This window comes from Brassica napus, chromosome C2 (assembly GCF_020379485.1).
Source record: "Brassica napus cultivar Da-Ae chromosome C2, Da-Ae, whole genome shotgun sequence".
In the NCBI taxonomy this organism is placed as follows: Eukaryota; Viridiplantae; Streptophyta; class Magnoliopsida; order Brassicales; family Brassicaceae; genus Brassica; species Brassica napus.
In genome coordinates, this window is record NC_063445.1 from 41519935 (window position 1) to 41579579 (window position 59645).

At 38.4% G+C, this 59645-nt stretch overlaps 3 protein-coding genes across 22 annotated transcripts; 2 read left to right on the top strand and 1 right to left on the bottom strand.

The window, feature by feature from the left end:
• Positions 1 to 519: 519 nt before the first annotated feature.
• LOC106451725 (3-ketoacyl-CoA synthase 20-like) lies at positions 520 to 3305 on the top strand. Its single transcript, XM_013893694.3, has 2 exons — positions 520 to 1496; positions 2394 to 3305. Exons 1-2 carry the CDS (start codon positions 714 to 716, stop codon positions 3192 to 3194), a joined length of 1584 nt encoding a protein of 527 aa, XP_013749148.2. The 5' UTR covers positions 520 to 713; the 3' UTR covers positions 3195 to 3305.
• A 20551-nt stretch (positions 3306 to 23856) lies between these two features.
• Positions 23857 to 27309, bottom strand: LOC106451726 (calmodulin-binding transcription activator 2-like). 12 transcript variants are annotated; one of them, XR_007319389.1, is made up of 8 exons: positions 26172 to 27301; positions 25933 to 26023; positions 25760 to 25848; positions 25582 to 25624; positions 25310 to 25433; positions 24596 to 24983; positions 24024 to 24165; positions 23857 to 23939 (listed from the first exon to the last, which is right to left on the bottom strand). XR_007319389.1 is itself a non-coding variant. In XM_048747590.1 (6 exons), coding segments are annotated over exons 1-6 (357 nt in total). In that variant the 5' UTR covers positions 26319 to 27309; the 3' UTR covers positions 25002 to 25364. The 12 variants fall into 12 exon arrangements, 2 of the variants coding, with proteins under 2 accessions (XP_048603547.1, XP_048603548.1); XR_007319385.1 differs by having other exon boundaries at positions 24596 to 25433; positions 26172 to 26235; positions 26317 to 27300; XR_007319391.1 differs by having other exon boundaries at positions 24596 to 24939; positions 26172 to 27300.
• A 2404-nt stretch (positions 27310 to 29713) lies between these two features.
• Positions 29714 to 32301, top strand: LOC106455044. Of its 9 annotated transcripts, none has more exons than XM_048747592.1 (4): positions 29733 to 30192; positions 30269 to 30389; positions 30480 to 30606; positions 30726 to 30995. In XM_048747592.1, exons 1-4 carry the CDS (start codon positions 30075 to 30077, stop codon positions 30729 to 30731), a joined length of 372 nt encoding a protein of 123 aa, XP_048603549.1. In that variant the 5' UTR covers positions 29733 to 30074; the 3' UTR covers positions 30732 to 30995. The 9 variants fall into 9 exon arrangements, 1 of the variants encoding a protein (XP_048603549.1); XR_007319394.1 differs by having other exon boundaries at positions 29816 to 30192; positions 30508 to 30619; XR_007319393.1 differs by having other exon boundaries at positions 29818 to 30192; positions 30480 to 30619.
• Positions 32302 to 59645: the final 27344 nt, after the last annotated feature.

Genomic DNA, 59645 nt, shown 5'->3' on the forward strand with positions numbered 1-59645 from the left:
TTTTTATGAGTTGACAAACAAAAATATATCTACTTTTATGAAAACAAAAGCTTCCAAGTTATATTTATGGTTTAGTTTTTATTATAAAGACTATATAACTTACTATGTACATAAGAAACAGGATGCATGTAATAAAATTGTGGATTTAACTTATGTTTCACTTGTTGATTTGTAAACTCACAAGTTGAAACACATGTATACATAAAACTAACAATATCCGCTTTTGGCTGAAACCCTTTATATATTTTTTCAATATATACCTAAAAATATACATAATTCACTATTCACATCAAATTACTATTTTCATATAATTTTAAAAAATATATAATATTAATACGTAATGGTTACTGTATATGCTATCATTTTATTATATCCTAAAATAATCTATTTTTCTTTATTTGCAGAAACGAATTTCGTTATTATTCATGTATTAGTTTGAACTTGCTAGAATTATTCTTTTTGTAAAGTCTATAGAAAAAATTATTATTTTCCTTAAATAGTTCCCATTTTTCCTAACTACATTATAACCAAGCTTCTCTCTCTCTCTTGCAAAGAAAATTTGCCATTAAATTCTCAAAGCTCCTCCAACTTTTCAGGCGCTCAACTTAAACTTGACACTTCTCTAGTTCTCTTCTCTACATATTTCCTCCTTTCTCTTCTTATTCATCCTAACGACAGTAAAAACAAAGCTTAACCCTTTCATCGTTCTCACCATGACCCAGAATCAAGACCACCAACCTCACCGTCCTGTCCCCGTCCACGTTACAAACTCCGACCAAAACCCAAACAACCTCCCCAACTTCCTCTTGTCCGTTCGTCTCAAATACGTCAAACTTGGTTACCATTACCTAATCTCCAACGCGCTTTACATCCTCCTCCTCCCTCTCCTCGCCGCCACACTCGCAAACCTCTCTTCTTTCTCCCTCAACGACCTTACTCTTCTCTACAATCACCTCCGTTTCCATTTCCTCTCCGCCACTATCGCCACCGCGCTCTTGATCTCTCTCTCCACCGCTTACTTCACCACCCGTCCTCGCCGTGTCTTCCTCCTCGACTTCTCATGTTACAAACCAGACCCTTCTTTGATCTGCACTCGAGAAACATTCATGGACCGTTCTCAACGAGTAGGTATCTTCACTGAAGATAATCTCGCATTTCAACAAAAGATCCTCGAGAGGTCCGGTCTTGGTCAGAAGACTTACTTCCCTGAAGCTCTTCTTCGCGTTCCTCCGAACCCTTGTATGGAGGAAGCGAGGAAAGAAGCAGAGACGGTTATGTTCGGAGCTATTGAGGCAGTTCTTGAGAAAACCGGTATTAAACCGAAAGATATTGGTATTCTTGTGGTTAACTGTAGCTTGTTTAATCCAACTCCGTCACTTTCTGCGATGATTGTGAATAAGTATAAGCTTAGAGGGAATATTCTGAGCTATAATCTCGGTGGAATGGGTTGTAGTGCTGGCCTTATCTCCATTGATCTCGCTAAACAGCTTCTCCAGGTAAATATTGTATTCTTTAATTTGTTTTAGTACTACTTCAGATTATGTTTTAATTAATTATTTGGTTTGGTTTAGTCCGGTTTGCTTTTTAAGAGCCGTCGTGACTTTTCTTATTCAGCCTTTAAATGTTTGAAAAGGCTAACGACAGCTCATGAATTTTATGTTATTAAAAACAGTAAAAGTTTTAATTATTTTGTGCTATGTCCAACTTAATAAGCATTTAATATGTGTTTTTTTTTGGAATAACTCGCTTTCTTGTCACTATTGCGTGCTATAAGCATGTTATTATGACTAAATTATTTGAAATCGAATTATTTGAGATACTATTTCATTTATATTGTCGAACTTTTTATAAAATGAGTTGTATGAAAGCATAAAGATCAAACAAGTCACGTGTCTATGAAAATTCTGACAGTGACAGGTCTTTTAGTATTTGGGTAGGTGGTGGTTGAGAAATTGGAAAAATCATAATGTCTTGAGTTAATGACCAAAGTTGTATTTTATTTATTTATATATAATATAAAAGTTAATGACATTTTTTTCATTTCAAAGAAGCATCCACTATTGAACAAAAAAGGAACAGTGCATGTAGGATTGATGCGTAATTATTTACAGTCCCTATATATATATATATATATATATATATATTTATGTAAGAGTCTATGACAGTTGAGAAACCAACGTGGTAGCACATGCTTGCAAGTTCCTTAAATCTCTAAGCTAGTTGGCAAATTGAATAAAAGTTCTCAAATAGTTACAACAATATTAGGTGCATACACACTACAGCACTAACCATGTAGTAATAATAATATCAAAGCATAACTTAAAAAGCCATGTTCATAGTTTGTCTTTTAGATTCAAGAATCTTGTTCTTATCGAATCATGCTAATAATGCAGGTCCAGCCAAACTCATACGCACTAGTGGTGAGCACAGAGAACATAACTCAAAACTGGTACTTAGGCAATGACCGATCAATGCTTCTCTCTAACTGCATCTTCCGTATGGGTGGAGCCGCCGTACTTCTCTCGAACCGCTCTTCCGATCGCAGCCGTTCAAAATATCAGCTCATCCACACTGTCCGTACCCACAAAGGAGCTGATGACAACGCATTTGGGTGCGTTTACCAACGAGAAGACAACAACGCAGAAGAAACCGGCAAAGTCGGAGTCTCTCTATCCAAAAACCTAATGGCAATAGCTGGAGAAGCTCTCAAAACAAACATCACAACTCTCGGACCACTCGTCCTGCCAATGTCCGAACAACTTCTCTTTTTCGCAACCCTCGTGACACGCAAAGTATTCAAAGTCAAGAAGATCAAACCTTACATTCCTGATTTCAAGCTAGCGTTCGAGCATTTCTGCATTCATGCTGGAGGTAGAGCCGTTCTTGATGAGATAGAAAAGAATCTTGATTTGTCCGAATGGCATATGGAGCCATCGAGGATGACGTTGAACCGGTTTGGTAATACCTCAAGTAGCTCGCTTTGGTATGAGCTTGCGTATAGTGAAGCTAAAGGAAGGATCAAGAGAGGAGACAGGACTTGGCAAATTGCTTTTGGATCGGGTTTCAAGTGTAATAGTGCGGTTTGGAAAGCTTTGAGAACGGTTGATCCGGTTGAAAATTCTAATCCATGGAGTGATGAGATTCATGAGTTTCCTGTTGCAGTTCCTAGGATCACTCCCGTTACGTCGTCCTAGTTTTTTTTAAATAATAATTCTTTTGGAGATTTATATGTTATGGTTGTCTTTTAATGTAATGATGTGACTTATCTTTTACATATCTGATTGTATTTTTTATCCCATACGCAATTAGTGGTGTGCATGATGATAGCGTAACGCCGGAAACACGTCTCGATGTGGTGCCTCCAATTCCAAATTGAGAACCGCCTCGTCCCAGCAGTGTTTCCACCGCCAGGAATCGACCCACCATCATATATAGCAAACGTACATAAAACTCTTCTTTGTTTCTCCAATCTTGTCTAGATTAGTTCTATGTAGTTTACAGATGTGTTTTAGAAGAGAACAGTTTAATCGCACAATCACAAATGTTTCTCTATTACAACAATACGAAAATATGGTACAAATCGATGCAAGTCGATGTGACGTCGACACCAGAGACACAAAGAACACACAGATGTTTTATACAAACACACATTGGTTCTATTGGAAAGCGTTTTTATAAACAGAACTTCTGTGTGAAGTGGTACCTATCATACATGAGATGTGAAACCTTTATGGGACACGTACTCTCTGCATTCAAGCAGAAACGACAGCTTCTGAAACCCTTCCATTACCAGACTCTGCGTTGCCACTGTCGTAGTAATCAACCAGCACTTTCCAACCAGAAGGACACATGAAACCGTCTGGTGGGTTCTCTTTCTTCTTAGCCAAGCCACGCATCTAGAACAAAATCATCATCCAAATATATTGCTTTTCAGTCACAAACTACGAACCTTGGATATGGAAATAGAACGTAATTTCAGATTGTACCTTGGTTCCTGATATGAAGAGTAACTGTGTAGAAATTAGCTCCCGCATTGATCCTAGCTTTGGCGTGCCACTGAACCTCGGTTGGACCAGCATAGTGCATTGGAGATGGCAAGATGGAGACTAAAGTAGTCTCCAGATCCAGAACCCCATCCTCAAGCACCTACATGTTCAAAGCAAGAAACAACATTCATTTACATTGAAAAATAAAAATATTAAAGTGGGAAAATCTTTTGGTTTCTTTGTTGATCGTCATCAACGTTCATACAGATGCAGCCTGGAAGGAAACAGATAAGAAAGCGGGGCTGGCTTGGATTTTCTCGGACCATACCGGGAAAGTTTTGGCCAAAGGAGCTGCAACAGAACACTTCGTCCCCTCCCCACTGGTGGCAGAGGGCATGGCGATAAGGGAAGCGCTACTACAAGCACAAGCTTTCGGGTACAGCAAACTACTCATCAAATCCGACGCTCAGACCATCATCCGAGCTATCAATGGGAGAGACTCTATCAAGGAGCTTTTTGGTATCCTCCAGGATATTCACAATCTATCTTGTTATCTCTCTGTTTCTCGCTTTTGTTTCATTCCTCGTTTAGACAATATTGCTGCTAACACTCTCGCCAAGAGAGCTCTAGCTACAACTATGGTCACGTAAAACTCTGGTTTTCTATTAATGAATTGTTGCTAAAAAAAAAATTCTTTGTTGATCGTATGTTCAAAACAAGAAACAGAATGTATAATGTGTATTGATGGTAGGGCCTAATTGATAGAGCATTCTTGACAAATTAATTAGCCTTGAGGAGAGTAATTCTCCATGACCAAATTAACGTCACGTTACAAAAACAATTTATTATTCTTTTGACTAAATCAAATTGAAAATACTAGGTAGCGCGGGAACTTTTCTTTGTTTTCATTTTTAAGATTTTAATATCATGTTTTGATAAAATAAATATTGATAAGAAAATATATTTCAAATGAAATAAGAATATTTTTTATTTGGTATTAAAACCTTTGAACAAATCTATTTAGAGAAATTGCCACAAATACCACATTCATATTATTACTTTACATGTTTATTAAAAGACACTTATACCCATAAGGTTAACTAATCTAGATTTAAGTTTTATAGTTGAGGAGTGGTGTAGAGTTTTTGGAATATAAAATTTAGGATTCTAATAAATATATAAATAAATACTTAAAAAATATAATTATTTTTTAAAATAGTTTCAAACATAATTTTCGATTTTCAAAAAGAAAATTTGAAAAACAAATTCAAAAAAAAAATATATAAAAAAATTCGAATTTGAAAACGTATAATTCGAAAATTTAATTATATATATATATATATATTTTTTTTTATTTAAATAATGATTTATTATATATATAGAAAACAAGGGTATAAGAGTCTTTTGCCACTTAATAAAAAATATATTTTTGAAAATGTCCTTTTAGTGGTGGTAAAGATGAAAAGTGGTACCATGAAAGTGGTAAAAATGAAATTCTCCATCTATTTAAAATGGAAAAGCCCAGAGCTAGATTGCATGGAATCGGAAAAAGATACGCGGAAACGAAACGTTTTAAAACGTGGAAACATGATTTTAAAGTTATAAGAAATGGAAACGTTTATAAATATATATATATATATATGTGTGTATACAATTACTTTCTTCTGTTTGGTGATCTATCTAATAATATAAATCAATGAATAATAATTTTATGTTAAGTACACGAAAATGTAACAAGCAATAGTTAAACATCTAAATCATATTAAAATTTTAAAATAGAAGATATCCAATACTTAAATATTGGGTGGCTTAACTCAAAATAAAAGTATAAGTTACAAAACTTGTTTTAAGAAGTTTTTTTTCACGTTTCCAAAACATAATCACAAATTTCTAAAGTGGAAATACAGTTTCATCTAGTTTCAAAAATGAAATTTTCAAGAAACACGTTTCTAATGAGTTTCCACGAGTTTCTGAAAGATTCCGATTCCAAAACGTTTATGAAACTAAACGTGAAACGGACTTTCATCCGAATTTCCATGCAACCTATAAGACTAAAGCGTAAATGAAAAATAAATACATGTTTTATTATTTTAGTATATTGATTCAACTCTCACATGTAGTCTAATTAGATCTTAAAATCTTTAACTAAGAACTATGTGGGAACCGAAATTCGCACTGTCGATTTACGTTTAAATTAGGAAATTAGGGAAACCCTAATTTTCCAGAGGTCACGGATCTCTGCGAGAGCCAACGGCAAGTGACCAAATATATGCGAAAATCGTGAAAAGATAACAAACAAGTTTAGAGAAAACAGTAGATCTTATTTCTAGTGCGCGTAAGAGCGTTGAGATCATTACAAGAGATCAAAAAAGCTTTGGCCGCAAAGGCTGTCAGCGAGTTACCTAGTTCTAGCGGCCTAAAAGCTCAAACCTAGTTGAGTCGTGGCTCGATAACAAAAGACGAAGAAAATACAGAAAAGGTTTTTGATTGATTTCGGACTGAACCTTATGAAAGGCTGCCTACGTACCCCTTTCGAGGATCAAGCCGAACGTAGTTCAAGAGTGAACCAAGAGATCGAAGTGCTTGTGAGAGTTCGTCTGGTAATCGGGTGCCAGCCATGGAAGCAGAGCATGTCGAGAATAAGTGCCGAGAGTTCTGAGTCTAAAAAGTTGTCCTCCCATGCCTCTCGTCTAGGACTCCTTATATACTGGCTCCTAGGTCGGTTTACGCTTTTCCTCTTCTGCCCTTAAGCCTTCATTGCATAAAAATGGAGATATTCCATATTTTCCGATCTTCGTAATTATCTTCAAAATTTCGTATTTATCCGTGGAAACTTGACATTTATCTTTCCTTGCGAACCAAGCGTAAACCGTCATGCGGCTTACGGGCTGTTGGTTAAGAAATTGTAAGTTGGGCCTCGAGTCATGTCTTAGGTCCCTTTGGGCGGTCTTCTGACTCGAAACGTTTATTACGGCTTCTTTTTATAAAGAACGAACTTTCCGCGGTTTTTACTGTAAAGTTTGATCGATGACTTAGAATGGCGGCAAACATGAAATGGGTTCGCTACGGTCTTTGGGAGATAGCATCGAAGGGTAGACGAGAGTGCATGGACTAATGTCGTATCGACGTTTCGGAAGAGCTCGGTCGCTACGTAGCGACCAAACGGAACGGACGCTCGGTCGCTACATAGCGACCGAGCGGAATGGACGCTCGGTCGCTACGTAGTGACCGAGCGGAACGGACGCGTTCGGTCGTTGCGTAGCAACCTTTTTCAAGCTCTTGTCCGATGTCTCGTGAATGTGTTTTTTCCGCAAGATTCTTCGTAAAAATAAATCTTTTTCGAAGATTTATTTTTCGTAAAAACGTTCATGCCGATTTCTACGGACTTTCAGACATTGATTCCGTCGTGACCGATTTTGACCCCAACAAACTATTACTGTAACTTTTTGTGTATATTTCTCTTTTTGGTTTTGATATTTGAATATGTCAATTAAATTTTCAAATTTATCCCATATATGTTATGTCACATTTTTATATATGTTATATAACTCTTATGTACATCATTTGGAATATTCTATTATTGATGTTATGGACTAGTTACATATATTATTTTTGTTCACTACCTTTTTTACAAATTTCACCAGACCAACGAAGAAATATAGCCTCCCTCATTAAACATTCATTTCGATGTTATGAACTAGTCACAACGAAGAAATTAATGTATATAGTCTTTACAACTAAGACTACCAGTACACTCTTTATCTCCTTTATCAAAGCTTAAAGGCAGATCACACGAATATAGTGTTATAGAGGCTATAGTCCTTCGCTCACTGTACCGTACGAGAACCTGTGGTTCAACAGAACAGAGAAAAATCGAAGCAGCTGGCAACAAATGGACATTTTGATGCAAAAATATTAAATATCTAGAAACACAAGAATTATAAGAACAAATTTCCTTATTAGCTTTACAAACTTCTCAAAACTAAAGCTTTCTATATGTTTTTCTTATATCATACGAAACACCTCTCCATAAGAACTATATTTATATGACAGACTATTTTTTTTAACACGTGGGATGTGGAAAACACAAACCTAACATAAATAGAAAACTTTTCTTATTTCTAGATTTCTTTATTGTGTTTATCTTAGCATATTAAACATCTAATAATATGTTAAGTTTACACAAACATGAAATTATCCAACATTTACCCCCCCTTAATTTCAACTTGAATTAGGGAGATCAATTTCTTGAACTCCGAGTAACCTCCTCATTTGCTTGAACTTAATTCTTGCTAATGGCTTGGTAAGTATGTCGACCTTATGCACAACACCCGGCACATTCTCCACGTTGATTTGCCCCATTCTCCACACACTCACGAATGAAGTGATACTTCTTGAGTACATGTTTACTCCTTCCATGGAAAACTGGATTCATTGTTAGAGCAATGTCTGATTTGTTGTCGATCCTAAGCTTGACCTTGTCGCCTTCTCTACTTAGTATCTCACTCAATAATTCCTTGATTCATATAGCTTGCTTTGCTGCTGTGGGAACCGAAATTAGCACTGTCGATTTTCCGTTTAAATTAGGAAAGTAGGAGAACCCTAATTTCCTAGAGGTCCCGGATATCTGCTAATACCGCACGCCAAACAATCACAACACGAAACGAGAACAGTAATAAAATAAGAAATCGAAAAAGAGAGCAAGATAGTTCTTATTCCGAATCTGAGTTTGGGCGTTTACAACAAGGTAAGTTCCTGGGCTACGAGAGCTGTCGGCGAGATTCCTAGTTTTAAAACCCTAAGATGGCAAAAACCTAATTGAGTCGCAGCTCGAATGACAAAAACGGAAAATTGCCTAAAATCGCTCTAAGTGCTAAGTTTGCTGTGTCCAAATCCTCCCTCATGCCTCTCGCCTAGGACTCCTTATATACTGGCTCCAAGGTCGGTTTACGCTTTTCCCCTTCTGCCCCTTAGCCGCCATAGCATAAAAATGGAGATATTCCATTTTTTCCGATCTTCGTAATTATCTTCAAAATTTCATATTTATCCGCGGAAACTTGACATTTATCTTTCCTTGCGAACCAAGCGTAACCGTCATGCGACTTACGGGCTGTTGGCTAAGAAATCGTAAGTTGGGCCTCGAGTCATGTCTTTGGTCCCTTTTGGCCGTCTTCCGACTCGAAGCGTTTATTACGGCTTCTTTCGATAAAGAACGAGCTTTCCGCGGTTTTTACGGTAAAGTTTGATTGATAAATTAGAATGGCGGGGAACGTGAAATGGGTTCTCTACGGTCTTCGGGAGATAGCATCGAAGGGTAGACGAGAATGCATGGACTAATGTCGTATCGACGTTTCAGAAGAGCTCGGTCGCTACGTAGCGACCGAGCTTTGGCTCGAGCTCGGTCGCTACGTAGCGACCGAGCTTTGGCTCAAGCTCGGTTGCTATGCAGCGACCTAGCGGAACACACGTTCGGTTGCTGCGTAGCGACCCTTTTCGAGCTCTTGTCCGATGACTCGCGTTTCCTCCGCAAAGCTTTTCGTAAAGAAGAATCTATTTTGAAAAAGTATTTGTCGAAGAAGGTTTCTACGTTTTCTTCTTCGGGGATTTGGACGTTAACATCGTCGTAACCGTTTTCGACCCCAACAGATAGCCCCTAGCTCGTTAGAGTCGAGACTCTAGCGGGCGGTTTGATGATTTTGGTAAAGCTAGGCGTATTGAACGAAGTTTACTTCAAACTCCGCGGAAGAGAATTCTCGATAAAGTGTTTATAAAATTCCGAGCCTGTACTTCTATAAGTAGAGAGCTCTTGTCATTCACTTGCTCCACACCTTCCTTTCTTCAAACCTCCAAAACCTCTCTAGCTCCAAATCTCTTGTTTTTAACATGTCTTCTTCCCATGGTGACAAGCGGAGTTCCGATGTGGAGATGGGCGAGGCCACCTCTCCGGCGCCGATTCTGACTTTTCTGGTCGAAGCGCCGGCTTGCGTTGCCGACCATCTCTCCTTTCGAGAGAAATTAGTTTGTCGCCAAGCCGAGAAAGAACAGGTTCGAGCCGGTGCCGAGTTACCGTCCTCTTCTGCACTGGCCGTTGCTCCGGGTCATGGGACCAAGGGCGTAACTCCGCGAGATACGGGAACTCTCGCAGGCTCGGTCATTCCGGATGCTTCGGCTTTACCTGCTGGATCGTCCACAACTCCGATTCTCGTCGAAGATAAGGAGAAGGCTGCTGACTCTATGCCTCCTCCTCCGGCCAGGAAGGAGATCGTTATAGCGCTGCGCATTCCTAGTGTTGTTCCGGTTGCTCAGCCTAAGGGCCGGAAGAGGAAGTTTACCAAGGGCGGTGACGGGGAATCTTCGCAGCAAGGAGACTCGAGCATAGCGTCGGGGATTCGCGGAAAGGTTTGTCGCTCACTTACTTTCTTGATTGCTACATATTTCTCTAAAAGACAAAGAATCCCTAACTTTCTTCTTGTTTTTCAGTTCATGTCGTTGATCGACGGGATGATCAGCAAGTGCGGTTCTGAGACCAGTCGTCTTGCCGGGGAGTTGTTGGATCTGCAGGGTAGATGGCCTGAAACCGAGGCCATGCTGACGGCTGTCAAGGATTCTCACTCCGTGAAAGTGTCGAAACTTGAGGTCGCGATAGGGGAGCTCGAGAGGGACCTCGGGAAGACGGCGAGTTCATTGCTTAAGGAGAAGAAAAACAGGAAGGCCAAATCTTCGGAGGTGCGTCGTCTTCAGCGTCAGATCGAGGGCGATGCAGGATTAGCGAGCCACGGGATTCGAGAGGCCAAGGATGCTCTTCGTTCTGAGTTTCAAGCTCGCTTGTCGAAGATTTCCGCCTTTCGGGGCTCTCTCGAATGCATTCGGAACAGGGATTTAGCCTTGGCGACGATTCAGGACGGGATGGCCGTGGTTCAGTCGTTCCAAAGCGAGACTCCTCCAACCTTAGAGGCCGAAGAGGCCCGACTGTCCGGCTGCAAGGGAGATTTGGCAGTCGTGGATGGAGATTTCGATCTCATCCTAGCTGACCTGAAATCCGCGTGCTTTCTTCCGGCGTGTTCAGAAGGCCCGGAGGTGATGCGGCTCCAGGCTTGAACGACGTGACGGGTGAAGAGGGAGCGTGTGCTCTGAGGATGACTTTAATTAGATCTATTGCGGGAGATTTTTTTTATGTTTGATGTTTCGGCCTTAAATGGCTTTATTTCGTGTTTCGGGACTGGACGTATGTGGCTTTGAATCCCTGCCGCTCTGCGGCTTTTTTATGACAAGATGATCGAGTTGCATTTTTCATAAACTTTCGTATGGCGTGGAAGAAGGGTGATGAGTTGTCGTCTCATATCCTTCTTCGATGTGAAATGTTTTGTTCGAGATCTGTTTCGAGAGTTTTTCCGCGAGATATCGACTTCGCGGGATATCTGAAGATGTCGAATATAAACATAGAGGCATGGTTTTGGGATCTCGTATCTTTTGGATATCATGCCTTGAGATGTTAGAGACCAGTGCGTTGGGTTTAGGGCAAGACCTAGGTTTACTTTCGGTTTTAAGATTTTATGCGGTGACTAGCCGGCTATCGATTTATCTGTCGCGATTTTAACCTGATTCGTACCGATTTAAAGTCCGCGATAGGTTCTCGGCTTATATGACTTGTTAGATATGAATCGAGCATCTCTCCGGAGACAATTTTTAAGCCAACCGGAAGTGCTGGACCAAAATTTCGGGTTTCTTTTATAGCGCTATTATCCTTGTGTCCGATGTACGAGAGTCATCTTCGTGAGATGGCTATGTCTGTTTAATGTGTTCAAGAGTTCGATGTGATCAGCACCGAACTTGGCTGCAGATGCCGTCATTTATAGTTTTTGCGCAAGATATGTGTTAAAACGTTCATCATTTTTTGACGGAGTGTCCGTTTTCGTCGTTCGGAAGAAGTAACCCTCGAGGCATCTCTCGCGACGTCTCGCGATGTCTCGCGATGCCAAAGGCTGCTTCTCCCTAACGGCTGATTTATTTTCAAATATCGAAAATTTTTTGCGGATAAAAGATAATTTGCTTGGTTAAGATATGTCGGAAACATCGAAGGCGCGGTCGGATGTTTTCGAGTTTGAGAGTATACGAGTATACGTATCCACCCCTCCCCCTTTTTAATGAGGGGGGACAGCTGAATTTGCCTTTCGACAAACTGCCTACGTACTCCTTATGGAGATCAAGCCGTCTCGTAGTTCGGTCATTGTGAGTTGGTTTGTTTAGTGATAGTATTTTTTGAGATGCTTCGCGTTCCAGGTCCTTGGAATTTTTATGCCTTGCATGTTGGCTATTTCGTAGGAGCCCGGTCGGATGACTTTTTCGATTTTATAGGGTCCTTCCCAGTTTGCTCCGAGTTTTCCCGCGTTTCGTTCAGCGGTGTTTTGGAAGACTTTGCGAAGGAGTAGATCTCCCTGATTAAATCTGCGATTCCGTACGTTGCAATTGTAGTACTTTGCGGCTGCGTGTTGGTAATTTTAGATTCGAATGAGCGCTCGATCTCGGCGCTCGTTAATGAGATCGAGATCGTCGAGGAGCATTGCGTTGTTGAGCTCCTCACGTTCGGGAAGTAATCTTCTTCGAACATCTGGGAACTCTACTTTTGCGGGAATCATGCATTCCGTTCCGTACACCAGAGCGAAAGGGGTTTCTCATGTTGCTCGCCTCGGGGTGGTACGGTGGGACCAGAGGACTCCCTCGAGTTCGTCGGCCCACCTACCTTTTTTGGCCTCAAAGCGTTTCTTCAGTCCGTCGAGAATGGTTTTATTAATCGTTTCAGCTTGTCTGTTAAACTGCGGGTGCCTGGGCGTTGATTTGTTAAGCTGTATCTTCCATTTTTCGCAGAAAACCTCGAACCGGGTCGAGATAAACTGAGATCCGTTATCGGTTACGATTTCGTAAGGAACTCCATCCCTACAAATGATGTTTCTTCATACGAAACTTTCGACTTGGACATCTTTTATACTTGCGTACGAATCTGCTTCTACCCATTTTGAAAAGAAATCGGTGAGGACTAAAAGGAAACGCTTTTGCTTTGAATTATGAAGGGGACCGACGATGTCCATGGCCCAGCGCATAAAAGGATAGGGCGATGTGATGGAGGAGAGAACATCGGCTGGTTGTCGGATGGTTGGAGCATGCCTCTGGCATTTTTCGCATTTTCGTGCAAACTTCTCGCAATCTCCGATCATCGTTGGCCAGTAGTATCCATGGCGCTTGATTTTCACTGCCAGTGATCTTCCGCTGGAATGATTGCCGCAAGACCCAGAATGTACTTCTTCCATCACTTTTTTCGCTTTTTCCCCTCCCAGGCACGTCATGAGTGGTCCAGAGAATCTCCATTTGTAAATTTCACCGTCTATTGTTACGTAGCACACAACCTGTGTTTGGACATTGCGGGCTACCCATTTCTCGATGGGCAGGTGTCCGTTGATAATGTAGTCTCGAATTGTCTGCAGCCATGGGGTATCACAGCCGTAATCAGATTGCTCTGATTGCGGTCGTATCGTTACTTCTTCTTCTTCGTCATTTTGGCCTTCTATGACATTGACGACGATTGGTGGTCCGATGCTCGGATGTTCGATGAACTCGACCGGAATTACCCTTTTAAGTCCTGGGTCAGAACTTGATGCTAAGGCCGCGAGAGCATCTGCCTAGACATTTTCGGAACAGGGAATTCGCGTAAGGGCAAAATAGTCAAACTTTTGCGCTAGTTTTTGGGCCAGTTTGAGGTACGTGTCCATCCGTTCGCCCCTGGTTTCGTACTCTCCGCTGAACTGACTTGGCACTAACTGGGAATCGCAGTAAGCATGAATGTTTCGTATTTTCAAGCCGTGAGCCAAACGCAGTCCTGCGACGAGTGCTTCGTATTCAGCTTCGTTGTTTGAGGCGTGGAATTCCAGCCTGAATGATTGCTCTAAGATCTCGCCCGTCGGAGATGTGAGACGAATTCCGATGCCTGATCCCCGCTTGGACGAGGATCCGTCGACGTGAAGGAGGCAAGTGGAATTTGGTTCCTCGTTGGTTATGGTCTATGTCGGTAATTCGACCAAGAAGTCCGCAAGCACTTGTGACTTTGCGCTTGTTCTCGGTCGGTACTCGATATTGTACTCGCTCAGTTCCACCGCTCATTTGGCCAACCGGCCCGATTGACTCGGGCTATGCAGAATCGTTTGTAAGGAAAAAGTCGTGAGTACGACGATCGTGTGGGATTGGAAATATGGTCTTCCCTGATCAGCACGCCGCTCACAGCTGTTGCTGATACAGCGGTGTACAAGAACAAAGGTTCCCCCTCCACTGGTTTTGCGAGGACTGGAGGGGAAGCTAAATACCGCTTCAGCTGTTGGAATGCGTTTTCGCATTCTTCCGACCATTCGAATTTTTTATTTCCCAGCAAGACATCATAGATTGGCAGGCACTTGTCTGTTGATAGTGAAATAAACCGGTTAAGTGCCGCGACTCTACCGGTCAGCCTTTGGACTTCCCGCTTATTCTTCGGCGAAGCCATCTCGATCAGTGTGTTGATCTGTTTTGGATTAGCTTCGATGCCGCCGAATGTGACTAGGTCGCCGAGGAATTCCCCTGATGCCATGGCAAACCTGCATTTTGTTGAGTTGAGCTTCATGTTATGGGAATTTAACTGTGCGAAACATTCCTCGAGATGTGATACATGATCCTTTGCTTGGAGGGATTTGACGAGCATGTCGTCTATATAAACCTCCATCGTTTTACCGAGTTGTTTAGAGAACATACGGTTCATGAGTCGTTGGTAAGTTGCGCCAGCGTTTTTGAGGCCGAAGGGCATTACCCTGTAGCAATAGGTTCCACGATCGGTAATGAACGCAGTCTTCTCGCGATCGTCAGGGTTCATCCTAATTTGGTTGTAACCTGAGAAGGCGTCCATGAAAGATATAAGTTTGTTTCCTGCCGTTGCTTCTACTAATCGATCGATGTGTGGCAGGGGGAAACTATCTTTTGGACAGGCCTTGTTTAGGTCGGTAAAATCCACGCAAACTCGCCATTTTCCGTTTTTCTTTTTGACTACAACAGGGTTGGCGAGCCAGTCTGGATACCTCACTTCCGTTATTGACCCGACTTTAAGCAATTTTTCGACCTCGTCGTTGACCGCGGAAGCCTGTTCAGGTCCTAGCTTCCGCCTTTTTTGTTTGACGGGTTTGAAAGTCGGATCGATATTTAATTCGTGACACGTTATGTTAATGTCAATCCCTGGCATATCTTCTGCGGCCCATGCGAAAGTATTGAGGTTCTTTTTTAGACAGGTTATGAGCTCTGTCCTTAAAGGCTCGCGGAGATTGGCTCCGATCTCGATGCATCGTTCCAGAGATGCTTCGTCGAGACAGACTGTGACCACAGGTTCGCAAGTTGCTTTGCATTTTTCCTTTAGGGCCGCGACGTTACGAGACTGTCAGAAGAGTTCAGCCGAATCTTGACTTCGCGAACCCTGGTCGGAGACCTTTTTCTCCGTTTTTCTAGGAGTGATTTTGAGGTCTGGTCTTTTTCGTTTTTGTTGTACGGCGTAACACACCTGTGATACTCTTGGGTTTCCCCATATTACCTCGACTCCGTTAGGGGTTGGAAACTTGAGGCAAAGATGGTACGTTGATGGGATGACACGCATGGTGTTCAACCATGGTGTTCCCATGATAACGTTGTAAGATGTGGGACGGTCAACGACTAGAAACTATGTGACTCTTGTCACGGTTCCGGCTGTGACTGCGAGATTAATCGACCCGTAGGCCATGGTCGTTTCTCCCGAAAGTCCCAGTAGTGGGCTAGGGTATTTCACGATTTCGGATTGATCGATCCCCATTTTCTCGAGAGTATCTTTGAAAATGATATCGGCCGAACTTCCGGTGCCGATTAGCACCCTAGCGACGTCGATATCTCGGATCGTCAGTTCGATAACAAGGAGATCGTTTCGAGGTTTGGCTCGATCGACCGTTGCTCCCCCTTGAACAAGATGACGTTCACGCACGTTGAGTCTTGCATATTGTTCTTGATCGTCGGGTGGCTTTTGCGGGTTAGATTGATCCGTACTCCTCCCTCCTTCTAGCGCCAAACTGTGGGAACTGAAATTCGCACTGTCGATTTTCCGATTAAATTATTAAAGTAGGAGAACCCTAATTTCCCAGAGGTCCCGGATATCTGCTAATACCACACGCCAAGCAATCAGAACATGAAACGAGAACAGTAATAAAATTAGAAATCGAAAAAGAGAGCAAGATAGTTCTTATTCCGAATCTGCGTTTGAGTGTTTACAACAAGGTAAGTGCCTGGGCTACGAGAGCTGTCGGCGAGATTCCTAGTTCTAAAACCCTAAGACGGCAAAAACCTAATTGAGTCGCAGCTCGAATAACAAAAACGGAAAATTGCCTAAAATCGCTCTAAGTGCTAAGTTTGTTGTGTCCAAATCCTCCCTCATGCCTCTCGCCTAGGACTCCTTATATACTGGCTCCAAGGTCGGTTTACGCTTTTCCCCTTTCTGCCCCTTAGCCGCCATAGCATAAAAATGGAGATATTCCATTTTTTCCGATCTTCGTAATTATCTTCAAAATTTCGTATTTATCCGCGGAAACTTGACATTTATCTTTCCTTGCGAACCAAGCGTAACCATTATGCGGCTTACGGGATGTTGGTTAAGAAATCGTAAGTTGGGCCTCGAGTCATGTCTTAGGTCCCTTTTGGCCCACTTCCGACTCGAAGCGTTTATTACGGCTTCTTTCGATAAAGAACGAACTTTCCGCGGTTTTTACAGTAAAGTTCGATTGATAACTTAGAATGGCGGGGAACGTGAAATGGGTTCGCTACGGTCTTCAGGAGATAGCATCGAAGGGTAGAAGAGAATGCATGGACTAATGTCGTATCGACATTTCGGAAGAGCTAGCGACCGAGCGTTCACTCGAGCTTGGTCGCTACGTAGCGACCGAGCTTTGGCTCGAGCTTGGTTGCTATGCAGCGACCGAGCGGAACACGTGTTCGGTTGCTGTGTAGCGACCCTTTTCGAGCTCTTGTCCGATGACTCGCGTTTCCTCCGCAAAGCTTTTCGTAAAGAAGAATCTATTTCGAAAAAGTATTTGTCGAAGAAGGTTTCTACGTTTTCTTCTTCGGGGATTTGGACGTTAACTTCGTTGTAACCGTTTTCGACCCCAACAACTGCTTATGTTGCTGCTATGAACTCTGCTTCGCATGATGACAATGCAACCGTCTGCTGCTTCTGCGACGTCCAAGTGATCAACGATGAACCCTAGTATAATGCATTTCCAGACGTGCTCCTACCGTCATCGACATCAATGTTGTGTCTGCTGTCACTATAACCAACGACACTCTTTGACCCATCTCTCTTGAAGAACATACCGTAGTTTGTTGTTCCTTTCACATACCGCAATATGTGTTTGACGGCTTGTCTATGAGAGTCTCTCAGACTGTGCATGTATCTACTAAGAACACCAACTGCGTAAAACAGGTCAGGGTCTTGTGTGAAGCAGATATCTCAAACATCCTATGATTCTTCTGAAATTCGTAGCATCTATCTCTCGTTCATCTTTAAGATCTTCAAGTTCACCTTCATTGGAACTTGAGTTGCGTTACACTCTTCCATCTTTGTGTCACACAAGACTCCTTGAGCATACCTTTCTTGTTTTATTATGACTCTGTATGTTCCTTGAATCACCTCTATGCTAAGGTAGTACGCTAGCTTACCTAGATCTAACATCTCGAACTTCTTAGACATTTCTTCCTTGAATTGCTTAATCATCTTAAGCGAATTTCCTGTCACAAATATATCATCAACGTAGATGGCTATAATCAAGACGTCTCCTCCTTCACTCTTGCGGTACACTGATGGTTCCTTTGTGCCCTTCTTAAATCTCATCTCCTTGAGAACCTGATCGAGTTTCACATTCCATGCCCTGGGTGCTTGGCATAACCAATATAAAGCCTTGTGTAACACATAAAATCTATCATCTTCTCCTTCCTTTTCAAAACCTTCGAGTTGAGTTACATACACTAACTCTTTTAGATCTCCATTCAAGAAAGCGGTCTTCACGTCCATGTGATGTATCTCCCAACCGTTTGTTGCTGCGAGGGCTATTAAGAGCCGAATAGTTTCAAGTCGTGCCACTGGTCCAAACACTTCATCGAAGTATATTCCTTCTCTTTATACATAGCCTTTTGCCACAAGTGTCGCCTTATACTTTCTCACTGTACCATCCGCCTTTCTCTTTATCTTGTAGATCCCCTTTAACCCTATAGGTTTAAGTCCAGCCGGTCTATCCACAAGCTCCCATGTCTTGTTTCGTGTGATAGACTCCAACTTGGCCACCATCGCTTCAACCCATTCTCATACGTGTGCAGCCTCAAAATAGTTCTATGGCTCGCCATCCACTGTGAGCAACATCATTGCACTTTCTTGATCTGGAAGTAACACATAATCATCGAGATATCTTGGTTTTGTTATGGTTCGGCCGTGTCTAGTCACCAACGGTTGACCTCCACTGTCTTGGTTTGCATTGTGATCCGCATTTTTTTTCTTCCTCATCTTGGTTTATAGTTTCCTGTCCATGATCATTACCTTGATCATTACCTTCTTCTATATCACCTTCATGTGGAAACTTAAGTATGCTCGGTTCACAATCGGCTTGGTTTTTTGTAGACGACCAGTCCCAAGCTTTCTTCTTATCGAAAATTGCATCTCTACTCACCATCACCTTCCCTGCGACTGGATCATAGAGTCTGTAGGCTTTCGAACCCGGCTCAGTTCCAAGATTGATCACATTCTTTGATCTCTCATCCAACTTCTTCAGATAAGGCCCATTGATTTTCACATGAGCTACACAACCGAATATCCTCAAGTGCTCGATATTTGGTTTCCTCGATGTGAGGCACTTGTATGGCGTCTGATCCTTCAAGGCTTTTGTAGGAACTCTGTTGATGAGGTAACGTGAATATCATACAGCTTCCCCCAGAAGTAGTTCAGCATCTTCATTGCCTTCAGCATACTTCTTGTCATTCTCATTAAAGTTTGGTTTCTCCTCTCCACAACACCGTTTTGCTGAGGGGTGTAAGGCGCGGTTAGGTGCCTTTTAACTCCATTCTCTTCACATAATAGATTGAACTCAGCTGAGCTCAACTCTCCTCCTCTATCGGTGCAAAAGGTTTTAATGGTTGACCAAGTCTTCTTCTCTACACTCTCTTTAAATCTTTTGAATCGATCGAATACCTCACTCTTCTCCTTCAATAGTATAACCCACATATACTTAGAGAAGTCATCGATCAAGACAAAGACATACTTATTATTTGATGGCGTTGGTGGTGTGATTGGTCCACACAAATCTCCATACAATAATTTTAATGGCTTTGTCGCACGAAACATGGCCTTTGTCGGGAATGACTGTCTGATCTGCTTCCCTGCGAGACATGTGACACACAAGCTTTCTTCGTGTGTTACACACAGAATTCCTACGAACATTTTTTTTCCTTACCATGTTGTTCATCACTCCATAACTTATATGTCCTAGTCGAGCATGCCACCTCCATGTAGCATCTTCATCCCTGACATGTAAACACTCCGGGTAGCTTATCTCCACAGGGGTCTTCTAGAGGCGATTTGGAGATCTTGTAACACGTACTAGCAACCTTACACACGAATGTATGAGAGATAAGTAGACGTATTTCATGTTAACCTCACATCCGTTCTCTGTTGCTTGCCCAAGATTCAATATGTTGCTTCAGGTCAGTATGTAGTATATGTCTTTGAGTGCCTTCTTCTCTCCAGTCTTGCACACAAAGGTAAACACACCCTTTCCTACAATGTCAACACACGATCCATCACCAAACTTCACATTTTCTCTGGTGTTGAGATTCAAACTCGAAAAGAAGTCCTTGTTTCCCGTCATGTGATTACTTGCTTCATTATCCAAATACCAAACACTTCCATTGCCTTTGTCGATATCAAGATTCTTTTGAATCACCTTATCTTCGTTCAAGGACACCACCTCATGTACATAGAGTGCATCGGCGTCTTCTGTCTTGTTTAGGTTGGTTTCTTGTTTCTTCAATGTCTTCTCGGGACAGAGAATTGCGTAGTGACCAGGCTTGTCACATCTCCAACATATCAGCTTTGAACAATACTTTTTCGAGTTTTTATCTTCGGTGTGTGACGCACGGATTGGTTGTGTGACCTACCTCGACCTCTACCTCTACCATTCCGTCCTCTTCCTCTACCACGAGAGTTCTCATATCCCCTCTGACTATGCTGTTCATTGTTCGAAAACATCAGCTTTCCTTGGTCTTCTTTCTAAGTTTCTTCTCCTACACGCTCCTCGTACACCTTAATCCTTCCAACGATATCTTCAAAACCCGTTGAGTTGAGATCTAGGACTTGCTAAAGCGATGCTACTATCTGGATATACTTGTGTCTCGTAAGACCCTTAAAGAACTTCTTAACCATCTTGGATTCTTCTATGTTTTCTTCAAACGAGGTTGTTTTGGATGATATGCCCAATATCTTCCTGCGAAGTCATCGACCGTTTCGTTATCATCCATCTTCTTTCGTCTATGCATTTAATCAAGCAAGTGAGATGGGTTTATGGAGGGAGATAGAAGATGGAAGATGTAGCTGCTAGAGCGGTAGGAATAGAGTATCCATGGATAGTTCAAGGTGATTTCAATGTGATTTTTCACCTCTAATGAACACTCACGTGGCACGCATCTGGGAGCGGGTACTAGTGCAACGATATATTTCCAGGATACAGTAAGGAACTGTCGGTTAGCTGATCTAGCGCAACTGGGCTCAGTATGCACCTAGACTAACCACCCGCCTGAAAATCCAATTAGTAAGAAACTTGATAGAATCTCGGTAAACAGAAAATGGCTCTCTGCATTCCCTGTTTCTTTCACTACATTTGAAGCTGGAGGAGTGTCAGACCATATGAGATGTTGGACTCAGCTCAGACCTACTAAACCAACAAACAGGAAGCCTTTTAAGCTTTTCAATCACATGACAAGTCATCCACGGTTCCTAGAAGTACTAGATCAAGGCTCTATCAGTCAAGATCGGCTCTGAAGATCTTTCATGGTAAGCTCAAAGGATTAAAGAGTCCTCTTAGAGAGCTGAACAGAAACATGTTTGGGGACTTTCCATCTCGTGTCAAACAAGCTTATGAAGATCTCTATTTGAAACAAAATGTGGCTACAAAATCTCCCTCGTCTGAAGCTTATGAGGAAGTCTCAGCTGCTTGGGAACACTGGTACCATATTTCAGGCATTGAAGAGCAATTTTATTTCCAGAAATCAAGGGTCCAATGGATGGGAATTAGAGACCGTAAAAATTGTTTCTACCACAAGGTCTGTCAAGCTAGAAACTCTAAATATGCAATCCGAAGAATTAAAGCAGGAGATGGAAGGGTTCTCACAGACCTGATAGAGATTAAGGCTGAAGAAGCGCTGCACTTCGACACCTTTCTGAATGGCCAGTCGATTAATTACGAGGGTGCTTCCCTGGAATATTTGCAGGAGGTGGTAAACTATAGATGCCCTGCTGCGGCTGTTGATGATCTTGTTAAACCAGTTCAGGATGACGAAATTAAAAAAATCTTGTTCTATATGCCAACAAATAAGGCTCCTAGCCTGGATGGTTTTCATTGGGAGTTTTATAAGGCAGTCTGGCATGTGGTGGGAATGGATTTTATTTTGTCAGTTCAGTCCTTCTTCTTATATAGCTTCCTGCCTAAGAGCACTAACCCGACGCTTCTCTCACTGATTCCCAAATCGCTAGAGGCAGAACGTATGACCAACTATAGACCTATTGCATGTTGCAATATAGTTTACAAAGTGATATCGAAAATTCTTGCTAGACTTCTCAAGGGCACTCTACCTTCAGCTGTCGATTTAAATTAGTGTGCGTTTGTTAAAGGCCGCCTTCTTCTCGAAAATTTCTTATTGGCAACATAGTTAGTGAAAGATTATCACAAACTGTAGATTTCATCTCGTTCAGACATCAAGTTTGATATATCAAAGGCTTTTGACATTGTGCAATGGTCTTTCATTGGAGGTAATCTCCGCCGCCCTATGGGCTACTCGGACCTCTTTGTTAGCTGGATTATGAGATGTGTAGATACTCATGCATGCTCGGTCTCAGTCAATGGAGAGTTGGAAGGTTTCTTCTCTAGTTCTCTAGAAATCAGGCAAGGCTGCTCTCTTTCGCCGTATATGTTTGACATTGTCAGCAATGTGCTCTCTAGGTTGCTTAACTCGGCGGTGCTTAACACGAGGATATAATATAATCATCTTTGTATGTCAATCAAATTGACACATCTTAGCTTTGCCGATGATAAATGGATCTCCTTCCTCCTTGGAAGGTACTATTGAAGTGTTTGACGAATTTGCCAGGATCTCAGGGCTTTGTATTAATATTGCAGATTCTACGGTGTTTGTGGCTGGAGTAGATAAGCAAAGGCTCCAAGAGGTGGCTGTCTCTGCTGGGTTCTCAACTTCAGGCTTACCGGTTAAGTATCTTGGTCTGCCCCTCACAACCAAAATTATGTCAAGGAATAACTATGAGCCTCTACTGGCCAAAATCAGAGGGCGGTTACAGAGCAGGACGAGCAAATCTCGCTCGTTCACAAGACGTCTCATGCTTGTTAAATCAGTTATTAATAGCACAACAAATTTTTGGTGCTCAGCTTTTTGGTTGCCTAAAGCTTGTCTTGACATCATTGATAGCATGTTCTCTGCATTCTTATGGAGCGGCTCGCCAAAAGATTCCACAAAGGTAAAAGTGTCTTGGAGGGAGGTTGTAGGCCAATGGAGGAAGGAGGACTGGGGGGTTAGAAAAATCAGTGATGTCTCTACAGTGTTTTCTCTTAAACTCATATGGCGACAGCTCAATGGAAAGATGTCATTATGAGCTGATTGGGTGAGGAAGCATCTTGTTCGCTAAGAGTCTTTTTGGGATATTAGAGACACTGGTCTAGGCTCTTGGGTTTGGTGAAAATTACTACAACTGAGGCCTCTTGCGCAGCAGTTTGTCTGTCCGAAAATTCATAGTGGACAGATTGTGCGGTTCTGGACAGATTTATGGCATATGTTGGGTAGATTGATCGAGGTTGCAGGTGAGATTGGCACTCAAATTTTCAATTTTATAGTTTAAATATAATTATACTATAATATTTTTAAACAATTGCTTATTCAATATTAATTAGTTTACTGCAACCATATCTGAGTCATGTATTTTAAAAATATTTGCATGGTTTTATATGGTTCTAGACGTATAGTGGAACCGTACTAATACTCAAAACTGTTTGGATTTTTTTGAACTTTTAAGAAAACATTAAATTGTCTCAGACAAACTTTATCTCTGAAGCCATCAACATAGCGCCCTTGTCTGCGTACAACAACTAATCTTTTTTTTTTGTTTCCTTCAAATTACACCAAATAATTCGAGAAATGTTACAAAGTCAGGAAACGCCATGTTTATAGTTACAGGCTTGCACCTAATACATGCTATTATAATATAAGGAAATAATAAGAGTAACTAGATGCGAGAACAACATTCTCTATACAGAAGTGCCGTAGCCAATGTGTCTCCGCGATTACTCTAATGGCAAATCTTTATTTGTTCCTTCTACGATTAATCTTGGTTTGCCATCATCAAAATTACAGTGCTGACTAAACCATACTCTTTCGCCTCCCATGGATTCAAGAAGTTATCACGGCCTGTCTCACCTTCAATATGTAAAAAATATCATTAGGCTGAAAAAAAAAGAATCATGTGGAAGAATAAGAAGAATAAGAAGAATGGCTCCTTCTTTCAGTCATGCCTGTGATTCAGGTTTCCGGTGATTTTAGAGAAGGTTTTGTTTAGTTAAATTTTGTGGGACATCATTCTCTTATGCCAATATTCATTTTGGTTGCCTACACATTCAATGTTTCTGTTATCAGAACATCAGTCAGTAAAAGAGAAAAAGAAAATTCTAGAAGCATAAAAATTGATCATACTTTGGCTCCGGCAGTACCAAGTGGTTGATGGATCATAACTTGAGTGTTTGTCATGCAATACCAGTTCCCTTAGGAACCAAAATCTAGGATACGCACCCAAAAGTGCAGGCCCGGAGAAGAAGGAAACTTCTCTGAGAAAATACTGCAAATTCATGGTTACAATTAGAGATAATTGAGAGAAAAGACTGCACAGATCATTAAGACAATCAGCAATAACATGAGCATCCTCCGTGGGAGTGAACTCAATTCTCCCTGAACCACGTGACTACATTATGAACATGTTTTTAAGAACACTATGAACATGTGCTTAAGATCACTATAAACATGAGTTTAAGAAAAGAAGGAGACTAAGAACATGAGCAAAATCACAAAAGGTTTCTGAATAAATCTTTCAGAATATGGTTAATTAAGATCCGAATATAACAGTTTCATAATGTTGAGTCTAAGACGACTACGAACATGAGTTTAGTAACATAAGAAGACTATGAACGTAAGTTTAAGAACACTTTTAACATGGCTTCCAAAACAATATACATAAAAGCACTCTGAACATGAGTTAAAAACATATTTACCTTTGAATCCAGTAAGAGCATATCAAGAGACATGAGTTCCCCACCACGTTCGCCATTCTTGGGTTCCCAGAACCTGAGCAAAGGAGCAGCGGCCACAAAGAGAATTTATTAAATTTGGTATTTTCACGGATTGAGAGGATGATACTCAAGTGAAGAAAGCTAATCTTTTTTATAGGTGTATAATAGACCGCCTTGCATAGGATAACTCACAATCAATGTCAGATCGTATTCACGTCGGTCTATGGAATTAAAAGCGATGAATCTTTAACTCTGACCATTTCGGTTGTTTAGAAGAGAAGGCATAACGATGCAAGTGAAGACGCCATTGATGGTGTTAGAGAATGCTGAAGAAAAATTTTAAGTGTCGGAGATCGATGGATGATGAACCCTAATTTGGCGTGTATTAGATGAAGTGGAAAGAGACTATCGGTAACGGGCTAACGAAATCTTGAATTAAACAAATAGCCCAATAAATGTTAAGTTTAAACAGAACGCACATAGCAAAGCCTGTCTGTACTAATTGCACACAAAATTAAATGAAACGGTGAGTTTAATTAGCTGGACATGTGTCGCGCTCACAGAATTCAACTTATCTACGTGGAATCCGATGTGGCGGAAGAGGAAGGAAGGAAACCTTCTTTTAGTAAAGCAAGGTAGCCTGTAAATAGAACTATGTCCCTAAACATACATAAAGCTAAAGATAACTATATATACCAGAATCAGCATCTTCACATAGTGGTGACAATGTGCTGGATGTGTTTGCGTTGAATCAATTTTCACAGAAGTGGAGCCACTCAGAGAATTTGAATTGTTTTCTTTTATTCCAATGGAGCTTATCCTATTACCATGTATAAATAGCATGAACTTATCAAAACCACCATTAAAAAAAAGAGAACCCACTTTAAAAAGGAACAATATAATGTTGAGTGAATGGGTGTTTATATTCTAAAGAATATATTAGTACAGTACCGAGAGAAAAGCTATACCTTAACCTCCAAGTATTGAACAAAAACAACATGCATCAGTTCCCTGTACCCACAAAAGACAGAGGACATAAGCACTAAAAGTAACAAATCACATTTCATTTTCCTTCTGTTCTCAAAGTAACATTTACGGTACACTAAACCGGTAAAAAATGTGAAATATGGAAAACATAGGACTCACTGTTCAAGCATCCAGTAGCAACGCCTCTGGAAATTCTCATTGTCTTCCTCATGTGCATAGTAACAATGTAACACATCAATGCTTCCAACCTATATATATAATTAAACAATGTTACTCTAAAATATTTATTAAAAACAATAGTGAGGAAACATGAATGTAAATATATTATTAACCTTGAGCTTTTCGTGCGCCTCTTTCACTGTTTCACCATCTTTCTTCTTCCTCCAGTTGTGCCCATCTTTCCTAAAATATCTGAGCACCTTCCTATCAAACATAAAGAGTGATACGGAAATTAAGATCGATATTAGTATGTTACATGGATAAACCGATACCAATATATCAATATATAGAACACAAAGCCCAGATACATATATAATAAGACCATCTATATATATACAAATCATGTCCGTACCTGGAAGCTGTGTAACGGAGAGACCGGTTCGGTTAACTCGTCAAAATCGGTTGAATCATTGAACCTAATCAGTAAAGAGGAGTCGGAAAGCTTGGAGTTCTGAGCACATCTACCATATGTCAAATCCACCGGGGAGAATACTCACATCTATTTATACCGAATCAAACCGCCTTTCAGATCTAAAAGACACATTGAAGAACTCGTAGTGGGCGTCTGAATTAATGGGATAAACACGTAAAAACCATAACGCTCTCAGTTTCAGATTCGTGAGGAAGGGCAAGAGTCACCGTAGCCGTCGAACAAGGAAGAAGAAGAACACACACAACATCGCGAAAATAGATTAGGTCTACACATAAAGGATTACGGGCCAGATAAACTGTCCAATCTAAGTGCTGGGTGTTGGGGTGGGACACGTGTGGCTTCGACAGAAGCCGACTTTCTGACATGGACGACGACTTTCTGACGTGGACGACGACGTGTCCTCACCAGGAAAGAAAGAACGCTTCTTTGAATATAAAGACTAGGAGTAAAACCGCACTACGCCCGGAGCTATTTTGATTTTCAAATGTTAACTATATATTTTTTTTTTTACATTGTATTCTAAACAACAACAAAATTTTGAATTATATGTTTGTGTGAATATATATTTCTTTGGAAAAAACATAAAACTATACATTTTTCAAATAGATGTTTAATATTGTTTTTCATTTCTTATATTTTATATTTACTTATTATTTAGTTTTTCTTATATTGTAGGGCAACTCTCTCTAATATATTTTTTTAAGTTGTTGTCATAAAAATAACTTTGAATAAGTAAAATGACCAAAATAGCCACTTTTTATTTTTAAAATTTTAATTTTAATTTTTTTTATTTGAAATCCTATCCTCAAAACTCCACCCTTAACTCTAAACCCTAGATCAAGATTAGTTAACCCTACGACGGTATAAATGTATTTTTACTCTTTAATAAAACTTCTTTTGGTCATTTTTCTCATTAAGGCTATTTTGTGACAAAAAGTTAAACTGACCATCTTAAAGAATTTATCTATATTGTATATTTATTTATTCTAATTTTCTTGCTTTTATATCAAATGGTAAAATTACAATAGATATTTAATGTAATATTTCTATGTCTTATATTATATATTTGATTATTATTTATTTAGCTATACATTTTCCATTTAACTATACATTTTGGAGATAGATGTATTTTTTTTATATATTGTATATTTACTTAATATTTATCTTTTATTATTTTGTATATTTACTTTTTCTAAATTTCTTGATTTTATATCAGTGATAATATTATGATATATATTTAATGTAATATTTTTATTTTTTATATACAATATTTACTAATTATTTATTTTTTCTTATATTTTTACTTATTATAATATGTAACATTTCTATCTCTTATATTGTATATTTACTTACTATTTATTTCTTCCTATACTGTATATATATTTACTTATAAAAGTATTTGTAAATAATAAAAATGTAAAAAATACATTTTTCAGATAGATGTTTGATGGTAGTTTTTATTTTTTATATTGTGTATTTACTTATTATTTATTTTTTCTTATATTGTATATTTACTTTTTTTATTCTAATATTATGATAGATGCTTAATGTAATATTTTTATTTCTTATACTTAATTATTGTTATCAAAAAAATATACTTAATTATTATTTATTTTACTATATATTTTTCAGATTGATGTTTAATTTAGTTTTTTCAGTTATAATATATTTTTCAAATAGATGTTGAATGTATTTTCTGTATTTCTTATTGTAATATTATAATAAATGTTTAGTGTAATATTTTTATATTGTATATTCACTTATTATTTATTTAACTATACATTTTCAGATATATGTTTAATTTGCTTTTTCCATTTTATATATTGTATATCTACTTATTCTAATTTTCTTGCTTTTATATCAAATGATAATATTATGATAAATGTTAAATGTAATATTTCTATTTATTATATCGTATATTTACTTATTATTTATTTTTCCTTATATTGTATATTTAATTATTATTGTTTAATGTAATGTTTCTATTTCTTATATTGTTTATTTACTTATTATTTATTTTCTATTTTTTAAATAATAATGCCACGTCTCATGGGAGAAGTTTTTTTCGCTGATGTGAACCTTCTATGAAACCTCAAAATATCTCTTTTATTAGTATCTATTTCTACTATTGTAGATTTACTTATTGTGTATTTTTTCTTATATAGTATATTTACTTATTCTAATATTATGATAGATGTTTAATATAATATTTATATTTTTTTGAAATTGTATATTACTTATTATTTATTTTTCTAAACATTTTCTTCCGAGAGATGTTTTATTTAGTTTTTAATTTCGTAATTGTATTTTACATTTTTTTTTGTTATATCTTTTATTTAGTTATTTTAATTTTCTTGCTTTTATATTAAATGATAATATTATTATAGAGGTTTGAAGTAATATTTATATTTCTTATATTGTATGCTTGTTTGACTTATATTGTATATTTACTTATAAAATATCTGGAAATAATAAAAAAGTAAAACTATACATTTTTCGATAGAAGTTTAATGTAGTTTTTCCATTTCTTATATTGTAGATTTACTTTTTTATTGTTTATTTACTTATCTAACTGTTTTGCTTTTAAATCAAATTGTAATATTACGATAGATGTTTAATGTAATATTTCTATTACTTAGATTATATATTTACTTATTATTTATTTTATTATATACTTTTCGATAGATGTTTAATGTATTTTTTGTATTTCTTATATTGTATATTTACTTATTCTTTATTTTTCTTATTTTTATATTTACTTATTGTAATATTATAATTAATGTTTAATGTAATATTTTTATATTGTATATTTACTTATTATTTATTTAACTATACATTTTTCAGATATATGTTTAACTTAGGGTTTTCCATTTTTTATATTGTATATTTACTTATTGTTTATCTTTTCTTATTTTGTATATTTATTTATTTTAAATTTCTTGCTTTTATATCATTGATAATATTACGATATATATCTAATGTAATATTTTTATTTCTTATATACTATATTTGCTAATTATTTTTTATTTTATTTTATATTTATTTATTCTAATATTACGATAAATATTTAATATAATATTTTTATTTCTTGTATTGTGTATTTAGTTATTATTTATTATACTATACATTTTCAGATATATGTTTAATTTAGTTTTTTTATTTCTTAATTATATATTTACTTATTATTTATTTTCCTTATATTGTATATTTACTTATTATTGTTTAATGCAATGTTTCTATTTCTTATATTGTTTATTTACTTATTAGTTATTTTTCTTTATATTGTAAATTTACGTATTATTTATTTTCTATTTTTTAAATAATAATGCCACGTGTCATCTTTCGAGAGAATTTTTTTTGCTGATGCAGACGTTCTATGGAGGCTCAAAAGGTCTATTTTATTAGTAAGGATTGGTTTAGTGCCACGAAGAAAATCACCATAGGAAATAAATTAATGAAAAATACTCAATACTTATGTACCAACCAACATTCGATAACTGTTAAAGCAAATTAGTCCCACAGAGTTTATAATGTTAATGTTGGTTATTTTCTGTAATCTGTTTATGCAAATTGGGATTGGAGATTTGGCACATTATTTATAATAAGGCCCATATCATTGCAAGCATCTATTTTTAATACTATAAAGTAGGTTTTTTCTCTCTTCATAGAGCGTGTTAGGACACTTGTCACGTTCATCGGCTGAATTTTCTAAACGGGTTTGGGCTTATATAGGAAACTGTTGAATTTTTTAAACAGGTTTACTGGCCCAATTACAAAATGTTGTTACAGAATGTTTAACGTGTTTAACGTATTCTTAACGTAATGTCTCGAGGTCGCATTGATACATTCTTTACTCCCATTTTCTACGTAATTAACCCACTGTCCCCACTCTTCATCATTCAGTTGAGCTCATCCCCTCCCAGAGCGATGAACATCACAGGTTCGATGAGATCCAGAAGAATAGTCTTTTTACTTACTGATTACTGCGATGGCGAATACCTTCATCCTCCTTGCAGATTTGAAAGCTGGGCGATGCTCCAACACTGCGGATGTTCGTTTGCTGAGATTTTGGGAGGCAAGAAATGTCAGGAAAGGCGGTGAACTAATGAGTCTGGCATGCTCCTCATCGATGAGAATGTAAACATCTTTCTTTTCGATTAACTCTGTAGACGATTACTCCATTCCGATTGTCTAAACTTTTGAACTCGATGAGAATGTTTATCATAGTACGTCTAAGCATGTTTTGAGTAAGCAGCAAGTCCAACTCCTGCAGTGGAAATCAGTGTTAGAGATTACAAATATCAACTTTGAGATGAGATTAGATGATTTAAACATACCTTCGATCGACCAAACGGTATGTTAGCAAGGTTAGTACGATCCACAATATTGTATTTACTAGCACACATATTTACTTTGACTCTGAGACAGCCATTGGGTTTTTTAAATGTTTGTTTGCTCTTATGATGCATGTAGATATGAATAGAGCAGGACTTCCTTTGCTCGAGATTCTATCTGAAATTCAAATGGAACACTCTGATGCAATGGACTGTCAGGTACTTGGGAGTGACTACTGACGTCAATATGAAAGAAGACACTCTCTGTTGCAATGCTTATATATCAAACCATCCGATTAGGAATGCTAAGTTTGGGACCAATGTCAACATGTTTCTTTTCTTTTTTTTGGTACAAATGTTAAAATTGCATACCATTTTTTAGAGTTTACAATGATGTTGCTTAGTAACTTATTACAAGGAGGAAGATGGAGGATAACGAAGAAGACATAGACAAAGATAGAAATTTAAAACCTCAGAGGTGCAATCCAAAAAGAACAGCACAAAACAGAGGCAAGAACAACTAGCTGTAAGGAGAGATGAAGCAGAAGTAGAGCTGTAGCAACGATGGACCAACCTGAGCACCACTCGAGCAAGAGAGTAACCGGTCACGGACCATTCTATCCACTGACGCAAAGAGAGAGTCACTGGTTAATGCTTGCCCCCTGAAGATACGTGAGTTTCCTTCTCTCCAAAAGGTGTACACAATCACCTGAAAATGAGTTAAATACCACAGCAGTATCACTGAGATCAGAGTCCATCAGCAACTGAGAGAGGGGTACGGATGCCATAAAATTAGCAGGAGGGGATGCAATCATTCTACCACAAAACCGTGTCCAAATGTTAACAGTGAAATTGCATTGAAAGAACAAGTGTTGATGAGTTTCAATTCCTGAAGCACAGAGCACACAACTGTTTGGAACATTTAATCCCCATACAAGAAATCTGTCACGAGTGGGTATACACCCAAGAATGGCCATCCAAGCTGCAAAGGACCATCTTGGGATTTTTTGCTTGAACCAAATTACTTTTGACCATGAAACCAAGGCAGAGCGATTCCTGATTCTTTCCCAAGTTGCCTTTGAGGAGAACTTTGGTAGATAAGTTCCGTTAGGTGCGAGCCAAAGATATTGATCCTATCCTCTATATGGTAATGGAACCTCCATGGTAGATAGAACAATCTGCAAGGTCTCCATATCATCAGACTGAGCTGCTAGAAAATTCCATGAACCATCACGTACTGCATCAGAAACGTTGGCATGAAGCTAAACCTGCAATTGGCATGGACCATATGGTCCAAACATAGCATATACAGGCCCCAGATCAGTCCATAAATCATACTAAAATGATGCACGAGTGCCATCACCAATCCTGCGTTGAAGAAATTTCAGCAGCCAAGGTTTTAATTGAAGCATACTCCTCACATGTTTCTTTCTTTCTTTGTCATTTGTATATTCTGAGTTGAATCAATAAAGGAATATGATGAACTCATTATATTTCCTTCTTCATTGATGTAAGTAGTCAAAGTCAAATATAGATAGTTTTACAAGGGAACGTTGGAGTGTTACTCTCTTTTTTTTTAAAGTTTGTGCTTTGACTGAGTTTTTCTTTATTTGGTTTTCAGCTATCGCTGGTGCTTTGGCTTAATATTTGAACACAGATTACTAATTTGTTAGACATTTATTTTTCTTAGAATAATGATTTCAAGGTTCCTAGCACTTGGTATTTCGTATACTGATGACAACTAAACTATCTGAAATTTTTAGTAGGAAAAATAAACTTTTTGCAACTCACACAAATTGTTTAGATTGTCGCATTGTTTGTTTTTACTGCCTCAAACCAGCTGTAGACATAGATCCAACCGAAACCAACACAAGAAAACACACACAAAGTTTTCTTTCACATGTTCTTGATTGTTTCTAGAAACCACCATGGGACAAGTCTTCAAAGATCTTCTACGTAGGAACAATACTCCAATCAACTGCATAAGCGTAAGAATTTTAAATCAACCCAATTTTTCATAACCTAACCATAATACTAACTTACTATCGGATTGATACTAAGGTTTGTCATCTCGACCGGAATGGATAAACCATCTTCTACACACTCTCTCGGTACTACAGGCAAGACAACTCCTTATTTCACTGATTCACCAATGTTAATGTTGGGTGTAAGCCGGTTAGACTTGATAGGTCTGGGAAAACTATATTTACTTTTATTGCTTATGTGATATGGTCATCAAATAGATTTTAGAAAAGAAGGAAAAGTTCGTTTATATTTTTTTGTTCATCCGTTAAATTTATTATAATATTTGATCCATTTTACAACACAAAGCTGACAAGGAATGCAATCCTTTCAGAGCCAAAAGTCGGGAGTTAATAAACTGTACATTAAAAAGATAAAGCCTCATAATGGAAAAGCATAATATAAAAAATTGAAATACTGAAATAAAAGAGATTACTTGCAGTGCTTATGGAACTGAAGAAACTGATATTAAACTCCATAGCGACGACAATCAAACGAAAATCACGAAAAACCTAGAGATGCTCGAGCTGACCACAAGAACAACAGATTTGAGAAAAGTTCGTTTATATTTAAATCAGAGATATAAATGTCTATGTCTACATCTTTTTATTTTTATGAAAGTACTTTTTTATCAACTTTATGTAAGTACATATGCTTTCTATATCATGATATATATGTATTTTTATGTGTTCAGGGTACCTTTATTATACTCCAAAAATGCAAGAAATTAAACTTATATATATGCAACATTCATATAGCAAAAATCAGTGTATGCCTCTCCTTTTATACTATACGTAAACGCTAAAAAGGTTATAAACTCATAATGATTCAACAAATTTTGTTACTAACACGACAAAATTAGTTTTAAAATATGAAGTGCACACAAATTTGATTAGTCATTTTTGTCAGATTTTATGGTTTGACCCAAAATGAGTCAACTTCGAATATGAGTCCATATCTACATATGATCTTTTTTTTTTTGTAAACAAGGTTTATCTACATATGATCTTCCTCGATAAAGAATTGTCTTCATAATGAAGCCAGTAGCTCTCTAAGCTTTTATGACCTCGAGAAATGAATATCTTTTTCTAAAAATTATATTCGTCGTGCAATTCCCTCAATTTAATATTTTTTTTTTGAATTGGATGTTAAATTTAACTCAAAAAAGATCTTTACAATAAAGTTTCTTTGAAATTAAAATATTTCTAACTTTTATATTTCATTCTTATGCTTCATCAGTCCACCACTTCTTTCTATCTTGTGTTGAACCAATATATTAATCCTCCTTCAAAATCTGTGTCTCCTTTCCTTTGAATATCTATTTCTCATATTCTTTTCAATCATCTTAGTCAAATGTTCATAAGGCAGACCAGTTTCTCCATGTCTCCTTCTATTCATTTCCCTCCAAATGTTGTATACAGTCAATTGCATAGCATATCTAATAATGAATATTCGTATTTTCCTCATCCCTCTCTTGTTACATATCTTTATCAAATCTGTCCAGCTTAATGTGAATTCATTTCTCAATACTCCTCTCATCAGCTTCTCCATACATGAGATGAAAAAGAGCATTCAAAGAATAAATGCTCATTTGTTTCCGTCAGATCATGACACAATATACAAGATGTATCCACATTCCCATTCCAATATCTCATACGGTCACTTGTTTGAAGCATATCATGTAATGTAGTCCATAAGATGAAAGAGTGTTTTGGTGTAGCATATTGAAACCACACTGCTTTATACCAGTTACATGGTTAATGCTTCTCTCTGGTGATCTTCCATGTCTCACCTGATGAGAAAGTTTTTTTGAATTTACCTTTCCCATCCTTCCATAGAGATACATCTTCTTTTGATACCAAATTGGCTTCATACTTCTCAATCTCTTCCTCAATCTTATTTAACAGAGTGACCCGATGATTTCTTCTTCGATGCTTCCTACTTTGTTCCACTGTCGCATTGATTGGGATACCCATATCAATGCATCCACCTCCATTCAAAATATCCTTCAAACACCCTAGAGATGACCAAGATTCATACCACAAAGAAGTTCTCCTTCCATTCTTAATCTCCACTCGATATAATTGTTTAACAATCTCTCTATATTTAAGGATCATCTTCCACATCCACGAACCATTCTGATTACTTTTTTTATCATCCATATTGATCCTTTTCTAATAAGATAAGCCTTTACCCTGTTCACCTAAAGTGAATCAGATGAGAGAATACGCCATATTAGTTTCAGACAGCATACCATGTTTGTCTCCTTCAATGGTCTCAATCGTAATCCCCCCCTCCTTCTCTCTACAAACAACCTTCCAAGCTATCTTAGCTTTTTTACCATTTAAATCCGGTCCCAACCAAAGATAAGCAGAACACAACTTCTCTACCTTTTTCAGACAACCACTTGGTAATCTAAATGCTGCCCTCCAGAAGTTAGTTAGACTCGTGATTACTGACTTTATCAGTTGCAACCTTCTTGCATATGATAGAAATCTGCTCGCTTATGAACTGATTCGTTTTCTGATTTTCTCAATTAAAGGAAGAAAATCAGATATCGTCATGTTCTCTGTAAGGAGAGGGAGGCCTAGGTACCGCACTGGAAGCTTCCCTGATTCAAACGGAAACTGGTATAAGATCTCTTCTTGCCGTTGAGTAGTAATTCATGCCATAAACAGAGTCGACTTCTCCAAGCTAATTTTTAGCCCAGTCATTTTATCAAACTCCTCAAAGACGTCAAGAATCCCCTCAACTGATCTTTTTGTACAGTTTGCAAATAACATCAAATCATCCGCGAAGCACAGCTGCGTAAGCTCAATACTTTTGCATCTAGGATGATATCCTATCCTTCCTTCATTCACGGCTTTATCTAGCATCTTAGACAACACATTCATACAAATCACAAATATGTATGGAAATAAAGAACATCCTTGTCTCAATCCTCTCTTGCTTTGAAAATACTCTGCCAATTTCCCATTTATTTGTACTGAAAAAGAAGATGTTGTGATGCAGAGAGATATCCAGTAGATAAACTTCTCCGGCAAACCAAGTGCTTTCAAAGTATTAAGTAGAAAAGACCATTGTACTGAGTTGAAAGCCTTTGATATATCGATCTTCATTGCACACCTTGATGAGATACTCTCTTTATGATAATCATTCACCAATTATGTTGCTAATAGGACATTTTCAATCAGAAGTCTCTCCTTTATAAAAGCAGACTGATTCAGAGATATACACTTCGGCAACAAGCTTTTCAACCTATTAGCAAGAATCTTCGAGATCACCTTATAGAGCACATTACAGAAATATATGGGTCTATAGTCTTTCATTCCAATAGTTTCCACTTTCTTCGTGTGGGAGATGATCTGAATCTTGCCAAAATATTAACTGCAAATGATATATCAGGCCGTGTACAATTTGCAAGTTACATCAGCGCTCCAACTGCACTTAGATATGGTACTTCTAGACCAAGTATCTTTTCATTTTTCTCAGGTGGTCGAAATGGATCACTTTCAATAATAAGTGATCTAACGACCATCAGAGTGATAAGAGGAGTAAATTTATCCATGTTAAATTGTTTCAATACTCTTTTAGTGTATGTGGATTGATGCACAAATATACCATTTTGAGAATGTTCTATTTATAGGCGAACACAATACTGTATCTCTCCAAGATCTTTCATCTCAAATTCTCCTTTGAGATAGTCTGATGCCTTTTGTATTTCCTTTTGAGTTCCGATAACATTAAGATCATCAACATATACCGCGATTATCACAAATCCGGATGTTGTTTTCTTGATGAAAACACATGGGCATATATGATCATTCACATATCCTTCTTTTGTTAAATGCTCACTGAGACGATTATACCACATACGTCCAGATTGCTTTAACCTATATAATGATCTTTGTAATTTTATTGCACATAACTCTTTAGGTTTGGAACTTAATGCTTCTGGCATTTTAAATCCATCAGGAACTTTCATGTAGATATCAGTATCTAATGATCCATATAGATAGGCTGTAACAACATCCATGAGACGCATCTCGAGATTTTTATCAGCTACTAGACTCATCAGGAATCTAAATGTGATTGCATCCAAAACAGGAGAATACGTTTCCTCATAATCAATTCAAGGTATTTGAGAAAAATCTTGGGCCACAAGGCGAGCTTTGTATCTCGTAACCTCATTTTTCTCATTTCACTTTCTCACAAAAACCCATTTGTATCCAACTGCTCTCACATCTGCAGGTGTGAGAGTAATAGATCCAAATACTTCTGATAGACCATGGATTTGACTCACTTTTACCCATGGTTTATAAGTATTTTAAGTATTAATTATTATACTATAAAGTCTATTTAAAATATATATAGGATCAGGAGTAATTTGGAGAAAAGTGATGATTTTGGAGCATTTTGGAGATATTTGGAGTAAGCACCCGAGATGACCATCGAGCTCGACCATCGGTTGATATTGAAGAGGAATAATCGATCGATGTTCACATCTTGACATCGATCGACAGCGAAGCGCGCAGAAAGCCCGTTTGATCACAGCCGACTTAGAGCTCAAGTCTTCACCAATTTACAAGATTACCCCTGACGAGTTTTAACCTAATTATATAAGCTTTGCCAACATGTTAGAGGCAAAGTGTTCTTTCTTGTTTTATTGTTTTAGACAACAAAGGTTTTCTAGGATTTTTAGTAGATTGGAGAGAAGATCCAAAGAGATTTGTGATTGGAACTCCACTAATATCTATTTATTATTCTAATGCAGTTTTTATACCTTATTGCTGTTAGGAATTGCATGGCCATGTCTGAGTAGTTCTCTTGTTAGATTTTAGGATTTAAATAGGTTATGAGGGACTAGCCCCAACTATAGATTGCTGAGTTGTGATATTAATCTTTAGGATTGCCATTAATGCATGATTCTAGATTAGTTACCTAGAACTTGTCATAGGATTGTTAGATTTTAAGTGATAACTTTCATCTCATCCTGAAACCATTCTAATTGAGATAAGAATTGCTAGAATAAGAGAGAGCTGATCTAGTAAACTTTGTGATCATATTCAACCCGTGCATTAACGCTTGATCAAGCGCGTCGATCGATATTCCTATCGAATAATCGGTCGACGTTTCAACAAGTGTATCGATCGATATTCCTATAGAATAATCGATCGATACTGGTCAATAGACAAACCTAGAAAGCGAAAGCCTAAGGGTTTGTTATTAAGTGTTGAGCTCTATGATATCATGCATGCAACTTGTTAAGCATTTATAGGATTATAATTTCAAATTTCCTGAATAAAAATCATAAGTCTAACTATTTCCTTTTAAGCACCAAAATCTCAACCAATCAATCGAGCAATTACTCGCTCACAAAACTTGCAACTTTACATTAAAAAAAATTAAACAAACTAGCTTAACAAATCTGATTAAATTTATTAGGTTCCTTAGCTCCTTGTGGATTCGATCCCTAAGTACTACATCTGAACCTCTTATTTGAGAGAGGGTAATTCACTCATTAGAGTAATTTGAGTGATATCAAATTTGGCGCCGTTGCCGGAGAGCTTTAATCGCCTTATAGATTTAATCTTGTTAAGTTTAAAACCACTTTCTGACACAAAAAAAAATTCTTGGCTTTTTAGGTACATGCCCAGCAGTACCAGAAGCAACAAGGAAACTCAAATGTTATTATCATCAGATCTTGCAAGCTTGGAACGTTCAATCCGTAAGGAAATACGTTCCTCATCGATCGACAACAACATCTGTTCGTCGCTCGATTTTTGTCAGCCACCGTCAACCCAGACACTAGTCTCGTCGACCGACACTCACTCATCACCATCGATCGAAGACACTCATCTTCCGTCGACCGAGATCTTCCATCCGACATCGATCAATACTTCAGTCCGAACATCGATTGATACTGAGCCGCGAGACATGGTTGCGACCTTGATTCTTGTATGTGATGAGAGGGGAGACCTGCATGACTAGGAAGGTCATCTGCGTAATGCAGCATGTCAGAGGATAGATGCTCTGGGGGCTGCAATCCCTGAGTATGATACTGATGCTACAGGAAACACTCTACCTGTAGATGAGGCTGCTCGACCCATAACGTTGGCTGACTACAACCGTCCAGGTCAGTTCTACACCAACTGATCAGCCATTCGTCCTCCAATTATTCAGAGGAGGAATTTCGAGTTGAAGCTGCAGTACTACACACTCATGGGACAGACACCCTACTATGGGTTATATCACGAGCATCCTATGGACCATCTGGAGAGGTTCGAGGATCTTATATCTGCTATCAAAGTCGAGGGAGTCTTTGAAGACTACCTCTTATGCAAGCTCTTCAAGTACTCACTTGCTGGAGATGCTTCGCATTGGCTTAAACAGTTACCACCAGGATCTCTTACATCCTGAAGTGACATCAAGAATGCATTCTTATGCAACTTCTTTGATAAGGCGCCTACTGAAGACTTGAGGAGCAAGATTGCTATATTCACTAAGGAGCCTGCAGAGTCATTCAGAAGCTCCTGGATCAGATTCAAGTCTTATCAAGAGACTGTCCACACCATGGATTCAATGAAGTACAACTGCTCAGTACTTTCTACAAAGGCATCGCGGTGCAGTATCAGATGGCTCTTGATGCTTCCCGCAATGGGAACTTCAACACCAGGAATCCAGATGAGGCAAGAAAGTTATTGAGAACTTAGCATCCAACAGCAACACCAAGAACACTGGTTTTGAGAGGAAGAAATCCACCACCATTCTTGGGAATGATCAGATGGATGAAGTGAGGGAAAAGCTGGACAGTGTTCACAAGCTTCTCAGAAAGCAGGTCTGCTTGGTTGAGGATGCAAAAGCTGTAGACACATAGGGTACAACAGAGGTAGAAGAAGATGTGAACTTCATTAGTGGAACTGGAGTCCAAGGATCTGGAAACCAGAGTGGAAACAAAAGTTCCTATGGAAATAAGGGCAATTTCAACCAAGGTTCACAGCACCAGAAACGCTACAGCAACAACTACAGCAGCAACAACATGGGTTATAAGAGAGCAAGATTGAAGAGATGCTTGATTGGGTTCTTGAGGGATAGCAGCGCATGACGGTGGACTTCAATGGGAAGATTGACTCTGTCTACACCAACCTGAACACAAAGTTTGAGACTTTTAGCACTCATGTGAAGAAGCTGGAGATTCAGGTTGTTCAAACAGGAGAAGCTGTTAAGAGGCAGAAGTCTAAACAAGAGGGTAGAAGATGATGTGATGAAGCACCACGTGAATGCCATCATAGATGACGATTTCTGGCAAGTAATGAAGCATGAGAACCTGCAAGAAAGAGATTTCGAAATAGAAATTTTGATGAGTTTCAGCGGATCGCATTGGTGACGATCGACGCCGGACTTCGAACATCGCTCGACGGACTTTAATCAAAATCGATCGACATGCTCTCCAGAGCATCGATCAATGACACCTACAGAATCGACCGCATCATGCAATGCCGTGAGGATCATGACTCACGAGGAGTTTGCAGCAAAATACCCACATCCGCCCAGCCCTGTTTACGTCAAGATCGATCGACATTCTGACCCCGTCATCGTTCGATAGAAAGAGACCGCCATCGATCGACAACCTCCAGCACCCATCGATCGACGAGCACCTCTTACATACCGAGTGCAGATGCCAAAGATAGATGTTGCACGTATCAATGCACTCAGGCCCAAACCCAAACCTTCAAATAACCCACCAGAGACCATCATGATACCTTCAGATGATGCAGCAGATCCTATGGAAGTTGATAGGATTCCTATGGGAAGAACCCTAAGGAAAAGAAAGGAAAAAGTGGCGAAACATCTGAAGAGGGGAGCTAATGAAAAGGAAAGGGAAAGTTTCCAAAAGAGAGTCTACAGGATTCCTTTAGAAATCCATTCGAGGAGGCTTATTTTACCCACAAATTGTGGATGTTCTTCAGAGAGACCAGAGAAACCGAAGAAGACATTAGGAGAATGTTCTGTGAAGCTAGAGAAAAGATGAAGAAAAGGATTATACTGAAGAAGAAGAGTGATCCTGGGCAATTTGCAATACCATGTACGGTGACGGGTATTGAATTCCCACATGCCTTGTGCGACACAGGAGCATCAGTCAGCTTCCTACCTAGGGTTATGGCAGACCAGCTGCGTCTGCAGGTGGAGCCTTCCAAAGAATCATTCACTTTTGTGGATTGTTCTCAGAGGAGCTCAGGAGGAGTTGTGAGAAACCTAGAGGTGCAGATTGGTAATGTCCTAGTTCTAGTTGATTTCCTTGTGGATATCAAGCTAAACTGGAACTCTTCTCTATTACTTGGGAGAGCTTTCTTGTCAAGAGTAGGAGCAGTGTGCAACTTACAAACCAACCAGTTGTGTCTGACGCTCATAAATCCTCATGTCCACTACAACCCCATTCCAGTCAAGAAGCCACATACATCCTCCAGAAGTATTAATGATCCAGTACTCATCGCAGCATCCTACTATGGAGCTGAATACGAGACAGAATACTCGGCGTCGATCGAAACTCACACATCAACATCGATCGACAGTGCCCACAAGAAATCGACCGACACTCCTGATTAAGAATCGGTCGACAGTAATCCAAACCGCACTATGGCAGCACACACCAGACACACCATGCATTCAGAGGAGTATGATGAATATTATGAGGAGGAGCGAGCTATAGAGTACAAAGCCGTTCTTGATGAGGAAGATAGACTTCTCCACCATTCTTCTTGGAAAAGGAATGCGTCGTCGATCGACAGAACAGTTTCAACATCGATCGACACTCATCCTCATCAGATAAACTAAAAACGAGCATCGGCCGACATTGCCTACTATCCATCGATCGACACTGGAGTCGACCATGTACGAGAAGGAGACTACTCCATTGGCATTTGGGCAGATGATCACCATCATGAAAGCTATGCAGTAGAAACAGAAATTCATGAGCCAGGAGCAGATGAACTTCATGAGGTTTTCACATATGAGGAACTTTTCAACATGCAAAGATGTGATAAACCAGATCAACAATGAGAAGAAGCTACTGGGGAAAGGACAAGTTTGACCCATCCTATCGACAGAGCCAACCGTCTGTTAATCGACAACAGCCTTCCACCGTCGATCGACACCCGTCCAAAACCGAAATCCACTGTAAGCGAAAACCCTAAAATTGATAACCAGTATTTACACATGATGAATTTGGTATTTTCAGGGACCCAGCCGACTATGCAAGAGCAATAGATGGCCATGCACTGCAAATATCCAGAGAGGACATTGCAGACATTCTTCAGATGGCTAATGGAGTAGACAATCTCTTCGTGCAACAATGCACTGTCCTAGCACATCAGCAGAGGGTTACAAAAGAGTTTTATAACACAGCTGGTGGCATAGACAATCGCTTCAAGCAGAAGAATCAACATCATACTCATTCCACCATCGATCGACAGACGTCCAGAATTCGGCAGAAGAGCCTTTGACCTTTTTGGAACCAGAAAATTCGACTGGAAGAGAAGGATGAGTATGGAGTCTACAGATATGATCAGGGATATGCAAGAGATATGAATGGTCACATCATTAGTGTGTCCAAGGATGATATCAGAAAGCTAATGGAAAGATCTTCGAGAGATGAGCACAACTACATATGTCTTCAAGAACATGCTAGCTCATTCACACAGACGAAGCTGGTACCAGAGATCTACACTAAGGACGAGATCAATGAGATGTTCTATGGAGTCTATGGAGCCCAAGAGAAGTATGAAGGTCATTTCCAGATGAAGCTTGATGGTGTCTACTAACCACTTAATGATAGCATGAGTTGGTTGACTACATGCATGGAGGAGATGAGGCAAGACATAGACAAAATTCAGCATGCGGCCGACAAACATCGACCAGCATTGACCGATAGACACCACTCAACATCGATCGACGATGACCCAAAAAACTCACACCCGATGAAATCTCAACCAGATTTTCACACAAGAGCAGAGATTGATCAGTTGGTATAAGAGATATAAAAAACTCTGGAAACAACAGAAGAGAGGCTTGATAGGAGATGTGATGACATCTATTTCCCAATGGACCTTACCATGAGTGCTTTGACTTCTCAGATAGAAACAATACAGAGGGAATTAGTGCAGATTCAGAGTTACATTGCCCGTCGACCAGAAGCATCAGCATCGATCGACATACGCAACAACAAATCGACCGACATTCATAGACAGACATCGGTCGACGAAGCTACAAACCGAGGCAGGCTAGTACCAAAGGAGACATCAGACATGTCTGATACACACAACCAAGGAGAGGAGATCTCAGCTGACACCTACCCATACTCAGAAGAATTCAGTTCAACCTTGAGAGTCTTGGAGATAAATTGCAGAAGATGGAAAACACAACTGCAACAATGAAGGAAAAATAGCGCCGAGGAGATGAAGCAATGCGAGACCTCACTGGTACATGGTTTAACAAGCGCAGAGAAGAGATGGACACTTGTTTCCCAACAATTTCCAGCTTTCAACACTACTAGCCAAATCACCTTCAAAGTCAAGCTAAATGACTATAACAAAGCACTGAGTGGGAGGCAACCCACTATTAGGTAATATTTAATTATTTTTTATTAATCTAGTATTTATGTTGGTTTTTATTTATTGCAGGTCATAAAAAAAAGGATCCGAGTAGACGATTGTCGTGAGTATCGACCGACAAAACACTGCCGACATCGATCGGCAGAAGATCACCTGCCGCGACCGATATCAACACCTTTACATCGGTCGATATCCATTCCGGTCTGGTATATTGTTCTAACTTGTTACATTGAGTCCTTATGATTTCGTTATCACCATAACTCCGACTGAATTTACACTGGAGACAGTGTAGTTTAAGTTTGGGGGGAGGTTTACTGATAGTAGTTTATTCATAAGTCTTATTAAAAAGTTTTTAAAATGTTTTATCAAGTCAAGAAGGGGATAATGAACTTATTAGATTTTTGCTTGTTATCTAACCACTCTTTAGCACCATTCTAGACTTACTGATTGCAGATAGTACTAAAGACACTAAAGTGGATTAACCTGTCAACTATTCACACTTGCTGAGATTGTTTGAAGAAACCAAAGCTGATCTCCAACACTAAACTTGACACAACTGCTTATCTTGGGGCTTGGTATACATGAGATCAAATTCTTCAAACAAATCTGGAAGGTAAAGCCTTGTGTATATAGATTTAGGGGTGGGCATATCGGTTTAGTTTCGGGTTCGGTTTGGTTTGGTTAATTTGGGTTTTATAAAACTCAACCCAACTAAAACCAAAGTAGCTTTGGTTTGGGTTCGGTTTGGGTTTAGTTTGGTTCGGCTTAGTTCGGTTTGGTTTAGATTTAGTTTGGTTTTCTTAAAAAATCTGTGAAACAAAAAACAAGCTCGATGACAAAACTCTTAACTACGTCAAAGGAAGAAATACATAATAAGCAAAGAGCAGACTATTTGTAATCTAATTAGCGTAACAAAGACTTGTAAACATTCCAAAACCTATTAACTAAAAGACTATTTGTATCAACCTTTTTGTTTTTATTGATCCTATAATAACTGTTACATAATTTAGAGAATGAAAATTGGAGAAGATGATCGAAACGAGATGGCTACGATTTGGATGCTTATAGTTTTTAGGTTTTGTTTTCAGTACAATCTTTAGGTATTAGGATTATTTGAATCATATTTAGATTTTTTTAAAAATATATGGAAGTTAAGAAAAAATGGAAAACAAAACTTTAACTAAAATTTACAATATGTTTACATATATATATTTATATATATTTATTTATAGATAAAAATATGTTGGATTATTGGTTTGGTTCGGTTTGGTTCGGTTTGAACCTAAACCAAACCATTCGGGTTGAGTAAAACATGAACCAATTGGGTTATGTAAAGAGCACGGTTTGGTTTGGATCGGTTTAACTTCGGTTGGTTTGGTTTGGATTGGTTCGGTTTAGGTTTTTTGCCCACCCCTAAGATTTATCACCCTCTCTCTCTATTTTCGAAATATATATTAAAATTATAGATATAGTTTATAAAAAAAAATCTATTATATATATATATTATCTATTAGAGATTTATTAGGAAGGGATTCGAACAAGACTTGGTGGCTACAACCATTAAAACTTGCTTCATAAGAATTTTATAGGTAAAGGATAAGAACATGACTTGGTGGGTACAACCATTAAGGCTTACTTCACAAATAATCCTAGGATATTGGTCAAAAAGAAATGAACAGGATTTGGTGGCAACCACCATTAAGTCTTAATTCATGAAAGTCTGTCCAATCTTGGTCAATTATCTTGCAATATAAGCAGACTTTGACTGAGAGACAAAATTAGTTGAGAGAGGATAAGAACTAATGTTTACGTGCAGGTCCAGATACTTGTTTGAAAATCCTTGCATCTTGTGATCGATACTCCCAAGGTAAAGCCTGCACTTTTATTTATGCTAAGAAATGAGGTTGGTAGAGGAGAATGTCAGACATGATTTGCTAAGTTGTTGGCTAGGTGAATTTGGTTGTTAAGCTAGGATATGGTATAATGTGCTTTTGTGATTAGAACTTCTTATATGTGAATTGCAATATTGTAGAGGTGATGATTATAACTCTTAAATCATGTGAGTCTCTGCTGTTTTCAAACCTCTTTCACAGAGACTGCTTGTTTGTTTTGCTTGAGGACAAGCAAAAGGGTAAGTCTGGGGGAGTTGATAGACCATGGATTTGACTCACTTTTGCCCATGGTTTATAAATGTTTTAACTATTAATTATTATATTATAAAGTATATTTTGAATATTTATAAGATCATGAGTGATTTGGAGAAAAATGATGATTTTGGAACATTTTGGAGATATTTGGAGTAAGTACCCGAGATGACCATCGAGCTCGACCATCGGTCGATATTGAAGAGGAATAATCGATCAATGTTCACATCTTGACATCGATACACAACGAAGCGTGCATAATGCCAGTTTGGTCACAGCTGATTTAGAGCCCAAGTCTTCACCAATTTACAAGATTACCCCTAACGAGTTTTAACATAATTATATAACTTTTGCCAACATGTTAGAGGCAAAGTGTGCGTTCTTGTTTTACTGTTTTTAACAGTAAAGGTTTTCTAGGATTTTTAGTAGATTGGAGAGAAGATCCAAAGAGATTTGTGATTGGAACTCCATTAATATCTATCTATTATTCGAATGCAGTTTCTATACCTTATTGTTGTTATGAATTGCTTTGCCATGTCTGAGTAGTTCTCTTGTTAGATTTTAGGGTTTAAATAGGTTATGAGGGATTAGCCACAACTATAGATTGCTAAGTTGTGATATTAATCTTTAGGATTGTCATTAATGTCATATTCTAGATTAGCTACCTAAAACTTGTCATAGGATTGTTAGATTTAAGTGATAACTTTCATCTCATAATGAAACCATTCTAACTGAGCTAAGACTTGCTAGAATAAGCGAGAGCTGATCTAGTAACCTTAGTGAGCATATTCAACATGTGCATTAACGCTTGACCAATCACGTCGATCGATATTCCTTTTGAATAATCGGTCGACGTTTCAACAAATGTATCGATCGATTCCTATAGAATAATCGATCGACACTGGTCAATAGACAAACCTTGAAAGCGAAAGCCTAAGGGTTTGTTATTAAGTGTTGAGCTCTATGATATCATGCATGCAACTTGTTAAACATCTATCCAAATTTTCTGAATAAAAACCTTAAGTCTAACTATTTCCTTTTAAGCACCAAAACCCCAACCAGTCTATCGAGCAATTACTCGCTCACAAAACTTGCAACTTTACATTAAAAACATTAAACAAACTAGCTTTACAAATCTGATTAGATTTATTAGGTTCCCTAGCTCCTTGTGGATTCGATCCCTAAGTACTACATCTAAACCTCTTATTTGAGAGAGTAATTCACTCTTTAGGGTAATTTGAGTGATATCAACTTCTCGCTTATTAAGCGAATTTAGTTTGGTTTGTTTTGCATCTTTCCATTTGTTCCAGTCATGTCTCTTTTGACATTCATAAACAGATTTTGGTTATGGATCATCGATTTCTTCATTTATTTCACTTGACACAATATATGAGAAAGCATCATCAACATAATCCTTTTCATTTCTTTTTTATATCTTCTTATTACAGATGTAGTTGACAGAAATTTCATGATTATTTTCCGAATAACGATGCTCAACTTTCTCAGTATCCTCATTATTTGTTTTTTCCAAAATATTTTATGCTATTTTGGGTGTGTCATTTATCTTGAGATTCTTTTGTTTTCTAGGATATTTATTCATAGAACCAGCAGGTCTACCACGCTTCAAGCGTGTTTTAGACTCACGTGTATTATCTGCTTTTCCTTCCTCATTTGATATTTTGATACAAGCAAGAGCATTAGAAGCTGGTATATGAGATTTAGTTACTGTCTTGGTATCCGCAAATGCATGAGGTAGCTGATTTGCTATACTCTGTAAATGCATAATTCGCCGAGTTCTTGTTTTGACTCTTTAGTAGGAGGATCAAGATGATATCCATTCCTACACTTTTGTTTTCTCCCCCTAGAAGTGGGAATACTTTCTCATCGAAATGACAATCGGTGAACCGTGCTGTAAAGACATCACCAGTTTGTGGTTCTAGGTATCGTATAATTGATGGAGAATCACAACCAACATATATTCCTAATCTTCTTTATGGTCTCATCTTTGTATGTTGTGGTGGTGCTATAGGCACATATACCGCACAACCAAAGATTCTTAATTGGGAAATATTTGGTTCTCGACCAAACACTAACTGTCTTGGAGAATACCTATGGTATGCACTTGGTCTGATACGAATGAGTGCTTCTGCATGCAAAATAGCATGTACCCATACAGAGGTTGGAAGTTTTCATCTCATGATCAATGGTCATGCAATCAATTGCAGACACTTAATTAAAGATTCAGCCAAACCATTTTGGGTATGAACATGAGCAACATAATGTTCAACTTCAATTCCCGTTACCATACATTAATCATTGAATGCTTGGGATGTGAATTCACCAGTGTTGTCTAATCTAACTCTTTTAATAGTATAATCAGGGAACTGTGCTTGCAGTTTGATTATCTGAGCTAGAAATCTCGCAAATGACACATTTCGAGATGATAATAGACAAACGTGTGACCATCTACTAGATGTGTTAATTAATACCAACAAATAGTGGAATGGTCCACAAGGTGGATGTATTGGTCCACATATATTGCTTTGAATTCTTTCAAGGAACTTTGGTGATTCTTTATCAATTTTGGTTGGCGATGGCCTTACAATCAATTTTCCAAGAGAACATGCAACACATGTCATTTTATTCCCCTTGAGAAATCTCTTGGATTTACGCATCATTGTAGTGCATGGGTGTCAAAGGCGATCATGCCATAATGTGAATTCTTCTGGATTTCGTTTCACTACATGATTTGATTCGATTTCATCGATATAAGTATGATGCAATCCCGAAGGAAGTTCTGGGAACTTTTCCAATATGTACTTTTTTCCACATTTATCAAAAGTTGCATATATGTACTTTTTTTCATTCTCAGCTGCAGACTGATTATCATATCCGTGAATATATATATTTTTGAAACTCAACAAATTCCTTTTAGAATTCGGAGAATATAGAGCATTGTTTATTGAAAACTTTGTTCCATTTGGCAACGTAAAGTTTGCTTTACCAGTCCCTTCAATCACGTCTGCAGGACCTGATATTGTATTGATGACAATTCTTGTCGGTTTTATATCAGAGAAATATCTATTTTGTTTCAGAATAGTGTGCGTTGTTCCACTATATGGTATACATATTTCTCGATTCCATTTCTTGGATTTCTCTCCATTAGAATTTTGATCCATTTCGGAAATTTTCAAAAATATTAATAAAAGAAAACATAAAATTCATTCATATAATAATCATATAAGGAAACCACACAATAATTATACATTAAGTTGAAATTAAAACATTATTATTCATTTGAAACAGGAAATATAATAATTATACATGACAATACTGAAGAATATTCAGTTGTTTTATTACGATCATTTCAGTTATCTTTGGGAGCAATTTACTCCATCTCATTTGTGAAATCGAAGGCTTCGAGGTACGATGTCCCTTCAAAGTTTCAGTGAGATTCACTTCTTTAGCTTTGCCTTTCGTGGACTCTTGATATAACTTACAGAGATGTGGAGGAGTACAACAGGTATGAGACCAATGTGAAGAACCCTAAGGAACGAACACTCGACCGGTGCGGGTGATATGGACTCGATCCAGAAGGATTGAGAACTGATGGGATGGATGGTGACACAAAGGGTTGCGGATGGACCAATGATACTACCATATATTCCGTCTACTGCTTGATGTGACGCACAAGTCCAGCAAAACGAAAGGGGATTCACTCGGAGATAACCTCACCAAGAGAACAAGAGTGTTCTAAACAGAGAACAAAGAGAGTTTGAAACTAGGAAATAATAAGGAAAAATCGATTGCTTTATTGATGGAATGAGATTACATACTTATACTAGTTGTAGTCAAAGAAAATCAATAGAAATATATGAAAAAGAGACATAGAAAATAGATGATTGACCAGATCTAGTCAAAGCACAGAAAATTATGTTGACTGGTCGAATGAACCCTTCGGCTGCCACTGTCCAGATTCATTGTATCCTGCAGTATGTCCCACGGTAAGGAGCAGTATGCGTCCGGTACGGTCCATATGGTCGGATGGATGATTCTCACGGACTGATCTGGACCAAATGGAGGCTAAGTCATCTGAAAGCTTTAATATCCTTGCCTTAGAGAAATTCAGATGATCAAAGTTCATGAACTGATCGATGTGTCGGATCAGTCCATCAGTACAGTCCGGGTGATCGGATGGAACGATACGGCCGGTCTGATCAGCACGATCTGATGGGAAAATCAGCTCAGTATAGACGGAATGATCAGATGGTATGTCAGGGGCAGTAGAACTGGTATGATCCGACATGAGAACCTCGGTTTGGTCGAGCTGGTTGACAAAATCGCCACCTTGGGCCGTATCCATGATCCAAGCAGGACGGTGCTCGATTTTGGGCGTATCACAATGTCCTTTACCTCTACATTTGTAACATACAGTCTCACGTTTCTGGGTGGTATCCTTTTGAGTTTCTCTACCCTTAGGAAGTTGTTCAGGTCTAACCCATTTGTTAGATCTCTTCCACTTAGGATTCTAAGTTTTTCCACATTTGTTGTTGAAGGCGACCACGACCTCGGTTGGTATGGTTTCTCCTTTCCGAATTTTCAACCGCCATAGCATTCACTTCAGGGAATGCATTGGCTCCCGTAGGTCGGGAATTGTGGTTTTTGATTAGTAGCTCATCATTCTTTTCAGCCAACATGAGCGTAACCATCAATTTAGAAAATCTAGTGTACCCACATTTTCTGTAAATTCAGGGTATGAGTTTATGCTCTTTGTGGAAAGTGTTGTATGTCTTGTCAAGCATTTATGCCTCAGAGACGGGAATACTACAATACTTTAGTTGTGCAACTATCCTCAAAACAGCGGGATTGTATTCCTTAACCTTTTGAAAATCCTGAAACTTCAGGTTTTTCCACTCTTCAAGAGCATGAGGGAGATTGATTTCCTTCTGGTTATCAATCCTCTCCTTCAAAGCTTTCCAAAGTTCCGCTGGGTCCTCGATGTTTGCATAGTCGTGCGTTAGATTCTCATCTAAATGCTTCTTCAGGAAGATTACCGCTTCGGCTATATGCTCGGGTGATTTGTTACAGATTTTTATCGTTTCGGTTAACTTCTTAATTACAAGGTAAGGTTTCTCATTTGTGACCCATCCGATGTAATTTTCGAGAGTTATTTTCACAGCCGGAAACTGAAGTTTCTCGATGTTTGTCATTTGTATTCCCATAAAATTCATAATATTTTATCTAGGTGAGCAAACATTTATATAATAACCATAATATAATAAACAAATAAATATCAATCGTATTATGGTAATAGGAAAATTATAACATTAAATAAATTATGCGGCGGCACAGCCAAGCCAGTAATTATAGTGCATTTAACAATCAAAGTTTTTTAACAAGGCGACATACCGCCCACATTAATATAGGTAAATGACAATAAATTAAAACAGTTACTACAAAATAATAAATAGTAATGTAGGAGGCATACCGGCTATTATAGCAGGGTATATATGATACATATAAATTTTACCGAATCGCAGAGTGATTGATATCACTCAAATTACCATAAGGAGTGATTTATACTCTCTCAAATAAGAGGTCGAGTTGTAGTACTTAGGGATCGAATTCACAGGGAGCTAGGGAACCAATTAGATCTAAACAGTTAATGATTAAGCTAGGCTAATAGTTTATAAAGCAATAAATAAGTAATGCAAAGCAGTAATAAAGTAGTAAACAAGTTGAACAAGACAATTGTTCAGCTTGGCAGAAATTTGTTTGATGGAAGGATGGTTACTAGACTTAGGGTTTCATTTAGGTTATTAGAACTCTAAACTATAGATGCTAAGGATTAATTCTAGAACTTGATATCTAATGCAAAAGACAACCAGCTCTCGCTGTGAGTCTAATCTATTGACTAAGTTCAGTGCTTCAGCTCTCGTATGTTAACACAGATTGAGCGTTGATTGATGCTATGGTATGAGCGTCGATCGATTCTACGGATTGAGTGTCGATCGATGCTATGGTATAAGCGTCGATCGACACTGCCTTAGGCAAGCGTTATCGATCTGATAGATTATGTTCAACTAGATTCCTAGACCACCTCTCGTATGCGCCTAGGTATCTAATCCAGCAGGATTCGGGTTCCGTTAATTGATTGCACCATAGTACTTCTCAATTGTCCTATGATTCTAGGTTCAAGCAATTAGTCACACTCTCGTGGTTTTCCAACTACTCTAGATCCTAGTATTACAAGCTATCCTGATGTAGAGATCTTTAGATATCCTAACAATCATATAATTCAGAAATTCATTCAAAACCCTAGAAATTCCTAAACCTAGCAGGTGGATCTACTCATGCATGATGTTTATCACAGAAATCATAGATGAATAGAAATAACATAAAATATAAATAAAACCAAAACAATGGAGTTCCAAGAGGACTCTGAAAGAGTTCCTCTCTTCTCTCCTAACCTAGAACTATGAAAAATAAAGCTTAGCCGTCAACAATGGCTTAGAAAACACATAAATAGAGTTTCTGGTCGTCCAATGGTATTCTGGTAATTTATGGTTGCTTCTGGGCATCAGTCGGTCATAAAATATGCTCGGCCCGCATTCTGGCATCCATATCGATCGATATCATGAGTTCTGCATCGACATACATTCCTTTTCTCGACAGCTTCTTCTCGCGAGGCAGACTGACTACTGGTCAGTAAAACGGGCATAACTTCTGCTAATGGATGCTGATTGACCTCAAACTGGTGGCATTACAAAGCTAACTCAAATATATATCTTGTGACGAAATATGGGCTCAATCAAACGGTGGGAAGGTCTCCATTCATAGCTAGACATCTGACACGGCTGTGCAGTTTTGCACCTCAAAAGTGGGTAAAATCCATGGTCTATCACCATATTTCTCCAGAACATTCCTGAACCTGTAAATATTCCAAATAGACTCTATATAGTAGTAAATATATATTAAAACACTTATAGACCATGGTTAAAAGTGGGTAAAATCCATGGTCTATCAACTCCCCCAGACTTACCCTATTGCTTGTCCTCAAGCAAAACAAAGAGGCAGTCTCTCTGAAAGAGATTTGAAAATAGCAGGGACTCACATGATTTAAAACTTAGAATCATCACCTCTACAATATTTCAATCCACACCTAAGAAGTCCTAATCACAAAAGCACATTACACAATATCCTAGCTTAGCAACCAAATTCACCTAGCCAACAACTTAGCAAATTCTGTCTGAAATTCCTCTCTAGCAACCTCATTTCTTAACATAAATAAAAGTGCAGGCTTTACCTTGGGAGTATCGATCACAGGATGCAAGGATTTTCAAACAAGTATCTGGATCTGCAGGTAAAAGTTAGTTCATATATTTTCTCTCTACTAATTTCTCTCTTAGTCAAAGTCTACTTATATTGCAAGATCATTGACCAAGATTGGACATGCTTCCATGAATCAAGCCTTAATGGTGGTTGCCACCAAGTCATGTTCACTTCTTTTTGACATATATCCAAGAATTCATATGAATCGAACCTTGATGATTGCCGCCACCAAGTCCCGTTCGAATTCTTTTTGTTGGAATCCTTATGAAGCAAGCCTTAATGGTTGTAGCCACCAAGTCTTGTTCGGTATCCACCTAACTAACACCTATATATATATATATATTTTTTCTTTTTTTTCTATATTTTCCTTTCTTTTTCATTTTTTTTTTTAAAATAAATATCTCTACCTATAAATCTAAGGTCGAAATAGAGAGAGAAAATGTGATAAATCTACACAAGGCTTTACCTTCCAGACTTGTTTGAAGAATCTGATCCCACGTATACCAAGCCCCAAGACGAGCAATTGTGTCAGGTTTAGTGTTGGAGATCAGCTTTGGTTCCTTCAAACAATCTCAGCAAGTGTGGATAGTTGACAGGTTGATCCACTTTAGTATCTTTAGTACTATCTGCAATTAGTAAGTCGAGAATGTTTCTAAAGAGTGGTTAGATATCTAGCAAAATCTATGAGTTCATAATCCCCTTCTTGACTCAATAATAACTTAATTTGAAAACATTTTAATAAGACTAATAAGTAAATAAATATCAGTAAACCTCCCTCCAGACTTAAACTACACTGTCCCCAGTGTAAATTCAGTTGGAGCTCTGGTTAGAAATAAATCATAAGGACTCAATGTAACAAGTAAGAATGACATACCCGACCGGAATGAATGTCGACCGATGTAAGGATGTTGATATCGGTCGATTCAGGTAAAGCAATGTCGATCAATGTCGACAGGTTCGCGTCGGTCGATACAGATGGCAATCGTTTACTCGGTTCCTTTTTTTTTTCTAAATAGCTAACTCAAACACAATATTAGTAGAACCTCCCCCAAACTTAAACAACAATGTGACCATTGTTATACAGTCTAAGATTAGTGGGGAAATAAACCATAAGGACAATATTTAACAAGGTGAAACGTTATACCTGATCGTTGATGGTGAGCGTCGATCGACACAGTTAAGTGGCGATCGATCGATACTCGTGATGCTCTGTCGACCGACAATGGCATGTTGTCGTCGATCGCTTCTGGTATATCAACTCTTCTTCCTTGGATCTTTTTCCTTTTATCTATCATAAACAAAACACAAAAAAATCAGTAAAAGATAACTAATAAAACATTAATTAATTAATTTAAAAAAAAAATTCGATGAACAGTTCTGCTACAGTAACACTGCTAGAGTAACTCCCGGTTTTCTGCTATAGTGTTGATCGATTTGTTGGCTACAGTGTCTATCGATGCTACAGTGCCTCTGCTACAGTGCCTCTGCTACATTACCGTCGTTATTGTTCATCCATTTTTTTTTGACCTGCAATAAATAAAAACTTGAATCATTAACACTCTAAACTAAACTGAAAGAAATTACCTAATAGTGGGTTGCCTCGCACTCAGTGTTTTGTTATAGTCATTTAGCTTGACTTTGGAGATCTGATTTATTCCGGATGAGAATGAGAACGTGCTCCAAAACAAGTCTCAATGTCTGCTCTCTGAAGCTTTATCATTCTTGTGTGAAATAGACTCTTCTCCTTTGTCTATCATCTCAACAATAAAGAGTGCTCGAACCTTTGCAAATGGTTTTGAGAAGCATCTGCTGCGCACTCTGGATTTCTTGACATAATCTGAGAAGTGAGGGGTCAATGATACCTGAGGACCATTCTTGATTCTTTTTCTCTTCTTCCAATTCCTCCTCTTCTTTCCCCCAGGCTTGTCTGATTGCGTAGTGGTATCTCCATCCCTAAGATTTCCACACACATCGAACTCCTTATGCTCTGATACGCGTCCACTGTCGATCGATGGAGAAGTGATAGCGTCGATCGATGCTGGTTTGTTGGTGTCGTTCGATGGTATCCGGTCGGTGTCAATCGATGTTGCTTATGCTGGGTCCTTATCGATTTTATCTCTAAATCGCAACCTTCTCTAAGAAGCTCCTATGTGCTGATGATCATCCAATATCCCACTGTAGGAGATTCAGTTTCAAATACAGCGCATGGAACCACAATCTTCACAGGATCATGTATCCTCTTAACTCTTTTGTGAAACCCAATAGCTTCTTCCGTCCAGATAGGTGGTCTCTGATGTTTAGGGACAGCAAGGTGTGAGGCCTTAGACATGTCCATCCTCTCCGCAATCGGTTGCATCTCAATTATGCAACCTGGCGGAACGTCTAGCGATGGGAATCGATCGATATTAGGTGGGTGGTGCCGATCGGATATTAGGTGGGTGGTGCCGATCGATAAGTGGTTGGCGGTGTCGATCGATGTCGGGTGGGTGTAGATCGATGATGTGGGGGTGGTTGTTGATCGATCTCATCAGGTTGGTGTCGACCAATGCCAGCCTATGAAGTTTCCAGATCTTCTCTCGAAGTATGCTGATCGTAATCAAGCTTCTTCTTCAAATTTTGATCCATATCTTCAAGCCATTCCTCCAGCTCTAAGGAGTCTTCCATGGTGATTTCTCTGTCTACATCGTCGATCGACGTTGAGGTCGTGATGTCGGTCGACGTTGAGGTCATGATGTCGGTCGACGTTGAGGTCATGATGTCGATCGACGTTGAGGTCGTGCCGTCGGTCGACGTTGAGGTCGCGTCATCAGTACCAGCTTCTTCCACTCTGCTCAGCTCTCCAGACATATGTTGTTCATCCCTTTTGCCATAATGTCATCGAGCAGCTGTATTGGAATCATATACTCCTCATCTAACGATACCAAGAACCTGTCCCATTTATAATTTTTCTCCATTTCTCGAGTTGCTTCAGCATCATCAGAAATTTGTAAAGGAAGGCTCTTTCAATGTCATCCCAGCTGGTTAGAGATCCTGGCTGTAGTTGACAAAACCAGCTGAATGCATCCCCATAGATAGAATAAGGGAATATCTTGCAGAGCATGTGGTATTCAGACACTTCATTCCGCTCACTCCTTGACACGAGATCCTCCAACTCTTCGATGTGCTTTCTGGGATCTTGGTGAGGAAGACCCTGGAAGGGGTCTTGACCTACCCAATCATACCACTCTCGGCTCAGGTCAAAGTCATTAATCTCAGCAACAGCAATCATGTCAGGGATCACAGCACCCTAAGCATTAATCAACTGTCCTGCGCTGTTGCGAGTGCGACCTTCTTCGTCTCTTAACATCCCATTCTCATTGACATTAAGTATAAGCACTTCGATCTTCTCTGTCTCCCCGTAAGTAGTGTCATTTTTCACCGGATGAACAGTGTCGGGATGAACAGTGCCTGATTGAAAAGTGTCATGGTGAACAGTGTCGTGCTGAACAGTGTCGATCGACGGGGAATGAACAGTGTCGATCGACGTCGGATGAACAGTGTCGTTCGACATTGGGTGAATAGTGTCAAGGTGAACAGTACCTCAATGAACAGTACCGGGCTGAACAGTGTTTTCTAACACAAGTTGAATAGTGTCGATCGACGTAGGTTGAACAGCGGGTGAACAATATCAATCAACGCGGGATGAATAGTGTCGATCGACGCTTGGATTTCTACGCTGGCAATTGCTGCTTGGAGTGTCGATCTTAGACTTATGGATCACGCGTTCCAAATCCAGTGGCTCTACTAGTAAGATCCCTATCCCCTTGTTGCTTCTGGTACTCATATGGATGTACCTGAAACACAAGAAAAAAATTTATTAGTTTTTTTTTCTGAACAGTATTAAAATCTAGACTAAATCTAACTAGACAAGATCTAATGGCGATCAAAGCTCCCCGGCAATGGCGCCAAATTTGATATCACTGAAATTACCCTAAGGAGTGATTTATACTCTCTCAAATAAGAGGTCAAGTTGTAGTATTTAGAGATCGAATTCACAAGGTGCTAGGGAACCAATTAGATCTAAACAGTTTATGATTAAGCTAGGCTAATAGTTTATAAAGCAGTAAATAAGTAATGCAAAGCAGTAAATAAGTAATGCAAAGCAGTAATAAAGCAGTAAACAGGTTGAACAAGACAATTGTTCAGCTTGGCAGAGATTTGTTTGATGGAAGGATGGTTACTAGACTTAGGGTTTCATTTAGGTTATTAGAACTCTAAACTATAGATGCTAAGGATTGATTCTAGAACTCGATATCTAATGCAAAAGACAACCAGCTCTCGCTGTGAGTCTAATCTATTGACTAAGTTCAGTGTTTCAGCTCTCGCATGTTAACACAGATTGAGCGTCGATCGATGCTATGGTATGAGCGTCGATCGATTCTACGGATTGAGTGTTGATCGATGCTATGGTATAAGCGTCGATCGACACTGCCTTAGGCAAGCGTTATCGATCTGATCGATTATGTTCAACTAGATTCCTAGACCACCTCTCGTATGCGCCTAGGTATCTAATCCAGTAGGATTCGGGTTCCATTAATTGATTGCACTCTCGTGCCTCTCAATTGTCCTATTATTCTAGGTTTAAGAAATTAGTCACACTATCGTGTTTTTCCAACTACTTTGGATCCTAGTATTACAAGTTATCCTGATGTGGAGATCTTTAGATATCCTAACAATCATATAATTCAGAAATTCATTCAAAACCCTAGAAATTCCTAAACTTAGCAGGTGGATCTACTCATGCATGATGTTTGTCACAGAAATCATAGATGAATAGAAATAACATAAAATATAAATAAATCCAAAACATTGGAGTTTCAAGAGGACTCTGAAGGAGTTCCTCTCTTCTCTCCTAACCTAGAACTATGAAAAATAAAGCTTAGCCGTCAACAATGGCTTAGAAAACACATAAATAGGGTTTCTGGTCGTCCAAGGGTATTCTGGTAATTTTTGTTTGCTTCTGGGCTTCAGTCGGTCATAAAATATGCTCGGCCCGCATTCTGGCATCCATATTGATCGATATCATGAGTTCTGCATCGATTGACATATGTTCCTCTTCTCGACCGCTTCTTCTCGCGAGGCAAACTGACCACTCTTCAGTAAAACAGGCATAACTTCTGCTACTGGATGCTGATTGACCCCAAACCGGTGGCATTAGAAATATAACTCAAAGATCTATCTTGTGCCAAACGATGGGCTCAATCTAACGGTGGGAAGGTCTCCATACATAACTAGACATCTGACACGTCTGTGCAGTTCTTCATCTCAAAAGACTCCAAAATCACCATATTTCTCCAGAACGTACCTGAACCTATAAATATTCTAAATAAACTCTATATAGTAGTAAATATATATATTAAAACACTTATATAGCATGGCCAAATGTGGGTAAAATCAATGGTCTATCAGTGATCGTGCTGATAACGTGTTATAAAATAACTTATAATTTTATAGTATAGAGAAATTTAAATTGGAGCGAAATTTTATACCCGTAGAAAAGAGATAATACTGATACAAGATAATAACGATAGAAAGGAAGAAGAGATGGTGTGTCTTTCGTCGAACACAAACGTTCATTTACATAGAAGTAAAAAGTAAAAGTTACTATGCGTGCATAGTGATGGTGGACTCCACATGATTTACATTCACGTAACTTTGTTAAATTCGGTGCATGTAATGTTGACGTTGTGTTTCCTCACGTTTGTAACATTCTCGAATAAAACTAGCACAATCATTTTGGGTTTTTTTTATATATCCTATCGGTTCCGGTGAAAACGAATTTGGTATTATAGAATAAACTGGTTATCATAGTGTTTATCCCAAATTTTGAATTTTTACCAACAAATACCATAATCGATCGTCTGTTACAATCTACTATATTGACCACTTATTTTGAGCCTCATATCAAGATTGCCAAAAAGCAATGATTAGTTTCCAATGGGAAACCAAAAATTTTAGTTTTATTGGCTTCATTCCATTTCCATTCAGGATCGGATTGGTTTCCGTCACATTTGAAAAGGATTGATTTCATCACAAATAATTGTAACCTTGATATTAATCTCACCAAATTACAAAGAGGATTTCAAGCACAAATGGGATCCAAAACCAAAAGTACATGATCTGAAGATGATTTTTTCTTTTACTACCACCGTATGCGAAGATACAATTTTTTTTCCTTTTGGTCATACAAAATCAATGTATCCTCTAAATGAACACTCCTAAAAGTTTACCAGAATTATCAATTTTTAATGAAAATAAAAGATTCAGATTTTCACCATCGTCTAAATTGATTTTATCATCGATGTAACGCTAAATGTATTTGTGTATTTTATAATTTCATCAAAATATAATATCCAACAAAGATGTATATGAATCAAGAGATATACAAATTTCATATAAAATGATATCTTAATTACTTTTTTCTAAAACTGATATTTTAGTACTCTCCATGTTTCAGTTTTTTTTTTTTTTATCGAAAAACTATTCTATTACTCAAACTTGAGGTGGTCTGGGTAACCAAACCGGAATAGAACAACCAATGAAATAGAGTACTCTATGGAAAGATCTCGCAATCCTAGCTAAGAAATCTGAAATCTGATTATTCGTTCTTGGAATATGAGTGATCTTGAAGTCCGGAAAGCATATCTTGAGAGTATTTATTCTCTCCAATTCTGTCGCAAAGCTCGGCCAAGCATGAGGCTCGTTGATCATCGCAATCGAATCCTTGCAGTCCGTTCCAAAACTTTGACAAGTCGAATACTGAAGCATACACTCGATCGCCCATCTCAGTGCTTCCACCTCTGAATATAATGAAGTCTCTCTCCGAACTTGGTTCCATGTCCCAATAAATTGAACCTTCCTCAAACTATCAAGTCAGACCCATCCATATCCACTAAACTGTGCAGTAGATGT

What these genes read in the sequence shown, in the direction of transcription:
- LOC106451726 (XM_048747590.1), bottom strand. An exon ending in CTCCGTTACACAGCTTCCAG is followed by an intron (nt 26,023 to 26,171) that starts GTACGGACATGA and finishes ATGTTTGATAGG; the next exon opens with AAGGTGCTCAGATATTTTAG. An exon ending in TGCTACTGGATGCTTGAACA is followed by an intron (nt 25,625 to 25,759) that starts GTGAGTCCTATG and finishes TTGTGGGTACAG; the next exon opens with GGAACTGATGCATGTTGTTT.
- LOC106455044 (XM_048747592.1), top strand. Translation starts at nt 30,075, where the DNA reads ATGTCTCGAGGTCGCATTGATACATTCTTTACTCCCATTTTCTACGTA. An exon ending in CAGAGCGATGAACATCACAG is followed by an intron (nt 30,193 to 30,268) that starts GTTCGATGAGAT and finishes TCCTCCTTGCAG; the next exon opens with ATTTGAAAGCTGGGCGATGC. An exon ending in TGCTCCTCATCGATGAGAAT is followed by an intron (nt 30,390 to 30,479) that starts GTAAACATCTTT and finishes TGTTTATCATAG; the next exon opens with TACGTCTAAGCATGTTTTGA.
- LOC106451725 (XM_013893694.3), top strand. Translation starts at nt 714, where the DNA reads ATGACCCAGAATCAAGACCACCAACCTCACCGTCCTGTCCCCGTCCAC. An exon ending in TCGCTAAACAGCTTCTCCAG is followed by an intron (nt 1,497 to 2,393) that starts GTAAATATTGTA and finishes CTAATAATGCAG; the next exon opens with GTCCAGCCAAACTCATACGC.